At 45.7% G+C, this 51,315-nt stretch overlaps 1 protein-coding gene, 1 long non-coding RNA gene and 2 pseudogenes across 2 annotated transcripts; 1 reads left to right on the forward strand and 3 right to left on the reverse strand.

Annotated features, from left to right (window-relative positions):
- The first annotated feature begins 7,978 nt into the window (after positions 1 to 7,978).
- LOC136476386 (cinnamoyl-CoA reductase 1-like) lies at positions 7,979 to 11,459 on the forward strand (annotated as a pseudogene).
- A 508-nt stretch (positions 11,460 to 11,967) lies between these two features.
- LOC136476387 (nuclear transcription factor Y subunit C-4-like) lies at positions 11,968 to 15,573 on the reverse strand. The gene is made up of 3 exons (XM_066474203.1): positions 15,469 to 15,573; positions 15,323 to 15,370; positions 11,968 to 13,041 (listed from the first exon to the last, which is right to left on the reverse strand). Exon 3 carries the CDS (start codon positions 13,006 to 13,008, stop codon positions 12,241 to 12,243), a length of 768 nt encoding a protein of 255 aa, XP_066330300.1. The 5' UTR covers positions 13,009 to 13,041; positions 15,323 to 15,370; positions 15,469 to 15,573; the 3' UTR covers positions 11,968 to 12,240.
- Positions 15,574 to 18,810: 3,237 nt separating this feature from the next.
- LOC136469074 (zinc finger BED domain-containing protein RICESLEEPER 1-like) lies at positions 18,811 to 31,046 on the reverse strand (annotated as a pseudogene).
- Positions 31,047 to 48,478: 17,432 nt separating this feature from the next.
- LOC136472061 (uncharacterized) lies at positions 48,479 to 51,307 on the reverse strand. The gene is made up of 2 exons (XR_010762242.1): positions 50,313 to 51,307; positions 48,479 to 50,221 (listed from the first exon to the last, which is right to left on the reverse strand). It is a non-coding gene; the product is annotated as an uncharacterized lncRNA (long non-coding RNA).
- Positions 51,308 to 51,315: the final 8 nt, after the last annotated feature.

The following is a 51,315-nucleotide window of genomic DNA, read 5'->3' on the forward strand; positions in this document are numbered from 1 at the left end:
CTTTGAGGACACCAGCCGGCTCTTCTCAGCCGATGACTTCGGCGTGGTCGGGTGCCACTTCCGCGGTGCGTACACCACCACATCATAGCGCTGGGAATGACCCTGCAACCGAGGACGACGATGACGACGACCCCCCGGGCTTCTGTAGACCGCACGACCAGTGGGACGATTGGCCGCAGCACGAGATCGGCATGTCTCAGCTAGGTGGTGCCCCGCTTGGTACCCAAGGAGCCTCACAGGTACTATAAAATATAGTTTATTTAAATACGTAGGCTCCATGAACTAACGATCATAAGTAATTATAAGTAATCGTGCGTATCATATACTTGCAGGGTACGAGCCGTACGCACCGTCGACGCGACCATACCGACGTTGGCTACACTCCCAATGTGTTGCCAACAAATCCGAAGAGACAGAGACGTCCGAGGGATCCTTACACTCCTGGGTCTTAGTTTGTTAGGTCAAACGAATATTGGTGTCCGAAACTTACGGGGTTATTTGGTTATGTTATGTCAAACTTATATCAAAACAATAAAAATGTTATGTGGCAGCTTGTCAACTTGCGCACGGACTTCATTTATCTGTTTCATATTCGTTTCTTTGCGTCATGGCAGCACTGCCAGCGAGATTAAGTACCAATTAGTTCGAGAACTGGTAGTCCCAACGTATCTCGACGCCGGTGGCAATTTTTCATAATCGATTAGTTAAATTGGTGGTTAACCGTATTATGAAAGACGAAAAACAAATTATTGGCTTATCAAATTCTCTATTCGACCGTAAAAACAATCAACAAAAGACAGAAACAAATCTACTATTGATTTTACGTCAAGCAATACTTAGAATAACTCCCACTATCGACGCGACGCGTTCGGATTAAACCGTTCAGGTACCGTCGGTCGGACGGCGGGCGCGGCGGCTAGGCAGGCTTGCTGCTCGGGCAGGCGGGACTGGGCGCGGTATTTATTCGGCTCTGCTGCGCCACGGATCAGGGCGCGGCACTGCCGCGCCAAGGTCGGTGGCGCGGCAACAGCTGCCACGTCAACGGTCACCGAAATCGGTCGTCGCCACGTCAGACCTCTACCGCGCCACCATACATGGCGCGGCACAGGCATTTGACCGCGCCAAAGCAATAGACGCGGCCAAAAGTGTTAGTTTTTTAAAAAAAACTTATAGTATTAGATTTAAAATTAGTTATAAAAAAATGTTAAAATTAAAAATAAAAATCTCGCGGCGGGCTGGGGACGCAAGAAGCTTCGTTGAAGCTTCATGTTGGCAACCGGCACAAGAACACGTCCCCATTCCGGACCTCAAACCCGGGCCAAGGAAAACTGAAACCGGTACATGTAGGAAAAAAAAGCGGCCGTAACTGCAGAAGGAAACTCCCAAGCAATGTCCCAAAACAACAACGTAAACAATTGTCCCCAACAACTTAAACAAGTGCCTCGCATTGGATCATAACTGTTGCCGTCCTATAAAACGACATCATGATTCGTGGCCCAACACAAGGATACAGGAGCAACGAGCAAGGTGAAGAAGAGCAAGCCCACGACACCGGCGGCGTCGGCTTCGTGCCACGCGACCTCACGGCCACCACCAACTTGGGTAACCAACGGTGATCCATGCGGACCGCCGCTGGGAACGCCCTTGCGAATCCCGGCTCTCTGAGCAAACTCTTTGCTTACCTACCCGCCTCATCCTCGCTCCCTGATTCTTGTTAAGGCCTTGTTCGTTTGCGGAGGATCTAATCCAGGAGCAAACTCATTCTGGGCCAGGAATGAGTGAATGCGTCACTGTCACTCATTCCAGCTCAGGATTAATTCCAGAGGGTCGGAGGTCCGGTTTCGTTCCGGGTCACGTAGACAAGAAAAAGAGAAGCAAGTTTTTGTTCCGGTCCGTTTTCATTCCGGGTCGGCATAAAACGAACGCACATTTTAATTCTCACCCGGATTAAAAACAGGCCGCAACAATTCACCCGGCATGTGCCAATCCGATGGAAACGAACAAGGCCTAACTCTTTTTCTTTTTCTTTTTCTTTTTCCCTGTTGCTTGCCTTGTTCAGGTGCAGGTGCTCAGTGACTACTCTGCAACACCGCCGATGGCCGCTCCGGGCAGCGGGTTGACGGCCACCGGCCTCGCCGTCACAGTGATCGCTGTCAGCAGGCCCGGCCCTGAGGGGGGGGGGGGGGGGGAGGGACGGCCGTCCCAGGCCCAGGAAAGTGATGGCCCCCAGCCCCAGGTATGTATACATATACACTAGTAGCAATAGGAGATGACGAGATCCTCCAACTCCCTGTTTCCTGTGACCGTGATCACGTCCGTAGCACCGCTCCGCACGAGTCGCGACGCAACACGCAACCTTCCGCTTTCCTTCTGCGCTTGCGGCGTGGGAGCGTGAGGGGCCCGGCGGGCGGCAGCGTTCCAGTACCAGAGCAGAGAGGCGAAGCGAACAGGCAGAGGCAGGCGCCACGTGGCATCTGGCAGCAAGGGCCCTCACGTGACGTGATCCCTGAATCCTGATTCCTGATCATCTAAATCCTTAAATCCCCAATTCCCTGTTAGGCGTCAGGTATGGAATCTGAAATTTAGTTACTAATTGACTAATTGTTTCTCACGTGATCCCTATTTTATTAAATTGTAGTTACTAAATGTTTCTCTAAATTTTTTAGCAAAGCAAGAGATACATTAGTTAAGGGGCCTATAAGAGAAGAGAATCTTGAATTCCCTTGGATGCCAATGATAGACATTTTCCCTATGCCTATTACTCTAGAAAAAACGAGCAAGGAAGAGGTATATGATAGAAAATGGTTAGTTTATTCCAAACACTTGGACAGAGTATTTTGATTCTGTTGTAAGCTTTTTAATTCTAACAAATCCAAGAGTTCATTGGGGAATTATGGGTTTAGAGATGGGAGGCATGTCAATGAGAGGTTGAGGGAGTATGAAAATTTTAAGGTAATTTAATATGTATATACAAATTATTTCATATGAATATTGTTTTTGCATTCAATTAACTACTTATTACTAACATTTGTATATGTGTGTGTATAGTACCAATGCGTAGTATTAGTAGTATTATCATGTTCATATAAAAAGGTCCAAAATTTTAGCTTCGTTCTAGATCAAAATTTAGTTAATAATCGCAGTTAATAATTGTTTCTCTAAATATTAGCAGGACCATGTCATCAAGAAAAAATGCTTCTCGCAATGAAAAAAGAAAGAAGAAAAAGCGAATAGATGATTTGGTAGAATCACAGATAGCGGCTCTTCATAAATTTTTTAAAGAGTAATACAAGCACTTCATGAGATCCTGATGCATATTGGCGACAGTTGTTGTGGATGGGATTGATATTGACACCAAAATCAATAACTTCGTATCGAGAAATGTTAGAAATTTTTTTTGAGATAATTTAAAATGTATACAAATTATTTCATATAAATTTTGTTTTTGTATTTAGTTAACTGCCTATTAATAATATTTTGTATGTGTGTATATATATTATCAATGGATAGTACTAATAATATTATCATATTTGTATAGAAAGGTCCAAAATTCTAGGTTCGTTCTGGGTCCAAAATAACTCAGGACCGGCCCTGGCTGTCAGCGTGGGCGTCAGCTCCACCGGCGGCTTCGCCTTGCTTCTCAGCTTCGCCGGGGTGCTTGCCGGTGCCAGCCTCATCTTCGTCGGCGTCCGGGTCGCCGACGACGACCCGACGGCGCCCATAGGCCGCCCCGGGGTGCTCGCCGCTGGTGTTGTACACTGCCTGCGCCGCAACCTCGCCCTCGTTGGCCTCCTCTTGGCTTCCTCTGCTGCCGCCAGTGCGACGGCGGCGGCGGCGGACAGGGAGGCGGCCCCGGTGCTCTGCTTCTTGGATGCATTCGTGCTCACTTGATTCCTGATTCCACAGCATTCCCCGCCCTGAGCTGCCAGTCCGATCGGAAATTAATCCGCCTTGGTCACCGCCGCCGCCTGTCCTAATATAAGTGTGCTTTCTGGATAATCTTTATCATGTCATTGAGGTGCTAATAAATTAATCGAGTCGTGCTACTATAGTGTATTCATGAACCATAGCGATAATTTAAATTTTCTATGGTATCTTTCCAAATATCATATGATATTTTCATGTTTTTCCAAATACACGGGATTTAATGATACCTCGCTATTAGTTTTAAGAAGCAAAACAACCTTTTGGGTGCTGCTTAGCTTTCATCTTGTCGAGCACTAGACATGTATTTGGTTCTAGGAACAATTGAAGATGCATGGGATGCGGCGATCCTACGTTTAGAGCTGTTTGGATGGTGAGCTGCTGCGTCTGCGACGAGGTGGACGTGAGGCGAGCTGTGGCGGCGCAGCTGCACTTGGAGGGCCACGGGCAAATCGAGCCACGGCAGCACATGGACGGCCGCTCGATCGGCAACGAAACTGCCATAATAGGCCCCATAACTGGAAGCGTGCGTGCAGATTTTTGGGCAGTGGACCTGGAAGAAGCCGTGCGAGCGGCAGGCGTCGCCGACAGGGATGCGCGCGCCGGTGACGACCTCCGCGAGGCAGGGCGCTGCGACTCCGGCCGGACGTAGATCCCCGGCAGGGTGTCGTGCACGGCCATCGAGAGGAGGTGCTCCGCCATGCGTGCGCAGGAATAACCGAGTGCAGTTCGCCTCCGGCGGTTCTCCGGCCGGGAGGCGGTGGTCGCGCGCTCTTTATAGCGGTCGAAGCGGATGCATAACTTGTGGCGTGGTGACTGCGCCGTGGGCAGGCGGGACCGAGAAGACAGAAGACCCTGCCCCCCTCGCGTCATGGCCGTGGCAGCAAGTGACGTCACCCCCCTCTGCATCAAGCCGTAACCAACTAACCATGGCGGGCAAGTGATCCTCGGCGGCGAGGTACGCAGCCTCTGTGCCTCTTATTCGCTCCTGCACATCTTCTTTTTATTTAATATATAAGTAGTAGTATTATCTGCCGAGATCAGTGACTCAGAGCCGGCACCAATTCAGAATGTGGACGGTGGTTATGCTCTTACGAGGATGTCTGGTCGTCACACGATCGATCGGTGCAGTTGGCTTGCACCAGGTGTGATTTAAGGGCATGTTTCGATTTGGTAGCACTAAAAGCTAGCGGCTAAAATTAGTACTCCCTTTATTTTAAATTATAAGTCGCTTTGACTTTTTGGGTATATCATTTTGCTATGTATCTACACATATATTATATCTAGATACATAGCAAAAATAGATATACCCAAAAAAAAGTCAAAGAGACTTATAATTTGGTAAGAGTTGCTAATAGTTTTACGGGTAAAGTATATTTTTTAACCTCCAACTTGCATTGAAGTTCGATTTTCAACCTTCAACTATGAAATCAGGTAACAAACACCCTCCAACTATCAAAATCGTACAAATTTGGTCCACCGCTGGTTTCAAAAATAATTTTCTATTTTCTAATAACAAAAAATATATGAAATTAGTTCATGTTTTCTTCGAAAAATGATATATATATATATATATATATATATATATATATATATATATATATATATATATATATGTGTGTGTGTGTGTGTGTGTGTGTATATGTATGTTGATTCTATATTTAAAATTATGATGTGGCCGACCAACGCAGACCAACAAAATGATCCAAGAATCGAACCAACGCAGACCAACAAAAATTGTTGGCTTGAGCTAGAACAGCCAGTCCATGAACACAGCCCTGTTTGGCTAGCAGAATTTTGACTGAAACTAGCTGAAAAATACTGTTCTGACTGAATTATTGTGAGAAAAAAATAATATTCCAACTAAAAAAAAGTCGAACAAACCGAATATAGGGTAAGCCGAATCGAACCAGAATGGTACAAGACCACCAAAACTCACATCGCAAGCTGTTTTTCATTTTCCCTAGGTTCCTCTCTCTCTCTCTCCCCTCTCTCTCCCGCATTGCTGTATTCCACACACGGCAAGTCGGCAACAGATGTGGTTCTGCATGCGCTCCCTCGCTACAAGTCTACTACGGAGTACAAGCATATCCGATTGATGCCTATAGCCTCTGTATTATGAAAATATATTTTCACGATTATATTTATATACTAGTTATATATTATAAATATTAATATTATTTTATATATAATTAGTCATTAAAATTAAAAAAATTGACTTCTCGGAAAATAGAAATGACATTATTTGCGGGTGAAATAAAGGGCGTGCTTCTAATGGTGAGTTCCGTTTTAATTAAACTTGTATACATCACAATATTTAAACTACTATATACACGTGTGGTAATGCATGCAAATGCTTCCGATGAGTGATGAAACATTTATGTTTTTCTTGAGTATATCTTTGTTTCCAATTCAGTGCAAATGCATTCTCTCTGTCTGTTTAGAGATGGCCTGATCAGTTCATGGAGATATGTGTGACAATGCAAGATTCGATATGAAAGAAAAGATAAAAATTGCTTTTTTTTCCCTGGAATAAAAACTGTTTGCGATTAAATTGTGCACAAAATTGCAAGCGATTGCCAAATCCAGTGTTGTACACTTTGAGGCATCCAATTGTCTGGAAAGGGAACGAAAGGGGAAAAGGAACTCTGAGAAAACCTGGTTTCCTGTTAGCTTCCCAAACATCCAAATCGAATCTCATATTCCCATCTCAAATGATCCAAACTCACTATGAAAAAAAAATCTATCATTCAGTTCTGCTCTAGCTCATCCAGTCATCCCCCGATTGTTAATTCCATCACGTGACGGTGACAACTAAACTAGCCCTCAAAGCCAAACCTTCCGAAGATTCGGTTTGGCTAGGGGAAAAAAGAGAGAAAGTGACACAAGATTCGGTTTGGTTAGGAGGAAAAAAGCCTAATGGTGCTACTCTTGGTCTCTTGGACCATGACCATTTGCATCAACAATCGTGTCACATTGATACTGATTTAAACATACAAACGTTTAGCTTGCCAAATCTTTCAACAATCATATGCCGAATTTTAAACGGAAGTGCTAGCGTCCGGACGCCCCCACGCTCAGTCCGTTTCGCGCTCCACTGCGGGGCCCCACGCCGCCCGAGCGACAAGAGGGGAAGGGCGTGCGGCGCCTCCGATTCGGAAGGGACCTAGCCGCAGCGTCGTATGGATGCCTGCCGGTGCCAGGGAGAGACGATGTAGCAGAAGGTGGGGAGAAGAGATGCGCCCAATCTACTTTTAAAACATCTAAATATAATAGTTGCATCATACGTCTGAAGGCAGTTGAAACACTTTGAAAAAACACCTTAAAACTATCGCACACCATACGCAAACATCCAAATAAACACACATACGCATGCAAGGTATGTGTGAAACATATGCAACATCCAGATAAACACACTTGCAACATGCATTTAGAAAACACAGATAAAACATATCCTCTGGAACATCTGAAACACTCGAAACATACGCTTGTAACATGCCTCTGACAATTGCAACATGTGCAACATCCCCCGATCTACTTTTGCAACATCCATATGAAACAAATGCAACAAACATTTGAAACGCCTGAAACACTTGAAATATACATATGCAACATAGGGGGAGAGAGAGAGCCTGGCGCAGGGAGCGCCATGGCCGCCGGGGTGTGGGAAGCACGGTCGCCGAGGTGAGAGAGGGCGCCGCCGGGGGTGGGGTGGGCGTCTCGCCCGGGTGGGGAGCGTCGACAACTCCCCTGCAACATCGTTGCGTCACCTCTGAAGGATCTCGCTCGTGCTCCATGGATCTCGCCGGTGTGGGAGAGAGGGCCAGCGGATCTACGGGCGTTTAGGGTTCCCGGTGAGTGAGGATGCCGGGGTGGGGGAAGGCGCTGCCGGGGTGGGTGAGGGCGCCACTACCAGCCCGGGAGGCAACCATGGCCACGCGTCAGGTAGGGGAGGGCACGCACCGGGGTGGGTGAGGGGGCCGCTACCAGCCATGGAGGTAGCGGGCGGCACACGCGATGGTGGGGGCGAGAGGCAAGCGAACCAGCGATGACGAGTGGAGGATAAGCACAGTAGAGGATTTTTTTTTAATAACAAGCGAATAAGCGGAGCAGCTGCGTCCGGCCGCCCCGAATGTCTGGCAAGTAGCATTACCGAATTTCAAATAGTCAGCAGGCCCTATGTTTGAAACATTTTGCTCTTGACCTCTGGTCTCTTTTTACCTACCGGCAGCCATAAAACATCAGGGGTGCTTATAACAAGAGGGCCGGAGGTGAAAAGAAAGAAAGAAAGGAAAAGAAAAAGAAAGAAAGGAAGGAAGGAAGGAAAAAAAAAACTCAGAACTCGCCAAACCGCCCGCCTCGATCGGCGGTCGCTTCACTCTGCAGTTGACCGTACGTCCACCACCCACCGTGGAAGAAGAACCGCAGCGGAGCAGCAGGGCACTCAGCCACACAGAGAGCTGAGCTGAGCCGAGCAGGGACAAGGACGCGAGAGCAGCATGGAGGCGGCGGAGAGGGGCACCGTCACCGTGTGCGTGACCGGCGCGGGGGGCTTCGTGGCGTCGTGGCTCGTCAAGCTCCTCCTCTCCACCGCCCGCTACGCCGTCCGCGGCACCGTCCGGGATCTCGGTATGTCTCGCGTCCCCGCCAGGCACCAGCCCCTTGCTCTAAGTCTAAGAGCTTCTCATCACGTCACAGCAATAAACTTCGTCCTCTGAATCTCAAGAGAAGTAACGGTAGTGATGATTTGTGCTCCTGCCGCTGTAGGTGATGGCAAGAATGCCCATCTTATGACACTGGAAGATGCCGGCGAGAGGTTGCAGTTGGTCAAGGCTGACATGCTGGACTACGGCAGCGTTGCGTCCGCGGTCGCTGGCTGTGAGGGTGTCTTCCATGTCGCCAGCCCTGTCCCCTCCGGATCAACCCTCCAACCCTGAGGTGATTTTGCTCAAAAAATGTTTGGTCCTTGCATTGCTTTTTCTGAACTTTTCAGGTTGTAGAATGGGTTAATTAATGGGTTATACTTACATGTATAGCTAGTTTTGTTCCCTTTTTTATAACAAAAAAGGCATAAGTAGGGTTGAAAAAGCATGATGTCGATCATATCTGCCTATTACTCCTACGCTTCAGGAAAGTTTACATGACCTCATGGATAGATTTTCTCAATGATTTTCCTTTTTTACTAGTTTGTTAGATGAGGTAAAAGTTTTAGAGTCCACCAAAATGTGCATTTATGGTCCATAGGAAACATGTTCGGTTCATTGGCTTTCACTGTCAGCACGAGAGTGAAATTCCCAGCTTAATAAACAGTGCTTATGATGTTCTATATACTTCTATTCCTTTTGCAGGAAGATGTCATAGCTCCTGCTGTAACCGGCACACTGAATGTGCTGAAAGCTTGCTACGAGGCAAAAGTGAAGAGAGTTGTTGTGGTATCTTCAGTGGCTGCTGTCTTCAATAATCCTAACTGGCCTAAGGGCGAGGCCTTTACTGAGGATAGCTGGTCAGATGAGGAGTATTGCAGAAAAAATGAGGTATTATTGTAAATCCATTAAAGCAAAACTGCGTTGTTTCAGTTGTCAAGGCTTTATGTGCACATGTAATAGGATGGAGCATGTTTTATCTTTAGGTCTGAACTGTCTGAGCAACACAATGAGTTGAGAAAATACAGACAGAGCTGTCCTGTGTCAATTCACGTTTTACAAGGAAACTTAAAATCTACTACGGAGTACTATCCAACGAATTTAGTATTACTTACAGGATCAGGATCATCCATGATTATGCCCTGTGTCCTTACTCCTTACTGCCGAGAGCGCTGTAACTATGGCCTTGATTCAAGCTTTCAGAGGCGATTTTCCTTCATGCATCTCTCTCTGGTTTTCCATTTGGATCTTTTCTTAAAAAATGAAGCTACCATCATTGTTTGGTTTAACATTTCGATAATGTAATATTCTTCATTCAACCTTATGGGCTACTTTTTCCATGGAACAGGTAATTGTCATGTCTGAATCTACTCATACTAATTCATCTGAGTTTTGTTCTTGTAGGAATGGTATTTCCTTTCTAAAACACTGGCAGAGCATGAGGCTTTTGCTTACGCAGCAAAAACTGGGCTAGACATTGTAACTATTTGCCCATCATTGGTAATTGGACCTTTGTTGCAACCTACAGTAAATACAAGTGTTAATATCTTCCTCAGTTATATCAAAGGTGGAGAACATTCATTTTTTTTTACTATTTAGTCTTTTTGTTATTTGCATTGAGTAGTATAATATTACCTCCGTCTCAAAAAAAAATCAATTCCTAAAACCACCCCAAGTCAAACTATCTTCAATTTGGCTCCTCAGAAACGGCTGCGGCTCCTCCGGAGGAGCCCCCCCTAAAGCTACCATTACAGAGCATATAGATTTTCTATTTGCTGGAGTGCACACAGAAAAAACATACTCCATCCGTTCCAAATTATAAGACGTTTTGGCTTTTCTAGATACATTGCTTTTACTATACATCCAAACATAGTGTATATCTAAGTGCGTAGCAAAAGTAATGAATCTATAAAAGCCAAAACGTCTTATAATTTGGAATGGATTGAGTACTAATTTATCTTTCGGTTTGTTTCCAATAGAAACCACTTCATTTAGTGTATGGTTAGGGCTTAGGAGTCAAGCATTCTGTCCATGATTGTAAATGCTGTTCTTGTGCAGGAGATCAGGAGACAGTTAATAATGGACCCAAGAATCTAGTGGATGTTCGTGACATAGCTGATGCCCTTCTGTTGGCTTACGAAAATCCGCAGGCATCTGGACGATACCTCTGCAGTTCACCAGCATTAAGAGTCTCTGATATTGTAAACATACTAAAGACCTCATATCCAACATACACTTGCCCGCAAAAGTAAGTCTCTTCCTCGGCAATTGATTTTGTTCTGTCTCTTGCATGTCCCCTCGGTATCTTTGATGGAGTTGATTCTGCTCTCTGTACACCTGTGGATGCATGGACAGAATTGAGCTGGTAAATAAATATGAAAGTGACCCCATGTTTTTCTGTTAAAATGTCAAAACTTTTTCTGATTGACCACATGATAGCGATCTTATTGTATCATTGCTTTAGAGAAACATAACTAGTGCATCACTCATGCTGTTTAGCAGTCATTGAGCTTCTTTGTTTTTATCTGAACTATAGTTACTGAACTTTGGGTGCAACTTATCCTTCTCCATCACAATACAATGACTTGCAGATTCGTTGAAGTGGAAGGTAGCAACACATATATCACGGAGAAGCTTCGGAAGCTAGGGTGGACCTCTAGGCCTATGGAGGAAACCCTCCAGGACAGCGTCGAATGCTACCGAGCTCTGGGCATCCTGAACTGAGGTTCCATTCAGCTTCGGTCTTTTGGCTGCTGCTTCTGCTTTCAGCTTCTTTCCTCTTTATGTAAACAGTGAATCAGAAATTCAGAATAAGCTGGTGTATAGGAACTAGAAAAGGGAATCATGGGAGATGCTGATGCTAAGAATGAACTTGAACACCATCGTTTCTGAGTTTTTTTGTCTCTGCGCGCTCGGGGCGGGCAAATTAAGTACTCGCATGCTTTAACGCTTATATTATTCTGCGGGTGACTTGTCCCGTATTGTAAATCTGGAGTCGCAGAACTGAACCAACAATGAAGAGGTTCTGTGAATAAATCGGAGTGGTAGACTAGCGCAATGCTGTGAATAACAAATGTGGTAGAACTGAAACAACAATGAAAAGTTTATTTGCCAAATGTGCACTTCCTGGTTGCTGATATGGGCTTTATGGTCGACCAAATTTTATTTGGTTAACACTTGTACTTAAGTGCCTAAAACTTGCCATATGAAAGAAACTTTTCAGTCTAGCCTGGAATAAGCATTTGTGTTACTCTTAGCTATAAAACTTTGGTGACTGAGTGACTGACGGGTCAGGAAAGCGATATTCTAGCCAAGCAAAGAGTACAATGGCTAATAAATGACGCAAACAAACACAGGCCTCGCATGAAGTCCCACCACTCAGTTCATACAAGGGCCTCCATTGGCTCAACAGTTGGTATACTGGATTAGACAGAAAAGGGTAATCTTACTACATTAGTTTGCAAATCACCTACCAAATCACAATCATTTTCTACTGCTGCCATGGCAGCGTCGGGAGTCGAAACTACCATCAGGAAACTCTATGACCTAATTAATGGCAACTGTTTCAGCCAGCAATCATCGGCACAATTAACATAACCAAATCATATTTGTTTAGAGGCCTAGGTTCAGACCAAGATTTAATTGCTTTGCTGTTATCATCTCTTGCCTACTTTCAGGGAGACTGCTGCTGCTGCTCTTCAGGGGGCTGTTCCTCTTGCCCTTGCGGCTTCTGCCACATATACGTCATCAGGTGACCCTGCTGGCCACCACCATACATCATACCTGCTCCTGGCACCTGCTGTGCTGGCACATAGTAATATGGATAAGAATTATGATCAGCTGGGGCCCCCATAGCAGGCGGCAGACCAACTCTTGGAAGCCCGAGTCCCTCCTCTTTCATTTCATCCCTCGGGATTATGTCCACCAGGAAGTCATATATATCAGTCCTGGTGATGGCAGCTGCAATGTCGTTCTTCTGCAAGGTCCGGCGTTTGTTCTCCTCTGTGTGCATCCATGACCTCAATGTCAGCTCTAATATGAATACCTCGCATGCCTTCGCAAAGACAACGGGAGCTTCTGCAGAGATCATCCGCACATCCTCATCAGCCTTCATTATCTTCTTTATCCTTGCAAGTGGCAAGGTGTGGTTCTTGAAGTCAGTTGTTTGCTCGATGTCATCCATCTGGGTAGTCCAGAACTCCCTGAGCTGCTGCTGCTGCTGCTGCTGAAGTTGTTGGTGAAATTGCTGAGCCTGCTGGTAGACCATCTGGTGCTGAGCACTGAGTTGAGCTGGATTGGGGAATGGTGCTGCTGGCTGTGAGCCAGGAGGAACAGCAGGAGCTCCAGGTACCATTGTGGGTGGTTCATAGTCAGCAGCAGCAGCAGGATAAGGTTGTGACCTAACACCCATCACTGGCTGAGGCTGTGAGGATGGTTCCATCTTGTTTGTCCAAAATCAATGATTGTCCTGACCCTGGGAAAACAATTGCAAATTTGATCAGTTTTTTCTTCCCATCCACATCAGCCAGAAACATTACAAAATTACAGGTTATAACACTTCTAAAAGTGCAAAAGACATATTGCAGGTTATAACACTGTTAAAATTCTCAGATCTATGTAGATGGATGGGACTGGGAATGCCTTTTGTGTAAGGAAAAAAATCACAGGCCTTTATCTTAATATTCTTGTAGCTTGAATGCTACCCTTGAGAGCAGCAAATAATCTGACTGAAGTTACAAAAGATGCTTGCTTGTAAAATTTCATCTTAAGCACAAAGTCATCTTAGAGCAACTGCAGTTGCGCTATAGCACATTGGCATAACATTTATCTTGATGGTTGATTTCAATTATCACAAACACAGAAACTTCCATTAAACATGGAACAAACATATGATTACATCGAACAAGTGAAATCACATATGATTACATCGAACAAGTGAAATCACAAGGGGGTGTATCCTCAAAGAACACACAAGAACTGGTACGCAGTAAAGTAGACAAGTTTTTTTTTTTTAAAAAAGAATAATTCACAAGATCTATTAACTTTGTCCCTAATTCCCTATTCCCTCCGGTTTCCTAAAGGATGTCGTTTTGGACAGCGCCACGGTCTCCAAAAAACAACTTTGACCGTTACTTTTTGCTATAAAATATTTGTAAAATATAGTCAATATATACTTTTATGAAACTACATTATGAGATGAATCTACTTACATCACTTTCATATTTCCAAACTCTACCCAAAAGAATTTATTTGTAGTTAAAGTTTAAAATGTTTGACTTAAGACAATCTCAAAACGACATCCTTTAGGAAACCGAAGGGAGTATAATGCATGACAGGAAGGCAAAATTACCTTTCATGCTCCCACTTTCAATAATTTAAAAATAGGTATTTGCACAACCAATCAGTCCCTGCCAGTATTGGTCAAACAGGTTACGGATTTTGCAAATAGCTTTGATGATGAAAAAAAACTTAGTTCAACGGTTCACTTGCCATTATCTCTATTACAGATAGCAAGAACATATTTAAAGTTTTCATAATAATCTCTTTTCAGAATCAGTTACCAAAAATGAGGTGTAGTATGTTCTGCACGTAAGCTTAAGCTAGGCTGCAACTGCCTAAATAGAACTTATTAAATAACATGGCGATTTAGTGGTTTCTTGGGTAGTTGGCTTAGGTGGAGTAAAGCTGACATGTGTCTTGTCAACATGATACGCACTGTGAAGAACTCAACATCTTGCAAAAAATCAGATTCAATGGATGCATTGGAGCAAAAGTTCGCCTGTAAATTAAGTTTTGAGTTGAGAAGGGGAAACAGTACATTCTAGAACTACTATATCATGTTAAATACCAAACTACAGGTCCAGAACCAAATTAATCATCACATCTAAGCTCTTGCAGAAATGTAATCCATCTGCAATCTGGGACTAGCACTCAGAGAAACATGGTAATGTGCCCACTTGGAACTACTTAGTTCCCATGTCACACTAAAAGAAATTACATGCCAAACTTAAGATAACATCCATGCCATTAGTTACAACATTATCAAAGATAGATGGAAGCTTAAATTCTGTTAAGGCAGGTCCTTGCCAAGATTGGATGTGCTAGTAATTTCATATGGGCATATGATGATGTATATGAATCATGAATTCTGTTAAGGCAGGTCCTTGCCAGGTCTCCTTTCCCTACATAGGCACAAACATGATTCGACGTCTGAAAGGAATATTCTCAATTCTTGAGAGTTCACGAGCAGACAAATGACAAGAGCATTATAGTATCAGCCACCCTCACTACTCACTACTCACTACTCACTACTCAGCATGATCAGTCTGTAACTGGCATGAGTACAACAGTCAACAAAAAAGTTCTTGTACACATCACTAAAGCAGATGCGCTGGACTACCGGAGCAGTACCGAAGGTCAGGCTGTAGACGAGTCAACCAGGTCTTCTTCGAAGAAGACGCCGTGCAACAATATTCACTTACTCAGAGCAGCCGTAGTCTATTTTTAGAAGTCAAACCAGTACCAAAGCAAAGCAAGGGATTACCATCGAACGGCATAGGGGGGATCCATTAAACACGGAAAAATCGGAGTTGAATAACATCTACTAGTACCACTAGCCCAACACATACCGGAGGAGCATATAACCCACCCAAAAGGATCCGGGCTTGATTCATCACAGAAACGCAAAGATCGTGCAGGAAAAGGAGAGAAGGAAATCAAGGAGAGGAGAAAGAGGAGGAGGACGAGATACGCACCTCGAAGGACCTTGAACCGCCGCAGTCACCGCCGTGTCTACTCCAACCCTAGCAAGGAAAACGGATGAGGAAAAGGGGAAGGGGAAGGAGGAGGGGATGACGCGATAGCCGATAGGGATGAGACCGACGAGACGAAAGCGGCTTACCTGGATCCGGCGCGAGCGGTGGCGGCGCTCGTCGCCTGCGGCAGCCGGCAGCACTGGCGGCGGATTCGGGAGTCGGGAGCGCTGGCAGCTGTCAGCCTGTCGCGGAGTCGGGGGCGTTTTTTCCTGGCCTCGGGTGGAGTGGGCCTGGTTCCCGGATGGGCGGGATTCGGCCCAGATCCCGTCCGATCCATACATGCTCAAATGAGGCCTAGGGCCCTTTGGCACGGATTCTCCGACTCCCACCTGCAATCCTATGTGCTGCACCGTTCAATGGAGCCATATTTTTCTCTCTTCCCTATCCCCTCTCACATCCTCCACTCCTAGTTGCTCTTTGGTAGGGCTCCAGACAGCTCCGGCTCCCACCTATAAAAAACAAAACCTGAAAAACACTGTTTATAAGAGCCAAAACTCTCTCTCCATCCTCTCCTTCTCACAGAGCTGGTGAAGCCAAAATTTTTAGCTTCACCAGCTCCTATGGGCTTTGTGAAAGGGAGAGAGAGAGAGAGTTTTAGCTCCTATGAATAGTGTTTTTGCTGGCTTTTGTAGGTAGGAGCCGGAGGTGTCGGGAGTCATACCAAAGAGGGCCTGGCTCTATGAGAGGAAGATGGAAGAGAGAAATATAGCTCTAGGGAACAGTGTAGCACAGTAGAGTTTCAGGTAGAAGCCGGAGCAGCCTGATTCCGTGCCAAAGGGGCCTCATTCACTAGCAGAAGCAGATCAAATCCAAGTGATTTAAAAAAAAGTTTATCTAACCTCCCTCGCCTATAGGCGTCGATAGGGCGAATTGAACGGACCCGCTGACGTAGGAGCCCAATATGAGAACAGCAGTTACATTCCATAGGTAGACATGATCTTAAAAAAATCCATAAATAGGCACAAGAAGCTACCTAAGAAGTCAGAACAAAACACAGATACGTAGCATCGATAAACGGTAATGTTGGGTATAGGACGTCCGTCCGTCCGGACGGCGCCGATGGTGGGCCGCGATGCAGCCCAGCGACTGCTCATCCACTCGCCATCGCCCCCAACCATTCTAAAAAACCTTCTTATCCCTTCCGCTCCCTCCTCTCCACCACAGCGCCTTGCGGCTGCCACTCCGTTCGTCCCATCCTGAACGCGGATGCCACTATGCCTCGATGTTGCCACGCGCCCCATCCGGCGTCGCTCGCTTGCCCCCGTAGCGAGCACTTCTCGCTCCTCCTGTCGCGCGCTGGTGCTGGTGGTGCTCACTTCGCCCATCACGCGGGCCGCTCGTCCGACTGAGCCAAGACTGGTGCTGGTGGCCGTGGTGCGTGCACGCCACTGTTGCTAGTGCGCCCGCCCGGCAGAGCCAAGCCCGTTGCTGGTGGCGGTGGTGCTCACGCGTCGCCGCTCGCTACCGGCTTCAACCCCGGCAGCTGGAATCGACCGGCCCCGGTCTCCCCCTCCCCTATGTTGCATATGTATGTTTTAATTGTTTCGGACGTTTCAGATGTATGTTGCAATTGTTCCATTTTGATTTTGCAAAAGTAGATTGGGGATGTTGCACATGTTACAAGTGTTTCAGATGCATGTTGCAAGCGTTTATTCAAAATATTTCATCTATTTCCAGACATATGTTGCAATCGTTTTTTATCTAGATGTTGCATATGTTTCACACATATGTTGCAACAGCATGTTCCAAAATATTTTAGTTGTTTCAGTCTTATGTTGCAACAAGTGGTTTCATGTTGCAAGTTGCAAGTGTTATTTTTTGGATGTTTCATGTGTTCCACACACATGTTGCAAGTGCATGTTCCAAGGGTTTCATCTGTGTTTTCAAACGTATGTTGCATTCAAGTTTTTTTTCATGTTGCAAGTGTTTTACGTTGTTCGGCCGGGGGGCAGGCGGACGGTGCGTGCGGTGCGCTGGGTGGGTGGGGGGGGGGGGGCTATAGACCGGGGCGCTGGGGTTGGGCGGACAGGTGCTGTGGTCAGGGGCACGCCGGGTCCCAGCTCTCAAGTGTCGCCGATGCGGAGAGAGAGAAGCGGGTCTAGGGAATGACTGGCGGGCGCAGATACGGGGACGTAGTGCGCTCGTGGAGCAAGGCAATGGCGGGCCGGGGCAGGCTGCGCGGGTGTCGGTCCGGACGTTCGGACGCTAGCCACACCCATTGATAAACAGACCAACCAAACAACTACAGAGCAAGTTAAGGCAGGGGATCATTGGGCACCTCACACGTCTGAAGTCTGAACCAGAGCCCAAATCCTAGTTCAGGAAATGCATGTAAATCTGAAACACCCAGAAGCACGTGTTTTCGTTGCTTCCATGATTGAAGAGTACTGTGCCTGCGTAATGGCATACACATATATACGGACGTGCCAGCAGCTGCAATGTGGCCTCTGCAATATCACCCAATACTCGATCTTACGTTAATCACCATGACCATCTACTAGTTGAGTCCTTGTAATCTTCTATCTACAGATAAAAGAAAGGTCCGATAAGTCAAGCCTGTTCGCTGGTTGGTTTTTGAGCTGATAAGTCCAGCTGGTGCTGGTTTGTTGTGAGAGAAAACACTGTACCATAGTTGATAAGCCATGGCTGAAACCAACAAGTGAACAGAGCCAGTGTCGGTAGCTGCAGTAGCATGACAAATAGCCCTGCAAATTATCCATGGGAAACATAAATTACAGGCTTACAGCACTACCCCCATGAGAGGACAGGCATGTTCGGGAGGCCGTATCGTATCGTGGATTATTTACTGCTGGCTGGTTTGGTGTGAGAGAAAAACACTATTTCCGGCTGGAAATTTACGATCGCTTACGAGTAAGCGAACAGGCTGATGTTGGTGAATGTATGCCAATGCAATGCGACACAAAAGACTCCTGTTTACTTCCCATATTTGCAGTATTAACCATAATCAAAAGATGTCATGACACAATGTTTCTCAAACAAAAATATTATAGATTACTCCCTACTTCGCGAATAAATTAAATATCATCACAGTCCGCACCCTACTTCGCGAATTATTTTACCCATGATGCATATTGTATGAATACAATAATCTAATTACAAAGACATATATAATCATATAATGCATACCTACATGACCGGAAGCACCTCTGATATTGCATTATTGTTATTGCAGAGTGCGTCTTCTTTTGGTCATAAGTTACGGTACTTCAAGAAACCATCAACAAAGAAAAAATGGGTGCTGTGATTATCAAATTGCTACTAGATGTCTAGTTAATAAAAGCAGTAATGAGCGGTGGTACCCTAATCGTGCCACTACATTTTTCATTAAAAAAATAAAATATGCATGCATACTCCTAGATAGTAGAAACTGGTGTAAGAAAACTAACAGAAATCGAAGTTTTACCATTCTACTTAATCCAATCTCGGATGCATACGAGAGCCTCAATTGTTTTGATATTCAATTTGCTCCATTGCTTACTAATTCCTGGCCCCTCGCTGCTTAATGCTGCCTCACAATGAACAGCAGAACCAGGCATTGCCAAGATGTCATGTGCCATGACAGAGAGAGTTGGATATTTTGCAGAATTACTCATCCACCAGTTCATAATATTGAAATCATCGTTCCTCGGAACAAGGTCATCATCAAGGTACTTGTTAAGCTCTGTCGATATCTGGCTCTGCACATTAAGATGCTTGTCTGGATCTTCCAACGAGTTACGGTAAAATCCACCCACTTGAACATCACGAGTTTCACAAATTGATGTGTCGGCACTTGGCTTATCTACAGAACTACAATATTCAACAAACAGCTCCCAGATTGTATCATGTACAGCAGATATATATTTTGCTGCTTCGCTGCCAAAAGCTAGTTTTAGATGAAACTCAATAAAAGCAAATTTGAATCTTGGATAAAAAACAACAGGTACTGACAACCACACATGAATTTTGCCAGAACTCATCAAGTGCTTCCTGCATCTCCCAGACCATTCTAGAAAGTTCAGTATGATCGGTAGACGCTTGTTCTTCCAAAGTTGTCCTTGTTAGGAGAGAATGGACTCTATCCATTCAGGTCCGTTCGGTTTACCTAAAATTCGGCTTGTTTGACTTCTTTTTTTAGTCGGAACAGTGTTTTTTCTCACAATATTTCAGCCAGAACAGTGTTTTTCAATCACTTTCAGCCAAGTTTCAGCAAGCCGAACGGAGCCTGAGTAGGCTTCAGCCCAAACATGTACATGGACATATATGCATAGAAGTCCATACACAAAGAGGAAAGTACACAGACACATATACATCTATATCTAACACCCCCCTCAAACTCAGGGTGGATCACGAAAACTGAGTTTGGAGAGAAAGAAACGATGTTGAGCTCTTGTCTGTGCCTTTGTGAAGAAGTCAGCCAACTGAAACTCCGAAGGCACATAGCGAAGAGTAATGATATTATCCTTCACTTGTGCCCGAGTGTAAGACGCATCAACACCGATATGCTTGGTGAGGTCATGCTTCCCCGGATCACGAGCTATGCTGATAACATCGGTACTGTCAGACAAGAGAGGAGTTGGCACAGAAACTGAAACATCAAAATCCTTAAGTAGCCAGCGCAGCCAAGTAACCTCTGCTATCGCAAGAGCCATAGCTCGCAACTCAGCCTCTGCACTCGAACGAGAAACCGCAGTCTACTTCTTTGTACATGTTTGGGCTTCTATGTACTTTTCTCTTTGTGTAAGGGCTTCTATGCATATATGCCCATGTACATCTTTGGGCTGAAGCCTAACGAATGGATAGAGTTCATTCTCTCCCAACATGGTATCAAAGCCAGAAGTCTCGAGCTCGAGTCTTGATAGATGCATCTTTTAAGTCCTCCGCTCCCTTCCTTATTTCCATGTTTGTGCCTTGTTCTGGCTGCATGTGAGTGGGAGTGTTTGTGAAGTATTAGTGAATTGCCCACCTCTTCTCAATTGCTTAAGCTTTTGGGTTCATTTGGTTGGTGCATGAAACCTAAATGTCCTAACTATCCACAATTCATTGAAGTACATATTTGCTGTCGGACAAATAGGACCAGAAAACACTTCAACAGCATGATAAATAGCCCTTAATATCTTGCAAACCGACTCAACGGTTTCAGTTTCTTTTGCAGGTAACAACTCTTCGGAGGGAAATGTCTTCTTGAAATGCAAAAGAACTTCAAGCATGAAGTAAATTTTGTGCCACAATTTTGCATCTTCCTCATGAAATTTCAATTCCATATGTCTAGTAACTTCTATAAGCTTTTGTTGGGCTAGCGATGAGGACACATGTGCCTGGATAAATCTCTCTAGTATATCATCAGCAAGATTAAGCATGGGTTGCCCTTTCGAAACGTTAAGCACACCATCCAGACAAGCAGTATTGCGTAGCTCACCACCAATAGGAAAGCATTTCCTTTGGATGAGAAAGTCCTTCAGGTTAGATGTACACTCATCGTTTCTGATTTCACTGACACATGTCAGGCTAAAAAGCTTCCGATCAAGATTCCTAATCTCTTATAGCTTCCCATATGACATTAAATGGCCCACTTTCAGAATCTAGTACGCGAGCGTCCTTAAAATGTATTATCCTATCCAAATTAGTGGGTGATGGCTGAAATACACCAAATTTGATTATTCTCTTTTCAAGTTTCCAGTCTGAATCAATGAAATGCACTGCCAGACAGAGATACTTGACCAAGGCCTCAGATCCAAGAGTCCACAAACATGCTGATAACGAAATCCGATGGGATGAAAGAGCAATTTTCTTCTTAAGGCCAGCCTTTCTCTCCTGGAACAAAATAGTTGAAAACTCTTCAATATCAATGCTTGAAGCCATGTTAAACGCTAGATTTAGGCCCTTTGCAAAACACCTCATTTCTTCATGTTTGACAATGGAGAGGGGATAGCCATGCAAACTAATCATTCTAGTTAGCTCTTGATATGATGATTCTTGGTCAAATTTCCTGCTAACATCTGGACAAGTCTGAGCTGATGAGATATTTTGTTCAATAGGGTCCATTTTATCCCTTGGTGGTGAAGCTACAGTGTGTTGGTCCACAGGTGTTCTATCACCAGAGCTTCCCTTGTGGAACTTGCTAGCATATTCTGAAATGAGAACCATACCATTTGTTAAGGCAGGTGAAAGTTCATGTTGAAAGCAGTTGGACTGGAACAACTAGGGATGAAAACGGATCCGATATAATCAGATATATACAGATACATATAGTTATTTTTAAGTTTGACTAAATATATACAAAAATTAGTAAATCACTAATTTTTATAATGTCTAATAAGCATAATTAGATTGATTGTGGAATATACTTTTTGAAGATACAAGTGTCTATATTAATTTCTATATACCTAGTTAAATTTTAAAAAGTTTGGTTCCTCAAGAAGTGATATGTACAATTGTTTTGGGATGGACGGAGTACACGGACTACCATGAGAATTTGTCCAAATCCACCATGTATACAGAGCAACCAAGTATCAAAAACACTAATCTTATAATGTGTAGCACTTGTATTGAATAATACACACACACACACACACTACTACTACTACCATGAGGGCAATATATGGAAATGAAAAGGACTCTAAGATGAATAAGAAAACTGATGCATTCCAATTTTTTCATGGCACTGAAGTATGGATAGAAAGTTGAAACATTGTATAATAACTAAATTAGTAATTCCTTGAATCATGGTGAAACGACCCTTCCCTTGGAAAATGAACTAATATTGCTAAAACTAATTAAAATAACAGTAAAAAGTCTAGAAGTTCTAACAAAAAATCCACATAATATCCTCAATCTGTTGAACATTGAGAAAATAAGAAGAAGCAAAAATATATAAAAACCATTATGCAAGTTCTACACTCTACAATTCTAGCTACTTAGATCAAATTTGGACTCTTGCTTAAGAGCTTAGTAACTAGAGCATACCATGTTGAAGGCCCGCCGCATCCTGTTGCTCCTGGCTCGGACCCAGACCATCCTTGGCTCGACATTTTCTGTAGTGCCGCCACAATTGACCACCACCACCATCTTTACAACTATAGCAGCACCTGCAGTAGTGGCATTCCGCCGTATTAGTCAGGCCATTTACGGTGACAGGCTTATAAATGTCCCAAATTTTAGATTTCTTATATTTGAATGTGTCAACAACAGATGGTACCCCTGCTTGCATATCATCACTGTCATTATCGTCCAAGTAGTGATCCATAACTGCATATAACAATATGTGTCATTGGTAAAATGGTAACTATTTTGAATTCTTCATTCAGTGTTAAACTCGATTATGTACCTAAAATTGCTCCACACACCATGCAAAATTGTCAATAATCTCTTCAGAAATCTGGATATATCAAACAACCAAACTCACCTACAGATAGATAGAACACCCAACCCAACTAGAAGCGGCACTTTGCATAACAAATGAGCAAAAAGTGCAGACTTTGACTACAACATCGATCGCCATGAGTAGGATAAAGGATACCTAGATCCAACCTTACCTTTGTTTTCTATTTTGTCGCACACCTGGCCGGTGGTTTGTTAAAGATTCACAATACATAGGTCGCCATGGTCTCTGATACCAGGTTGGTATGGCGTCGGGCTTTACTCCGGAGGAAGTACGGAGGAGATCGATGGATGTGAGAGCGTGCAAGGATCCGGCAGGGAGGAGCCAGTGATTGCTGGCAATGGATGACGATGAACAGGGAAAGGACGCTGGGCGCCCAAGGGTGACTTGTAGTTGTTAGTTGATCTCCACCAATAGGCCCAACGGCCTATTGGGCCCTTGCCTCTGCTCCCTGATCGGGGGAGCCCAACCCTAACTGGTTGGTGGACCCCTAGTCACACAGCACATACAAATAGAGAAGGTGGGGATCGGGGCTCAGGGCTACGAGGTTCATTGGAGCCGCCACACTCACCTAAAGAAAACCCTAATCCGATCTAAAGGCCAGTGCTGCTAGCGACGGGATGTGCCTGGCCACCGCCGTCGCCCCTGCAAGATCACTACCATACCACTACAGGTCACCATAGCTGCCACTAGGGTCTACATCGAGCCACTGGTGATCGTCTCCACGGCGATGGACGCCTACTACACCGACGGACATTGGCGTCTACCCACTGAGGTGCATCAATAGAGAAGACGAGGATGCTTACCCGATCCTACGGTCATAGAAAGGTACTCATCGATCCTAACATTGGTACCTAGAGCTAGGTTACTAGTGTGTAACCCTAACCCTAATCGGGTAAAAGAAGAAAGAACAGATCCGTGTTCAGATCAGAGAAGAAGTAAAGAAAGAGGATTAGGATCTCAAGAACCCTAACCCTAACCCGCGCAGAAAGCTCGGGGAAGAAGAGAAAAGAACCAAACGGATCTAGTTCGGATCTGAGGAAAGAAGAAAAGAAAAGTTCCGAACCCTAACCCTAACTTGGGTGGAGGGGAAGAACAGTGAACCCATTTCGGATGAACTAACCCAGCGCAAATAGCTCGGGGAAGAAGAAAAGGAAGGGCCCTCGGCAAGTCCGTCAGCACTCGAACCCTAACCCATGAGAGGATTCGGATGAAACCCTGAAAAGAAAAGAAATCCAAATCGGTTCAATCCGAGCACCAAAAAGAAAAACAAAGAAAGAGGGGTTTGGCCTAGACCCGCTCAAATCCGAAGGGGAAAAAGAAAGGAACCCTAGATCCGATTGGGGAAGAAGAGAAAAAGAAGGGTCAGAACCCTAACCCTAACCCTAGTTTCCCATTCGGATGAACTCGAAAAGAAAAGGAAGAACAACAAATACAAATCCGAAGGGGGAAGGGGTGGATCTACCTCGCCGTGCATCGGGATGTCCCTTCGCTGATGTGGGAGAAGAAGAGCCGAGCCGGCCCTTCACCAGCGCGGGAGAAGAAGACCGAGCCAGGCTTGGCAAAGGGGTCACCGCGGCCAGGCCGCTCGACGGCGACGCGCTCACCCGCTGGGGAGCGCGCACACCGGACGAGGGGGCCGACGGCGGTGCCATGGATGCCTTCGCTCGCTCTCGCTCGCTCGATTGTGCTCGGCTACGAAGAGAGAGAGAGGGCCGGAGCAAATGACCTAGGGTTTCCATCCGTCGCGGCCCGAGCGTGGTTTTGACCCCGCGAAGCCTGCGGGTGACCGTCGGATGCGATCCGACGGCGGTGCTTGATCGGGCTGACCCGCGGCCCTAGGCGGGCGAGCGCACGGGCGCGACTTTACCGGCCCAGGCCCAGGTTGCGGCCTGGGTGCGGTAGCACGTGTGGAGAGTAGATGGGCTGGGCCATTTTGCCGGCTGGGCTGAATGTACAGTACTGAATTGAAGCAGTTTCTGTTTTTTTCTTTTTTCAGTAAATGTTTATTTCCTAGAAAATTGAAAATGCAAATTGGCTCAAAAGAAAAATAGAAAAGTAATTTTTCCCTATGGGTAAAATTCAAGAAATTGAGTGAAAGTTTTTCCGCTGCTAAAGAAATTGTTTATTCTCCAGTTAATTTGAACCAATATGGTATTTAATTGGAGAAAAAGAGATTTTTTCCGTTGCTAAAAAAATATTGATTCTCCAGTTATTTTGAACCAATGTGGTATTTAATTGGAGAAAAAGAGATTTGACATGATTATGATGTTGTTATTTTCTGACCAACGTTGTTAATAACAATATCATAATTTTAATGATTTATGCATTAATTCTACTTCTGCCCTAATGGTGATGTAGAATTAGTGTATAAGAAAAGTTGATAATTTTAATGATTTATACATTAATTCTACTTCTGCCCAACGGTGATGTAGAATTAGTGTATGAGAACAGTTATAAAAGTTAATGATTTATGCATTAATTCTATTTCTGTCCCAACAGTGATGTAGAATTAGTGTATAAGAACAATTATGAAAGTTAAAGATTTATGCATTAATTCTATTTCTACCCAACGGTGATGTAGAATTAGTGTATAAGAATAATTGTATGCTTTGATTTTGACCAACGTTGGAATCAAGGCATGCAAATGGTGTTATTTTTATGTTAAGAAAAGTTTTGACCTGGTTTTCATCTTGTCTAAGGTGGACTGGGTAGTCACCTCACCGTGTTCCACTGAGATTGTGGCACTGGTGAGGGAGACAAAAAGAAAATGATGCCACTTGGGCAACTAAAGAAAGGGATTTTGAATCCCAAAAGATATCATATGGCTTTTGAGCATAGAAAGTGGGTCACTGCCAATAAGAAATGTTTGGCTGTGATAAAGAACATGATTGAACATGCAATTGTGGGCTTAATCCTAGAATATGACACGGTCATCGAGTACCTCGATAGAATAAAGAGTTAGTTCACTGATACTTCAAAGACATCCTACTCAGCTAATAAAGCAGCTGGTGATAGAGTGTTACTCTGGAAATGGTGGCATAAGAGAGCTTACGATGCGTTATCGAAATTATAGCACTATCGTTCAGGCCATATTTCGAGGGGGAGAATGGAAAGACAAGTTAAGAAGGATATTCTTCCTCCATTAGAGCTCTCAGTTTTAGAACAATGCAGAGAATGCATAAAAGGAAAGTATGTAAAAATAATTAAGAAAAGATGACAAACAAAGCATGGGAATTCTACTAGATTATTCACACAGACATATGTGGTCAGTTTCCTATAAAGAGTGGATGGTAATGATTCATTCATAACATTCACAGATGATTACTCCCGTTATGGCTATATTTATCCAAGCATTAGATAAATTTAAGATATTAAAGATTAAGATAGTCAGGTCTGACTGTGGGGGAGTACTACGGTCGACATACCCTAAAAGAATGGCATAGTAGCCCTAGTATTCTATACCGGGTGAACCTCAGTAGAATAGAGTAGCTAAAAGAATCAATCGTACCCTAATAGATATGGTGGGCAGTATGATAAGTTACTCCACCTTACGGTTGAGCCTATGGATGAAGGCGTTAAAAACCCCATTCATATTCTCAAAAGAGTACCAAGTAAGTTGGTGTCCAAAACACCGTATGAGTCATGTATAGAAAGAGTACCCTCACTTAACCACTTGCGTGTGTGGGGGAGCCCTGCTGAGGCTAAAGTATTTAACCCAAACATTGGAAAGTTATATCCCAAAACAGTAAGTTGCCATTTGTTTTGCTACATAGAAAAGTCAAAAGGTTTTCGTTTCTACTATCCAGAGAGACACACAAAGTTTATGGAAACGAGACACGCTGTTTTCCTAGAGGATGAAAAGATAAGGGGGAGCATGGTAGCTCGAGAAATTAACCTTGAAGTGAAGTGGGTGTATGCGCCCACTCCAATGATTCATGAGCTAATTTTCTCACTACATAGCTGTCGCTGCACCGACTAGTGCAAGATACTATGGTGTTAGCACCTGTCAGTTATTCCACCTGTGGTAACAATGAATGACGATGAGAAACCTATTCTTTAGAATTCTATAGAACCTATTGCCTACACATGAGGGCGAGCAACAATAGCCTCAAATAGAAGATGTGCCAAATGTGAAGGCCCCTAGTAGGTCTCAAAGAGTTAGAAAATCAGCTATTTCTGCTGATTATGAAGTGTATAACACTAAGGAATTTCAAATGGAGGATGATCCCACCTCATTTGAAGAAGCCATGAGAAGTGATCATTCATCAAAGTGGCTTGAGGCCATGGAAGATGAAATGAAATCGATGAATGCCAATAAAGTTTGGGATTTGGAAATAATTCCTAAAGGAGCCAAAACAGTAGGCTGTAAATGGGTCTACAAGACTAAACATGACTATCAAGGGAATATAGAGACATATAAAGTGTGACTTGTGGCAAAAGGCTTTATGCAAAGAGAAAGAATTGATTACAATGAGACTTTTTCTCCAGTCTCATGTATAGTTTCCTTCAGAATCATAATGGCATTAGTGGCACATTACGATTGAGAATTACATCAGATGGATGTAAAGACGACATTTCTCAATGGAGACTTAGGAGGAAAATGTTTACATGGCACAACCGAAAGGTTTTGTCATAGAAGGAAAAGAACGAATGGGATGCCGCCTAAAGAAATCCATTTATGGATTAAAGCAAGCTTCAAGACAGTGGTACTTGAAGTTTGATCAGTCAATAAAGAATTTTAGGGTTTAAAAGAGAATGTAGAGGACAATTATGTCTATGCAAAGTTTAAGAATGGGAAGTTTATCTTCCTTGTCCTGTATGTAGATGATATCTTACTTGCTAGTAGTGATGTCAGTCTACTATAGGAGACAAGAAGTTTTGTTCTCAAAACTTGATATGAAAGATCTTGACGAAGCCTCGTTCGTTCTAGGGATCGAGATTCACCGAGATAGAAGAAAAATGGTATAATGACTGTCACAAAAGGCATACAATGGAAAAGATCTTAAAGAAATTCAGCATGCACAAATGTAGTCCCTCACCTGCTCCTATAGTCAAGGGCGATAGATATGGGGATTTTAAATGTCCCAGGAACCAATATGGGCTCAATCGATAAAGTAAAAGTGGTTCTATATGCTTCAGCTGTCGGAAGCTTGCAACATGCTCAAGTATGTACAGCGCCCTGACTTGGCATTTGTTACCGGGTTTTACTTGGCAGATTCCAGAGCAATTCTAGAATAGAACACTGAAATTAGTAAAGAAAGTCTTGCATTATTTGCAAGGAACGAAAGGCCTCATGATGACATATAGAAGATCTGATTCACTCCACATGGTGGGATATTCAGATTCTGATTATGCGAGAGTGAATGCATATCCAGACGTGGATTTTCTATCATCTCGTAAAGGGGAGCTATTTCATGGAAAAGCTCAAAGCAAACTATCACTGCATCGTCCACAATGTATGATAGTTTGTAGCGTATTATGAGGCAACGGGCAGGTGAACTAACTAACGAAGTTCATACCTGGTTTGAAGGTGGTTGACGACATCTATAGACCACTAAAATTATACTACAATTATAATCTGGCAGTAAAGGATGCTCACAACATTAGTCAAGTGGTGCTGCCAAACACATTGACATAGAGTATTATTGTCGGGGACCTAATACCAGGGTACCCCAGAAGGTGGAACCGATAACCACTGAACGTGAAAAACTTCTAGACGCATAAGGGCTCCATGTCATCCCTTGTTCGAGTGACAGGAGTTTGGTTCCGCCTCGCCCGACACCTTTGGGACAGGCCCGGTCTCGCCCGAGGGCCGAGGGATAAACTCCGTCTCGCCCGACGCCTTGAGGGTAGGCTTGGTCTCGCCCGAGGGCTGAGGGATGAATTCTGTCTCGCCCAACCTAGGAGGGGCAGGGTCAGCCTCACCTGACGCCTTTGTGATAACCCTGCCTCACCCCAAAAGCTCAAGGCTAATCTCCGTCTCGCCCGACGCCTATAGGGCGGGCTCGGTCTCGCCCGAAGGCAAAGGGATGGATTCCGCCTCGCCCGATCCCAGAGGGATAGGGTTAGTCTCACCCAAGAGATAGGGATTGATCTCCGCCTCACCCAATGGTCCAGAACGAGCCTCGCCCTGATCGATATCTATCCCTCATAATGATGGGTACAGGACGAGACAAGACGTTCGGGTCAACCATGGCTCCAACGACCATACCCTATGCCCTGGTAGGAAAAGGACTGCCAGAGAGCAACAGGACTGATGCTTTAGACCCTTCCGGGCGCCGCTGAGCCCAAAAGGTATTATAGGTGCGTGCATCTCACTCGGTAGAGTTGTAGGCGCCGCCTTCAGCTCTGGGACACGGAACCCAACGAAGATATACGATAGCCGCTACGCTCCAAGAACGGATTTGCTATCTCCACGAACGACGGATACTCCATCACCGCGCTGTGGACCCAAGGGAGCGGGGCCCTCTTCCCGACCCCTCAGGTCCACCTAGTCAGAGGGCCTTGGCCACGGCACTACATCGGACCCCGACCCCGAATTCTCCCAACAAGAATCATGGGAACCAGAAGGCGTATGGAGCAAGGCTAGGGGGAGGCTCCTAAGTCAAAACCACTGTACTATAGCCCATACCCTGGGGGCAGCATGCTGTGACTAATCTGACATCCTACAGAGATATCGACAACATCGTAAGCACTTATCTTCCTTCGCACTCATCAGAATGGGGGACCTGACCAGGTAGACATGAGCCCCAAGGCTAAGTAGAGTACGCATCCTGGAGCCCTCACCCTGGTAAAGCCAGCCCCTTCATATATAAAAGGGGATGCGCATCCTCCATCAAAGGGATGGAAAAAATAGGACCGAACAATAGAACGCACTCACACACACAAGCAGATACGAAGCTCTCGACCACCTTTCAATCCTTCGATCAGAGACTTGGGACCAGTCCCTCTCTCGGCAGTTTATATCCCTTACTACAGACCGTTCATGGTGCTAATAACACAAGCAGCAACAAACTGGACGTAGGGACGTTTCGCCTGAACCAGTATAAATCCTGTGTCCTTTAGCGCACCATCCGAGCCTAACGCGCATTACTATAAATTTACTTGCCGGTGCTTGTACGAAACACCGACAGTTGGCGCGCCAGGTAGGGGCTTTGCGCGTTCCAAATCAGGTCTCGGATGGCCACCCACGCAATCACCTGGGCCCCGGGCGCACATGTGCGTTTCGGCGACCTGGATTTCATCATCACACTAGGAGGAGAGCTGGCGCTGACTCACTCAGCCGCCCCATCTCCCCCTTCGATCAACCTCAGCCGTCTCAGGCTTGAGGGCCCACCGGGCAACTCCCGGGGAGTCCCGCCACCCAAGGAGACCTCTCACAACACCACCATGTGTCCGGAAGGGTCCGTATGGAGCGCCCCGACAGCGTTTCCGTTCGGTCTCCGCAACGTTGCGGCAACCGCTGGCCGCCTTCTGGCGCTACGTGTGGTTCAACCACCCAGGGACATCGAGTTCGTGGGAGCGATGGAGTGGGATACGGAGACCCTCTACGAGCTCCTCAATGAGGAGCCTGTATCGCTCTCTAGCTCAGATTCCAGCAGGGGGAGCCACCACCCTTCCCGGGAGTGCTACATGACGCAGACCCCCGAGGGTCACGTCGAAAGCACCTCTAGGGAAGAGGCCACCCCTACAAACAATCCTGAGAGCAGATTCGGGGAAGAGGGGACAGCCCCATCTCACCTGAGGATGGAGCAGCTAAGGGCTCGTCAGCAAGAGATCGATGAGGCCGGGCAAGGGCTCGCACGGGAATATGCGGACATCAATCGCGAGATTGAACGCCGCAAAGACGGGGGGCGCGCGCGCGCCACAGCCCGCACCGTACATCAAAGGATCCTCACCAACGATGGGGCCTTTCCTCACTTTGCTCGAGCTAGCCAGAACATCGCCGCAGCAACTGCCTTGCTGCATGGCCTCCCGGAGGCCACGACGTCCGAGGATCGACACGCTTATCGGGAGATTCACACGTTGCTCGAGTGTGCAGCCGCGCAGCAGGCGAAAAGTTCGTTGTCTCGACGACACGAACCCGACACCAGCCAGCGCGCACCCTTAGTGCGTCCCACCAAGGACGCATCTGTACACCAAACACCGCCAGCCGGCGGGCAGCCCTCCGTCGTCCCTATACATCAACGCCCCGGCCATGGCCGCGACGTACGCAGCATAATCGACGCCCGAAGACGTGCCCACGGCGACGATGGAGAAGCAGCGCGCCGCGGCTATCATCCCCGATGTGGCGGGCGCTACGACAGCAACGAGGACCGAAGCCCGAGCCCCGTCTTGCCAGGCCCTCAGGCTTTTGGCCGGCACATCCTCAACGCTGCGTTCCCTCTAAGGTATCGACCGCCTACGAACATTCCTAAATATTCTGGCAAAACAAATCCCGGGCTTTGGCTCGAAGACTATCGGCTTGCATGTCAGGCCGGTGGTGCGAGTGATGATAACTTCATTATTCGCAATCTCCCGCTGTTCTTGGCCGACTCGGCGCGAGCGTGGCTGGAGCACCTACCGTCCAATGCTATTCAGAGTTGGGCGGATCTGACTGAGATCTTCGTGGGTAATTTCCAGGGCACGTACAAACGCCCTGGAAACCCATGGGACCTCAAGAACTGCCGTCAGAAAGCCGATGAAACCCTCCGCGGGTACATCCGGTGCTTCTCCCGACAGTGCAATGAGCTCCCAAACGTCGCCGACGCCGACGTGATAGGAGCCTTTCTATCCGGAACGACCTGCGAATCCCTGGTCCACAAGCTAGGATGCAGGGGCCCGCGAACTACCAAGGAACTCCTGGACATCGCCACTAGTCACGCCTCTGGAGAAGAGCTAGTCGGGGCCATCTTTGATCGCTCCGACGGAAAGACAAGGCGGGACGAGGACGCCAGCGAAGGCGCCTCCAACCGTCCCGCCAAAGGGAAAAATAAGAAGCAACGGCGCGACAACTCACTCGCGGCCGCTGCCGACCGCAAAGGTGGCCGAAAGCCCACGGAGGGCACTCTGAACCACTTCGAGAAAATGCTCGAGGGGCCATGCCCAAACCACGCCTTCCCGGCCAAGCACCTATACAAGGAATGCGGCCTTATGCGCAAATACTTGGCCGGGGGTCTAAACAAGGAGGAGTAGGGGAAGGAGCCTGTTCCCACCACTAACGACACGGAGGAGAAGGACGACACCTTCCCAACTCTGACCGGTGCCCTCATGATCTTCGGAGGATCAGCGGCCTACGACTCCAGGCGCCGCCAGAAGGTCGCACGTCGAGAGGTCTATACCGCTGGACCGGCTATGCCAGCTTATCTCCGGTGGTCGGAATCTACCATAACCTTTGATCGAACCGACCATCCGGATACCATCCCACACCCGAGAAGGTATCCGCTTATCGTCGACCCGATCGTCGGTCCAAAGCGGCTCACCAAGGTACTGATGGATGGGGGCAGCGGCCTCAACATCATGTACGCCAAGACGCTCGACGAGATGGGCATCGACCGAACGCGCCTCCGCCCCGTCCGAGCACCTTTCCATGGCGTCGTGCTAGGAAGGCAAGCCGTGTCACTAGGGCAGATTGACCTGCCCGTCACTTTTGGGGATCAATCCAATTACCGAACTAAGACCCTCACCTTCGATGTAGTAGGGTTCCCGGGGACTTTCCACGCCATTCTGGGGCGACCATGTTACGCGAAGTTCATGGCCGTACCCAATTACACGTACCTAAAACTGAAGATGCCGGGCCCCCGTGGGGTCATCACCATCGGCACCTCCTTCCAGCGCGCTTACGAGTGCGAGGTCGAATGCTGAGGACACGCATCCGCGGTCATCGCATCCGAAGAGCTCGCCACCCTCAGGGAGGAGGTCATTGAAGGGACACCCGACGCAAAGAAGTCATCTGGATCATTCGAATCGGCAGAGGGCTCCAGGGACGTCCTCTTGGATCCCAGTAGCTCCGAGGGCAAAAAAGTCCAAATCGGGACCGCGCTCTCCTCCGCGTAGGAAAGCGCGCTCGTCGACTTCCTCCACGCCAACAGGGACATCTTTGCGTGGAAACCCTCGGATATGCCAGGCATCCCGAGGGAGGTCGTCGAGCATACTCTCCAAATCCTCTCAGGCTCCAAGCCGGTGAAACAACGCCTACGCCGCTTCGACGAGGAGAAACGCAGGGCCATCGGCGAGGAGATAGCCAAACTACTGGCCGCAAGATTCATAAAGGAAGTATACCACCCAGAATGGTTAGCAAATCCTGTTCTTGTCTGAAAAAAAGCAGGAAATGGAGAATGTGTGTTGATTATACTGGCCTCAACAAAGTGTGTCCAAAGGATCCATTTCCTTTACCAAGAATAGACCAAATAGTTGATTCCACCTCGGGGTGCGAAACCCTCTGTTTCCTGGACGCATACTCAGGCTACCATCAAATCGCGATGAAAGAGTCCGACCAGCTCGCGACATCTTTTATCACGCCCTTCAGATCATTTTGCTACGTTTCAATGCCGTTTGGTCTGAAGAACGCTGGGGCAACGTACCAGCGCTGTATGCTTAGTTGCTTCGGAGACCTCATCGGGCGAACCGTTGAGGCCTATGTCGACGACATCATAGTCAAATCCAAGCGGGCTGACCACCTTGTCGCCAACCTTGAACGCACCTTTGCGAAACTCTGGGCGAACGGCATCAAGCTCAATCCCGAAAAATGTGTTTTCGGGGTCCCGAGGGGCATGCTGCTCGACTTCATCGTCTCCTTGACATGCTGTGCCACTTCTGAATAAGGGAGCGCCTCGTCAACGAGCACCGTCCCCTCGAACGATATCCCGGGCATCATCCGATGCAGGGGAAGCACACGCGCCATCAGTGGCGCCACCCTCCTCGCGTGGTAGGCACCGATAATCCCCGACCCCTTTACACCCCAACCCTTTAGGGCATGGAGGGCGGAGAGAAGGTCGGAGATGTGCTTCTTGTCTTTAGACGCCCTAGCCCCACGACACCGGAGCATCCACAATAAGACGTCTGGTGTACTTCGGTAGGGTGGCACTCACATCATCCCTAACATAAAACCACTGCGAATGCCATCCCTTGTTGGATGTAGCTAGACGCATGTACGGGTAACCCTTCGACCGGGTATGGCACAGATGAATGCTGGCACACCCCATCGGCGTGTTCACTTCTTTCCCCCAATCTTCCTCTTCGACAGACTAACGCTAAAGAAATACCACCACAGATCAAAATGGGGATCGATCCCCAAGAAACCCTCGCACAGGGCAACAAATGCTGCCATATGCTGTATCCCATTGGGAGTTAGATGCTGCAGCTCTACCTCATAGTAATCTAATAGCCCCCGAAGGAATCTATGCGCGGGTACCCCGAATCCCCGCTCATGGAAGAGGGCAAAAGAGACGACATACCCTTCAGGCGGCACCGGCTCACCCTCGTCGCCAGGAAGCAACCACTCCTGGACGGCGGACAGTGGGCGGAGAAGGCCACGGTGGACGAGGCCCTCCAGACGCCAGGAGGTGATGCTTGATCTACCCCACAACTCCATTGAAGCAGTAGGGGGGAAGGGCAGGCGCGAGCTTAACGGCGGCTGGAACACGAATGCAGGTCGGTCGACGGTAGCGATGCGGGCGCGAGAGGCTGGAAAGATTGGCGGCGGATGTTTCAGAACACAAAGGAAGGGGAGCGAAATACAGGACCCTGGGGGCGAACCCCGTGGTTTTATAGGGGGCGACGGATGCGAGAAGGGCAACCGTCCGCCTCGATCTCTGGGCCTGCCACGCGCGCCACCGCGTCACGTCGCGGGACACGCGCCCGCAGTCCCTATCCTCTCACCCCAAAAATCTCGGCGGACGGTTCGCCTTCCCTAAGCGAATCCGGACTCTCTACCCACCGGGGAAGCACAAGCCACAAAGGCCTGTTCTTTTCTCTTTGGCCCACCTAGGGCCCAGCAACTCGCCGGCCGGCCCAACTAAGAAGGAATCCACGAACAATCCGCCACCAAGGGCAGAAGCACCAGTTAGGACGGCCCCGAGTCAGTCCCCAGCGAACGGGATGCCACGACCCACTCGGAAAAACACCCAGTTAATGAAAAACTAAGTCCTCCAGCCTTACCCGCGAAGGGGCCGATACAACCCCCTGGGCGACTCTACTTGAGTCACCCGGGGGCTCGAGGGCTACACCCATCGGGTGCGCTCGCACGCACCCTCCGGCAAATTAGCTTCGATGAAATCAAAAACACCCTCCAGGCGGTTCTACCCGAATCACCTAGAGTCTCGGGGGCTACTGTCGGGGACCTAATACCAGGGTACCCCAGAAGGTGGAACCGATAACCACTGAACGTGAAAAACTTCTGGACGCATAAGGGCTCCATGTCATCCCTTGTTCGAGTGACAGGAGTTCAGTTCTGCCTCGCCCGACACCTTTGGGACAGGCCCGGTCTCGCCCGAGGGCCGAGGGATAAACTCTGTCTCGCCCAACGCCTTGAGGGTAGGCTCGGTCTCGCCCGAGGGCTGAGGGATGAATTCCGCCTCGCCCGATCCCAGAGGGATAGGGTTAGTCTCGCCCAAGAGATAGGGATTGATCTCTGCCTCACCCGACGGTCCAGAACGAGCCTCGCCCTGATCGATATCTATCCCTCATAATGATGGGTACAGGACGAGACAAGACGTTCAGGTCAACCATGGCTCCAACGACCATACCCTGTGCCCTGGCAGGAAAAGGACTGCTAGGGAGCAACAGGACTGATGCTTTAGACCCTTCCGGGCGCCGCTGAGCCCAAAAGGTATTACAGATGTGTGCATCTCACTCGGTAGAGTTGTAGGCGCCGCCTTCAGCTCTGGGACACGGAACCCAACAAAGATATACGACAACCGCTACGCTCCAAGAACGGATTTGCTATCTCCATGAACGACGGATACTCCGTCACCACGCTGTGGACCCGAGGGAGCAGGGCCCTCTTCCCGACCCCTCAGGTCCTCCCAGTCAGAGGGCCTTGGCCACGGCGCTACACCGGACCCCGACCCCGAATTCTCCCAACAAGAATCATGGGAACTAGAAGGCGTATGGAGCAAGGCTGGGGGGAGGCTCCTAAGTCAAAACCACTGTACTATAGCCCATACCCTGGGGACAGCATGCTGTGACTAATCTGACATCCTACAGAGATATCGACAACATCGTAAGCACTTATCTTCCTTCGCACTCATCAGAATGGGGGACCTGACCAGGTAGACATGAGCCCCAAGGCTAAGTAGAGTACGCATCCTGGAGCCCTCACCCTGGTAAAGCCAGCCCCTTCATCTATAAAAGGGGATGCGCATCCTCCATCAAAGGGATGGAAAAAATAGGACCGAATAATAGAACGCACTCACACGCACAAGCAGATACGAAGCTCTCGACCACCTTTCAATCCTTCGATCAGAGACTTGGGACCAGTCCCTCTCTCGGCAGTTTGTATCCCTTACTACAGACCGTTCATGGTGCTAATAACACAAGCAGTAACAAACTAGACGTAGGGACGTTCCGCCCGAACTAGTATAAATCCTGTGTCCTTTAGCGCACCATCCGAGCCTAACGCGTATTACTATAAATTTACTTGCCGGTGCTTGTACGAAACACCGACAATTATGTTGTAGAAGATAAAGTCTGGGATCAAGTCATAAGTCTTGAGCATATAAGTACAGAAAAGATGCTTGTGGATCCGCTTACAAAAGGCTTACCACCCAACATGTTCAGAGAACATGGTGTTCAGAGAACATGTAGCTAGCATGGGTTTAAGAAAACGCCTAAAATTCCAGGATAAAAGAAGGCCCAAAGATAAGTATCTATTTCATAACAGAGTAGTGAGTTGTAGCTATTAAGTCTATCGGCCATGGACCGTGACGATGAGACATGCTCTAGGAGCTAATCTGTAATGGAATGAACAAAAGTAAATGATATGAAAGTGAAAGATGGAATGAGATCAAGGGGGAGAATGTTAGTTGATCTCCACCAATAGGCCCAACGGCCTATTGGGCCCTTGCCTCTGCTCCCTGATCGGGAGAGCCCAACCCTAACTGGTTGGTGGGCCCCTGTCGCACAGCACATACAAATAGAGAAGGTGGGGATCGGGGCTCGGGCTACGAGGTTCACTGGAGTCACCACACCCACCTAAAGAAAACCCTAATTCGATCTAAAGGCCATGCTGTCAGCGACGGGATGTGCCCGGCCACCGCCGTTGCCCCTGCAGGATCACTACCATACCACTATGGGTCACTACAGCGCCACTAGGTCTACACCAGGCCATTGGTGATCGTCTCCACGGCGATGGACGCCTACTACACCGACGGCATTGGCATCTACCCACTGAGGTGCATCAACAGAGAAGACAAGGATGCTTACCCGATCCTACGATCACAGAAAGGTACTCATCGATCCTAATAGTAGTCACAATCCCAGGCTTATTATTTTCCTTAATGGAGTTGGACTCTTATAGTCCTTACAACTCGACCCTGATACTTGACTCTTTACGCTAACAGTCTCCTCCTACAAATCTGGACTAAATCTTCTAAGACCCTAACCCAAATGCTGGGACTCTAGATGAGCCTGAATACGACAGCCAATGGTGACCACGTCTGGTCTGGTTCAGGCCCTTGTGTTGTTGCGCCTTGCATAAGTCTTTCCCACCTCAACAATTTTGTACACACCTCCTACTCCTGTACCGCAGCTACAAGTAGGGGCGGAGCCAAGATATCGCGACAGGGTATTCCATGTAAAAAAAATTACAATGCAAATATACAAGTGCTAGCTTTCTCCCACGATGCAAATATGCTAGTGCTAGCACCTTCTTCATCTACTCTTACATTATAATTTACAAACACAAAATGTAAAAAAAACAAAAGATCATTTCTATAATTTCATCACAATACTAAACAAAGTAGCATAGTAGCATGTCCAAATAAATTTGCTTAAAGTAGCATAGTAGCATGTCCACAATGCAAATATAAATATTTGTTTTTCTCATCAAAATCTTGGGTATTCCATGGCATACAGGGGAATACCCTGGCGCCGCCCATGGCTGCAGGCACCTGAAACCATGTCTTTCGGATCAACACAAGTTTTTCACAATGCTAATGCGCCATGCTCCGATTTGTTGTGCAACGTACTTTAGGTATGCAGTCACGCAGACAACCAATGGAAGCTAACATCTCGCATTTTCAATGAATTGCACCAGCAACAAATAACGCTCACTCAGCAATGGATTCGCTCTCTAACTGAGGAAACAAAAATCAAGCAAATAGGATCGCATCACTTACTATCTAATGCTCGCCAGAAACTCGCCTCGTATTCGTAGGAGGAAACAGATGGCCAAAACAGCCAGACACCAGTTTGTCGCGGGTGTGTGTGTGTGTGTGTGTGGGTGGGTGGGGTCTGAGATCGGTTGATGGTCAAAATATACTTGAGTCTATATGACCGGACTCTGGGAAGTAACCGGGAAAAAAACTACAATGGGACTCTGGGACAAAATCTCAAATAAAACTATCGGACTCATCTAATTCCAGGCACAACAAACAAGCAGGCCGATGGGCCTTCTCAGCCTGGCCGTGTCCAGTAGGGATACGAGTTCGGTTAGTTAAGGGCATGTTTGGTTCCAAATAAGTCATCTATTTATAAGTTAAAAAGTGAAATAAGTGACTGATTTTACCAAACACCACCAACTTATAAGTCACCCCTGCTTATAAGAAATAAGCTGATTCACCTCTGCTTAAAACTTATAAGGCACCCTTTTCCGCATGGGGCCCACACCTTTCACTTAACAGGCATGAGCTTATAAGTCATCTACAACCAAACAGGCATGACTTATAAGTCACTGGTTTTCAGTCACCTGACTTAATAAGTCACCAGACTTATGGAAACCAAACATGGTCTAAGATTTGATATTCCGGACTATTAAGGCTCGGTTCGGTTATGGCATTCTGGGTCGTTCTGAACGGTTCCGGTCTTTATAGAAATTAACGAAGAAACGCTGAGACCGGGAATCAATTCAATATAACCGAATGTGGCCTAAAAATAATAGAGATAAATTAGGAGTTTGTTAGAGATATCTCCAGGTAGAATTCTGTGTTCGGCTTAGAGCAACTCCAAAAGAGTTGGTAAAAATAGATGGCTAAACTCATAATTTAGCCAATCTGTAAAATAGAACCCCCGCAAAAAAACAGAAAACTCCAACAGTCTTTCTATTATGGTGAGGCAGATCACAGATGGCTAGCGGCACATTCTATTATGGTGAGGCAGATGGCTAGCGGCACATGCAAGCTATATTTAGCATGCGAGAACTCCAGGATAGATGGCTTGCTATTTTAGAAAGTCAGATACAATAGCTGTTGGACTCTCTTTTCTTTCCAAAATACTCAAATATGGATTACACAACATGGATAGCTCTTCTGTTGGAGTTGTTTTTATATATGCCTTATATATGCTGCATCAATTAAGAAGCGAATTATCAATCCAATTACCCTTACCTCCTCTACTCGCCTGCCTCGCCAATGCATCTACGTTGGACACGCCGTCGAAGCGCTTCTGATACAAATTAGAGGCAACTCTGTAAATCTTTTTTTTGTAGCAGTGGTTATCGGTGATGGAAGCCACAGGTGTGCGCATGCCATACGTCAACATTGTAAGGAAAATGGACCCTTGGCCCATTTACTTTGGATTTTGGTGTTTGATGGCCAACACAACCAAATTGGACTAATAAATTTGCAAGTGTTTGTTTTGTAGTTTAATAGGGTGCAAGACATAACTTGGACGAAGGCGACGTGATGATCCGATGATCAACACCTCAAGCAAGACCTTAGGAGCACAAGAGAAGACCCAAGAGATAAGCAAAGTCCAAGCATGAAGATTGGAACTAAGCCGTACGTAAGATCATGAAGAAACGAGTTCGCAGAGGTGACCGGACGCTGGTGGCTCGGCAGTCGGGACGACCGGACGCTGGACCGGTGGCTCGGTAGTCGGAACAACCGAACGCTGGACCGGTGGCTCGGTAGTCGGGACAACTAGACACTGGACCAGTGGCTCTGTAGTCGGGATGACCGGACGCGGGCGGCGAAACCGACCGGACGCAGGGAAGCAGCGTCCGATCGAGTACAGAGAGGTTCCAGAATAGCAAAACTACGACCGGACGCGTCCGGTGGTAGGTGACCGGACGCTGGCAGCGTCCGATCAGTGGTTCACGGTTCAATGGTCAGGACAACCGGACGCGTCCGGTCAGGACGATTCAGCGTCTAGTCAGTAGTAGTTTCGCGGGAGTTCGACCCCAACGGCTACTTTCTCAGTGGGGCTTAGAAATACAACCCCCAACCGGCCATTTGAGAAGAGTGGAGCTGAGGAAACATACCAAGGGTGTTGATACACCATTTTAGTGATATGTACTTGCATAGTGCTTAGTGATTCATCAGACGATTAGCGTAGGTGCTTTGCGAAGTGCTTAAGTTGATTAGACCACCGCTTATGCGCTTGCTCTAGGTTTAGGCCTAGTGTTTAGTGAGGTTTGCATACCTCTTACCACTTGGTGCTTGCGAGCACCATTGTTGTACATCGGAGGGGCTTGAAGTCTTGCGAGATCACACCAACCGTGTTTGTGGTGTGGCCGCCACCATGTACCGGAGGGAACAAGGCCCGCGGCGTTTCGGCCAGAAGCTTGATAGTGAAGACGGCGGGGAGCATCCGGGAGAGGCTTGCTGGAAGGCATGTCGGAGACCCACTTGCGTGTGGGGAAGGCCCAAGGCTATCCACGGAGTTACCCGACCAAGAGCTTGGCCCTTGCGAGGGATTCCTTGCGAGGGGCTCCAACGAGGACTAGGGGGAAGCTTACGCGCTTCTCGATACCTCGGTAAAAATATTGGAGTCATCGACGGGAGTTTGCATATCTCTACCTTGCTCTTTAGCTTCCGCATTTATATTGATTACTTTACTATGTTTGCTGTAGAGATAGCAACACACTAGCAAAACCATAGATGCACATCTAGATAGTTTATCTATTGCATAGGTTTTGCTAGGGTTAGAAAAAGAGGCCATAGTTTAGAGTTAAAATGTTTAAGTTGCCTAATTCACCCCCCTCTTAGGTGTCACGGTCTCTTCAATTGGTATCAGAGCCGGTTGGCTTAATTTGGACTTTTAGCTTAACCGCCATTGAGCCGACGCTATTTAGAGTGGTTGGGATGGATACCGCTAGGCCTCCATACTTTGATGGCACTAACTTCCTATACTATAAAGCTAGAATGGCTTGCCATCTTGAGGCAGTTGATTTAGGTGTATGGAGAGTCACTCGTGATGGGATGAAACCCATCAAGAATCTCGAAAAACCCAGAATGAGTGATGAAAAAGAAATGCACTTCAATGCTAGAGCTAAAAATTGCTTGTTTGAATCACTTAGTATGGATGTTTTTAACCAAGTATTCACTTTAAATACGGCACATGAAATTTGGTTAAAACTCCAAGAGCTCCATGACGGCACAAGCAATGTTTGTGAGCAAAAACATTGTCTAGCAAAGCAAAACTATGATTCCTTTACTATGAATGATGATGAGCTTGTTCATGATATGTATTCTTGTTTGAATCTAATTATCAATGAGCTCCATTCTATAGGATTATTAAAGCTAGATGATGCGGACATCGTGAGGAAGATCATCTCCATGCTACCACAAAAGAAATATGCAAGCATCATCACCATCCTTCACAACATGGAGGACTTGAGCAACATGACCCCGGGCATAGTCATTGGCAAGTTAGTGGCATTTGAAATGTCACGTAAGATGGGTCGAGAAGAAGCTTCTTCATCAAGCAAAGGCAAAGCTCTCGCTTGTAGCGAGAAAAAGAAGATGAAGGGCACGCAAGTTGAGACAAGCTCAAGCTCAAGTTCCTCAAGTGAAGATGAAGAAGAAGATGAGGACGATGATGATGATGATGAAGATTCAAGTGATGATCAATCTTCCTCCTCCACCTTCGATCTTGATGAAGAATCAATCAAAGTGATCAACAAGGTGGAGAAGATTATCCAAAGGCTCAATGTCAAGGGTGTGCCCATCCAAATTCAAGATTTCATTTTCACAAATCAAAGAAATGAGCAAAGAAAGAGAGGATGCTATGGATGCGGCGAATTAGGGCACTTTATGGAAATTTGTCCAAATAAGCCCACACCCAAGACAAATAAGAAGGCATGCAAGAACCAAGCCCTCACATCAATAAGATCATGGGATGATTCTTCAAATGAAGAAGAACCCCATCACAAGAGGCGAGGCCACAAGCACTCATCATCAAGCTCTTCTCGTGTGTGCCTTATGCCACGAGGTAACAAAAGCTCTTCCTCTAGTGAGAGTGATAGTGATGATGATATGCCTTCTTATCATGAAATTGTGCAAGAAAATCTTAATTATGCTAAAGCTTGCATTAGTCAACAAAAGAAGCTCAAAAGTTTAAAAGAAAAGCTAGATAGTTCACAAAAAGCATACAAAACCTTGCTTGATCAATATGAGAACTTTGCTAATCTAAATGTTGAACTATCTACTAAAATTGAGAAACTTGAGGCTAGTGCAACAACAAATGCATGCACAATCAATGATGAGCAACTCTTAAAGAAAAATGAAAAATTAAAAGAAAAGTTAGCTAGCTCACAAGAAGCATATAATAATTTGCTTGCTAAAATGGAAACCATGTGCAAACATTGTGATGAGCTAACTAATAAAGTTGCTAATCTTGAAGCCGTTAGCACAATCCCCACCAAGACATCTAAAAAGAAAAGTCCTATCTTTAACATGTCTAAAAAGGATGCCTCTATTTCCTGTAATGATCTATGTTTAGACTCACCTTTGTGCAACCAAGTTTGTGTTGAGAAAGTTGTTGTAGATACATGCACACAAGAGGTTGCAAAGGAGAATGAGCAACTCAAGCAAGAAGTAGCTCGCCTCACCAAGGACTTGACTCAAGTGAAAGGCAAGGCGAAGCAAACCCAACTTCATCAAGATAACACCGTCAAGGGAGTGAAGAAGCTTGATGAAGGACAAACCGTGGTTTGTTACGTGTGCCACAAGGAAGGTCACAAGTTCTATGAGTGCAAGGTGAAGAATGAGGGAGGAGCAAAGAAGAAGGAGAAAAAGCAAACAAGCAAGCTCTCCAACACCTACACCAACAAGGTGGACAAGAAGGCCTCCACACCTTATCTCTCGAAGAAGAAGAAAAATGACAAGGTGATGGCCATCAAGGTAAACAAGCAAGCCAACAATGGGGTCAAACGCTTTTGGGTGCCAAAGGAAATCATTTCAAACATGAAGAGCACCAAGAAGGTTTGGATCCTGAAAGAGAAGTGAGAAGTCCGTCGGACTTCGGGGAATTTGGAGACTTGGCAAAGTATGGGTGTATTTCATGGGGTGCATCATGATGGACAAAGTCATTGCCAAGTATATTAGTGAATACTATGGACCCAAATTCCCCTTCCCATGTTAGGTAACTAGATATCATTACTTTCAATTAGTATTCATTTCAATTGGTATTGCTTTTCAATTGATATACTCTTAAAGCATCTAGTTATCTTTCATGCCTATGTTTGCATTTACATGCTTAAATCTTTTGTCATGCACTCAATAGGTATATCATATGGTAGGCTTGCTCGGTTTCATTATCAACCCTTGGAGCAAACCTACATAGTTTAAAATTGTTTAGAAGCACGGCACATAGCTTGTTTTACAATTATTTATCTAATATGTGCCAAAGTCTAAATTGTAGATAATCTCTTCCGAATATCATTTTTGAAAATGATTCTCACATTCATGAGATGTCATCTTTCAAGTGGTATTTTGATTCTAAAATCAATGTGCATGATTCCTACAAAGTGTTCCACATTTGTGTGCACATATTTAGGGGGAGTAATTCTACAACTTGGATGCTTTGAGACTAACACTTTTTCAAATGGTATCAATTTTTCAAACCTATCACATGTGTAGTAGTCTCATTGTAAGGAAATTGGAGTCTCCGGAGTTAAGCATCAATTCTTCAATTGGCATCATCATGTTGATTTCATTTCATATTTCTATGCTTTCTCCATGCATTATATAGATTAAACTCTCTTGTACAATAAATTGCTAATTATGCATATGATTTGCTTTCTACCATATGTATGCATATATTTAGGGGGAGCTTAGTCTATATAATGTGAGAGTCAAATTTTGTGATCCATTTCACTCTATACAAAGGATCACGAAATTTGACCCTCCCTTGTGCTACTAATGTCTTCCTTTTCGGTGTTTGATGCCAAAGGGGGAGAATTTGAAGGACCAAAGGCAAGCATCAAGTTGATGTCTACAAGTGGTAATGGCCCGAGAAAAGGGAGGAAAGTGGATTATGGATTAGTCTAAGTAATGGTAAAATTTGTAGGGATCCACAATATCACATGGGGACATTTGCAAGGGCAAGACAAGCTTTTAAATAAAGTTTTAATTGGTATCTGTCAATTAGTATCATATAACCTTGCCCTTTGCATTGCATCCTAGTAAGTAGGTAGTTTTTAACTTCCAAATTCTTATTATTTGCTTGCTTTGGTCGTGTTGGCATCAATCACCAAAAAGGGGGAGATTGTAAGAAAAATGGACCCTTGGCCCATTTACTTTGGATTTTGGTGTTTGATGACCAACACAACCAAATTGGACTAATGAATTTGCAAGTGTTTGTTTTGTAGTTCAATAGGGTGCAAGACGTAACTTGGACGAAGGCAACATGATGATCTGATGATCAACACCTCAAGCAAGACCTTAGAAGCACAAGAGAAGACCCAAGAGATCAAGCAAAGTCCAAGCATGAAGATTAGAACCAAGCCATACGCAAGATCGCGAAGAAATGAGCTCGTAGAGGCGATCGGACGCTGGACCGGACGCTGGCGGCTCGGCAGTCGGGATGACCGGACGCTAGACCAGTGGCTCGGCAGTCGGAACAACCGGACGCTGGACCGATGGCTCGGCACTCGGGACAACCGGACGCTGGACCGGTGGCTCTGCAGTCGGGATGACCGGACGCGGGCGGCGAAACCGACCAGACGTAGGGAAGCAACGTCCGATCGAGTATAGAGAGGTTCCAAAACGGCGAAACTACAACCGGACATGTTCGGTGGCAGGTGACCGGACGCTGGCAGCGTCCGATCAGTGGTTCGCGGTTCAACGGTTGGGATGACCGGACGCGTCCGGTCAGGACGATTCAGCGTCCGGTCAGTAGTAGTTTCGTGGGAGTTCGACCCCAATGGTTACTTTCTCAGTGGGGCTTATAAATACAACCCCCAACCAGCCATTTGAGAAGAGTGGAGTTGAGGAAACATACCAAGGGTGTTGATACACCATTTTAGTGATCTCTTCTTGCATAGTGCTTAGTGATTCATCAGGCCATTAGCGTAGGTGCTTTGCGAAGTGCTTAGGTTGATTAGACCACCGCTTATGCGCTTGCTCTAGGTTTAGGCCTAGTGTTTAGTGAGGTTTGCATACCTCTTACCACTTGGTGCTTGAGAGCACCATTGTTGTATATCAGAGGGGCTTGAAGTCTTGCGAGATTACACCAACCGCGTTTGTGGTGTGGCCGCCACCGTGTACCAGAGGGAACAAGGCCCGCGGCGTTTCAGCCAGAAGCTTGATAGTGAAGACGGCGGGGCACATCTGGGAGAGGCTTGCCGGAAGGCATGTCGGAGACCCACTTGTGCGTGGAGAAGGCCCGAGGCTATCCATGGAGTTATCCGACCGAGAGCTTGGCCCTTGCGAGGAATTCCTTGCGAGGGACTCCAACGAGGACTAGGGGGAAGCTTGCGCGCTTCTCGATACCTCGGTAAAAATACCGGAGTCATCGACGGGAGTTTGCATATCTCTACCTTGCTCTTTAGCTTCCGCATTTACATTGATTACTTTACTACGTTTGCTGTAGAGATAGCAACACACTAGCAAAACCATAGATGCACATCTAGATAGTTTATCTATTGCATATGTTTTGCTAGGGTTAGAAAAAGAGGCCATAGTTTAGAGTTAGAATTTTTAAGTTGCCTAATTCACCCCCCCTCTTAGGCGTCACGGTCCCTTCAAACATCACCGGCAAGATGAAAGAGGTGGCTGAGGCAACTGCATAACCACTAGTGCTTGTCGTGATCAAATCTATCGCCGTAGACATGTACAAAAATTCATGACCTCGGTGCAACGCACGGGCATTTATCTAGTAAGTCATGATTTTTGCTATGTTTTGATTTGCTACTAAAACTTACTAACCTCTTATATTTGGCTTGACAAATTTGTGATACATATTTTTGGTAGACTTTTGACAACTTTTCCTTACCACATTTTTGGTATTGCAAATTTTGGTCGTAAACCAAACATATCCTAGGTTATCAATCAGCAGTCCAACATATTCATCGGCGACTAGGAGCAAACGAGTAGAGTCCGAGTCAGAGATATATGGACCCGATAAGACCTAATAAGTTGTATATATACATCTGCTAGTCCCTATTTAGAACTCAATAATCTTATACGTTAATCATGTAGAAATTTCATAATCACCGGTTTATTTTCACATGAAAAAATACTAGAAACTTAAAAAAATCCTACAATCTAACACACCCTGAGGAAAAAATTAGGTATGATTGGTTCCATAGAGAGAAATAAAAAGAGGACCAAGGAGAGGACTATTCAAAATTTGTAATTCCAAAGATCTTTGGCAAGTAAAAGTTGCAAAAGGTTAGGCAAAAATATTTACTATAGATTTGGCAAGGCAAATGTGAAAGGTTGGTAAGTTTGATAGCAAACTAAATAATAGCCAAAATCATGGCTTGTCCAAATTTTGGCCATCAACAAGTCAGGCCCTAGATTTTTCTATGTTTCTAGACTCACGCTATGTCTAGCAATATTAGCATTCCAATCTCTGAAGCGTTTCATTTTTTTAAACAGGTTGTAATCTTCTCATAGCTTGTCTCCAAATCTAGATTCATCCTGTACAAATGAACTCCTGCTAGCATGATTTTAAAAGATATTTGAATACCAAAGTTCGGATGCTTTCATGAAGAATTCTGAGGAATACTCTCTAAAATGGATAAAGAACAAACATGAGAATCTAAAGACAACGTAACCAACAAAACAAGGTATAAATTCAAAAGATTGCTAGTTACCCACCTTAAACTAAGGAAATCACATCAATCCTTCAAAAACTTAGCCCCTCCATGAGCAATTTGGTGAAAAATAACTGCAATAATGGACAAAGAGGTGGGGAAAGATGCCTTCTTAGATGGTTGTGCTCGGGCTAGATGGGAGGAGGAAGAAGTGGTTTGGGGTTTTATACTGTAGCTAGAACACCGTTGGGTCCTAAAAAATAGCAGTGATATGTCGGGTCAAGCCACGACCCGGCATTGGAATATCTTTGTCGGTTCTTGTCTCCAACAGGTAGTGTTATGCTATTGTCGGTTTGTGGTTCGAGTTGGCAGTGATGCTAGTTCATACTATGTTTCAAGTACATTCAGTGTGTGGTTCGAGTCGGCAGTGATGCTAGTTCATACTAGTGTGTTACAAGCTATGTACTGTAGCATGTAGAGACGAATCCGAATGTTTAAATACCCAAAAAGATCTGATATTCATATCTATTTTAGCATCAGCATAAATATTCGTATTCGTATCCGATTTATTAAATGGTTGTATTCAAATCCATTTTTTATCCTTCTCTAACTTATTCTAGATCCATATTCGATAAAAATGTGAAATATCCAATACTATCCATGTCTGTGAAGAACAAAGTACCATCTAAAACTTAAAACTTATACTTATGACTATTTAATTATGCAAAAGATAATTATTTTGCTATAACAGATGATACGCATCGTTTAAACTATTTAAAAGTTATCTACGTGGCTAATCATATTTATGGCTAATTATAAAGGTTAAGTTTAAATATTTATCAATCAATAAGTAAATTAAATATGTAATTTTTTTGATAAATAAATATTTAAAAAACTAAATCCTTGGTAAGTTTATTTTTGTCCCTCAACTCTTATCTTTTGTGTAACTTTGGCACCTCAAGTATCAAAACCGTTCAATTTTGACCTCCAAGCCAGTTTTGACTAGTTTTTAGATGGCTCTGGTCAGAATTAAATGGCTTTGACAGTTGAGATGCCAACGTTAGAAGGTTTTTATAGTTGGAGGTTAAAATTAGACAAAGACAAGAGTTAGTTGAGGGCTAAAAAATGTAGTTAATTCTAATCCAAAAGATCCATAACTACAGATAACAATACCACATAATCAACTTTCTCGACAAGCGTTTTAAACTGCAAACTTGATCAAAACCGACCACGAAAAAAAATGGTTCGCACCATGCATAAATGGCAGTAATATCCACAGATAGCTAGACATATCAGACAGTTTGCACAAGCAAACAAACAAATTGTTTTTTTCTTTTTTTTTAGACACGCAAGCAAACAAATTGGTGCGTAGTGAGGGGAGCGGAGGGGTTGCAACGGCATGGGGCTTCAGGGCATACTAGGTAGGTAGGCGCGCTCCGCCGCGCCTGTATACTATACATAGTCACGGTGATAATCCATTTGTTCCATGCTATTTGGTGTTGAGTATAAGAGCTTGAGCGGCACATAGACCTTGGCATAGTTTATTTCACTATTGCCTTGTACGTACAACTTTTAAGATTGTGAGGAAAACTGCAAGAGGAAAATACAGCTATGCTAATCTATTCCACAAGGAGTATCAGGCATACTATCTGGGAAATACAGATGCATGATATAACTAATATATACATAGCAGTTAATGCATTATATAACTAACATATAGTGCCTACTAATTGAGTCAAACCAACGCAAGAAATGGATGGCCTGAAGTCATCTGTGAAAAAGCAAGAAATGGATGGTCTCAAATCATCTGTGAAGCTTATGAAGAGTGATCGGTAGCATTATTTGATCCTGTGGGAACCTTGCAAGCTATGCCGACTTAGCCATAGCAATGGTCGGCGCTATGTGCAGCGTGTTATACCTGCATGAATAAATCAGAAAATTTCATTTGTTTGATGACAAAGGAGTAGTAATATTAATTCAAGAAAAAAAAAACTTAATATAGCTTGGCAGGCCAAACCACGTGGCTCACAGGGGCTGGACCCACCGTACATGAACAGAAAATACGATTGCTATAAGATCTCTTGAGTTGAGTCTGTCATTTGGAGGCATATAATGTAAATGAACCATCTATAAGAACCATCTTCTGTATAGTAGAGCCCCCATATTGGAATCTAGACTACACCAACAATGGGTCAATGGGTGATAAGTTTACTTCAGTAATTAGGCAAGACCAGTGAGTTCTCACTGGTGCACTGGATGGCACAAATATGATGCATGTTCCTACACTTATTTGATTTGAAGGAACAAATATATATATGTTGAGTGAATGGACCATAACAAAACTAAACAGGAACTGCACTTTCCTATCAACTTCCCCACTTCCTCCAATTTGGATGCAACTTATCTTATACACATTGTAAACAGGTAACGATTTTTGCAAACCGTGAAAAGAACATCGTCATTGCCATCAAATCCAAAAGGATAAGAGGGTGCTATAGCAAAGAATATGAAACTTTAGGATGCATTTGTCTTGAGGTGTACATGTAGCTAGTACGGATATCTATTTTTCGAACAAAGGAAAAGACTGATAGTAAACGGAAAAGGGTCCTATAAGAACTTATTATGTAAAAATATAGAATATGTTTCCTAAGAAAAGGTACCCCTACACTGCAGAAGGCTAACACCATAATCTCAGCATATCATGATAAGGATACTAAATTAAATAGAAGGAATGAGCTCTGCAGTGAATAGAAAAACATATATTTATACAGGCGATTAGAAGCAGAGGTCACACTAAAACACTCCATGCTACTGTATGTCCCACAGCAAACATAAGAAAAGAACAAAGTCAGCAATGTTGGTTGTTTGATAAAAAAAGTACAGGTCTACAACATAGGTATTAGTAGGCACAAAATGGATGGCCCAAAATGAGAATAGAGATTTATACAGGCAGAACTGACCTTCAAATTTGGAGGGAATAGGCAGCACAACAAAAACAGTTTGGTTCATGGAAACAAAGTAAAATAAAATGAGGTTTGCAGCTCCAAATCTAGAAGTAGGCAAACTGTAACAAACCAAATGCTCTCTGCATTAAGGGAATGAAGTGCAACTTCTGAATGTACTGGTACAAAATTACTGGTGAATCTATAAACTATTGGCATCTAATCTAACCATAAAAAAAGTAATACAAACAGAAATGACAGGATGAGTACCTGAAATTCTAAAAACACTATTAATCTCACATTCTCATTATTGAAAGAAGAAAACTGGAGACCATACCCAGCATGAGGCTCCATTGTGAATCAAGATCTTGCAAATCTCCATTGGCATATAACTGTAAAAATAAAGTGATTTTTAGCATAAATCAACAATAGGGAAATGCTATAAGCTGCATTTGTGTACATATAAAGATAGCACATACATACATTGACACATAAATAAGTACGGAACCATAGTATGAGATAATCCCAGTCAAATTGGTATGCAGCAAACTAACTATCATAGATCAATGTTTTCTGAAAAATAAAATGAATTGGTTTGGACACTGCCACCGCTGCTCCACCAACGGACCTGGCTGCCTGGAAGAGAGGACATCGAATCAGGAAAAAAAAAACGAAATCATCATGTAGCATATTTACATAGTTGCTCAGGTTTTTTCCTGACCATATCGGGCTTGCATCTGAACTTACAACTGCATAAACAACAACTGGCTATATGTGCATCCTCCGCTCGCACCATGATCTGCTCGAACCCTAGTATGAAGAACTAACCAGTCTAGGTAAATTTGAGAGAGAGGAGCGATGAAGGGGTGTGGCATATAGAGAGACGGGGATGTTCAGCCTGGAGCACTTCTCGGACTTGGAAATCACACAAACGCAGGTAGGTAAGACCTACCCAAACAGCAAGCAAATGAAGATCGGAAAACAGATCGAGATGAAAGAGGAGGGGGCGTGAACCTCATTGTTAGGACGGCGGCGAGGTACACTTGGGAGCCCATGCTTGCTGGCGGAGATGAGGATAAGGACGGCCTCTTATCGTCGCTCCTGCCTCGTGGATGCCGACGGCCCAAGCGCCGTCGCTGTCGCCGCCTCTCCGTCCGGTGCGGCGCGCAACCCTAGGCAAGGCTGGCCGCCGCTCCTGCCGGTGGAGAGGAAGAAGCGATGAATGAAGCGGTCCATGCCCGCAGGCTCCATCAAGCAAGGACGCCGTATCAGTGTCCGCCGCCGCCTCTCCGTCCTGGTGCGGCGCGCAACCCTAGGCAAGGCTGGCCGCCGCCGCCGCCGGTGGAGAGGAAGAGGCGATGAATGAAGCGGTCCATGCGCGCAGGATCCGTCAAGCAAGGACGCCGCATCGGCATCCGCCGCCGCTGGGGGAGAGGAAGCGTCGCATCTACGGGAGAGGGAGAGGGAGAGGAAGATGAAGAAACAT

This window comes from Miscanthus floridulus, chromosome 8 (assembly GCF_019320115.1).
Source record: "Miscanthus floridulus cultivar M001 chromosome 8, ASM1932011v1, whole genome shotgun sequence".
NCBI lineage: Eukaryota > Viridiplantae > Streptophyta > Magnoliopsida > Poales > Poaceae > Miscanthus > Miscanthus floridulus.

Coding starts and splice junctions, on each gene's coding strand:
- LOC136476387 (XM_066474203.1), bottom strand. CDS start 13,008: ATGGAACCATCCTCACAGCCTCAGCCAGTGATGGGTGTTAGGTCACAA.